General features: G+C 50.9%; 1 protein-coding gene across 1 annotated transcript; it reads left to right on the forward strand.

Annotated features, from left to right (window-relative positions):
- The first annotated feature begins 11,430 nt into the window (after positions 1-11,430).
- Positions 11,431-55,975, forward strand: LOC122368055 (insulin gene enhancer protein isl-1-like). The gene is made up of 6 exons (XM_043341670.1): positions 11,431-11,537; positions 22,636-22,825; positions 26,821-27,065; positions 41,039-41,313; positions 43,689-43,904; positions 53,659-55,975. The coding sequence occupies exons 1-6, from the start codon at positions 11,516-11,518 to the stop codon at positions 53,848-53,850; spliced, it is 1,140 nt and encodes a 379-aa protein (XP_043197605.1). The 5' UTR covers positions 11,431-11,515; the 3' UTR covers positions 53,851-55,975.
- Positions 55,976-60,272: the final 4,297 nt, after the last annotated feature.

Consider the following 60,272-nt stretch of genomic DNA (forward strand, 5'->3'; position numbering starts at 1 on the left):
CAACTGCCTTATTTCAAAGATGTCTACCTAGACCCGGCTTAGGTATGACGTAGACATTTAGGGAAGTCAGATAAGCAACACTTTTTTCATACAGTTTTATGAACACAATCTATATTATGATTTATTCACATAAAATACAAACAAAAATAAGCATAAAACATTTTTGTGCACCCATCGGCGACCCGCCTGGCCAGGCCGGGACGGTGTCAATCCGTGACATATGCCGTCCCGGCCCCGGGGAGAGCTGTGGGATACCTCCCCTCCCCGGCTCTCCAGGCGGGCCGCAGATAGGCAACACTTGTTCAGTGCGTGTGTCGCTCAGAAAGGCCTTAGCCCATCCGCTTCTCGTATAAACTGGATTGTGACTTGAAACAACAACATTATGTAGGCTTTCAGGGATGCTGAGTTGAATTGCAGTCAGTAGTGGCACACAGGCAAGGTCGGTAACGTGCCCTTCACATGCCGTAAGACGATATGAGAACTTGTGCAGACTGGCATTTTTGGTTGGCTGGAAAGGCTGGGAGTTGGGACGGTTGATGATTCTCTGTCGACAGGTTGAATGAGCAGTTACTTCATTCTTTCATCGTTTTTGGAGTGTTGCATTTTGAGGAACCACCGAACCCACGTCATATAACTATAGGTACCGACGATCAGTTGGAACAATACATTTAGTTTATTCATTGCAGCATTCAACTCTTTATGTTGGTTCATATGAACAGCGCTGACTTTATAGCTAGAGCAGCATTGTGAATGATCTGCCGACGAGAACAGGCCAAATCCCCGATCAGAGCGGCCGACACCATATGTGCAGTGTTCGGTCCAACTCTGCCACAATAAGCCAGATGGGGGCTGGGCGCGGCCCCAACAATAATACCTCGCTCAGCTATGAATATTGATTGGAGGGACAGCGTGGCTGCGGCGTCGTAATGACTGTGAGAACGGAGCGGTGCGTGCTGCTCGCGCACGTGCGGCCCACACCCCTCCGCGCCGAGCCGCTCGTCAAATCACGGCGCCGTTTTGTCACGGATACACACGGTCATAGATAGCCGAGGTAGTAACCGGGGCGGTCAGCCACTCGGCAATTTGCAGATGGAAGGCTTAGTAACTTTGCTGTATTTTTCCCATGGAAGGACAGCACACTGCCATTTTAACAAATATATTCAGAAAACAATCAAAGCCTGTACACAATTATTCGGTATTCCTTAGTTTTTATAAATTTATCAGGAGCTCTCCCATGGATGTCCAGTTCTCCGTCGAAATTCAGCCAGTTGCAGTGGCTTGAGTGTGATAAATATCCGTCGTCAATGCATCACTCCGGATATAAAAGATAGACAGATCGCATCCCCCGTCACACGGCCCGTGGTGTCGTTGTCCCGGATAGATCCCAGCCCACTGACACAGCCCATGCCCTCCCTCCCCCGCCCCTCCCCCCGCCACCCACCATATCCCACAGACACAGCCCATGGAACCCTGTCTCCCCCTCCCCTCCCCCCGGATAGATCACAGCCCACTGACGCGACCCAGTATGTCCTACCCCCGTCCCCTCCCCCCGGATAGATCACAGCCCCCTGACGCGACCCGCGGTGCGCCGTCACACCTGTCAGTCTGCTCAGCGCCGACCCGTCGGTACCGACGCGCCGAGCCGTCGGTGCCGACGGTCGGCTCGGTCGGAGACTGGGAACCGTCAGCTGAGCGGGCGGCCGGCGGCGGGGAGCGCCCTCTCACTCACAGAGCTGTGATTCAGCGGCGGTGTCCTGAACAAACAGCTCGCCGAGTGGCCGCCGGCCTGAATCGGAGCCGTCCCCGGCTCAATGTGCCCGCGCCGTGATAATGGCTGCCAGGAGCCCCGCGGCGCACCCGGGGGTGACGCCAGAGGTGTCCGAGTGCGCTGGAGTGGAGTGGAGTGGAGTGGAGAGTGGAGTGTAGTGGAGTGGAGTGGGGTGGGGTGGTGTGGAAGGGCCGGCCGGGCGGCGTCCACGCCGATCATGAATACACCTGACGGTTGAGGGAACATGAACTTGAACATTGACCATGCATAGGACGGGCCTTTGCCGTTGAACTGAAAAGGACTGCTCTTATATTGCTGTGATTAGGATGCGAGATGATTAAATTTACTGGCGACGTTAACCCTCGCACGACCAGGCCATTTCTCATAACACGAACGACCAGGGGGGGGGGGGGGTTGTTACGACCCCCCCTGGCGTTTCGAAACGGAAGGTCGTAGAGCTTAGCGGAAAAACCAACGGATTGCTCTCAACGAGATCTCGCGATTGGTGGTATATTTTTTGGTCCTAGGTCAACATTTGACCTACTTATGACCGGTCAAAGGTCAAATTTTCCGAAAAAATCAAACTTTTTCAACTTTCCGCGGCGATTGCGGCAAAACGGTAAGAGATATCGACTTGAAACCTTCACTATCGTGTTCCTTGATCAATTCTCTATCGTTTGGTATGTATTTCGTTTCCCTAGCTCTAAAAATGGCGCGTTGGGAGCGCCGGAAGTCGGCAAGGTCACAGTCGGCGGCAGAAATTCGAAAAATCAAAATTTAAATTTTTGAAATCTGATTGTATTTTTGGATTTGGGAGGTCCATTTGCTCCCTATAGAAGCTAATATTGCTGCATATTCCCATTGAGGTGACAAGAATTAGCAAAATAGTGGTTCGGGCGCTTTTCAAAAATAGTACCGGACGCTGTTCCTCTTGTGACGTCATAGCTCCGTGACCTGACCTGACCCGGTCAATTTTCTTGCACCACACGATAGCCAATGCTTGTCCCAACATGCATGGGAAGTTTCATCATGATCCATCAAACAATGTGGGTATCACCGGCAGAAAACCTAGGGATTCGGCGCACACGTTTGGTAACTGTCGGCCGGAGGCTGTACCTCTTATGACGTCATAACTCCGTGACCTGACATGACCCGATCAATTTTTTTCGGCAAAAGATGCGCAAAGGTTGCCCCAGAGGATATTGAAAATTTCAGCCCGCTACGACAAGCCGTTTAGCGTGCACTTCGAAAAAACCTCAGGGGGGGGGGGGTTGATACAACCCCCCCCCCCCTAGGCGTTCTAGGGTTAAGACTGGAGCATTGAAGCATCGCTCATAAAACACTCCACAAGGGTTTGCCGTAATTGGATGACGGAATGGCTGAAATAAAGTGAGCCCGGACGATTTCTCGCGCTCATTTAGTTGCCCTAACATCATTACCCATTTTATGACACTAAGCTTATACTTAGGCGAGTGTTAATTGATTATCAGTGTCATTTTTAGAGTCTCGTGTGACCTCAACTGCACAGTGTCACACTCTTTTGGTGCGTCGCATTGTATACCTTCTAAAACTGAAGCTGAATAAAACGGAGCGCGCCTTACCACCTGTGCGTTTTTTTTTTTGCGTTTGTGTGCAGGTGCACAAACAACTTGTCTCCTCGTGTGTCACCTTCTTCGGTACCCTGGGGTTGTCAATTAGCATCCTGCTGGGACAGCTCAGTGTTCGGTGGGGACAGAGAGGCGCCGCAGGCAGGGTCGCGGAGGTGAGGGTGCACCTGGGGTGGGGGCACGAAGGTGGGGGCACGGAGGTGGGGGCACGGAGGTGGGCTCCATCCCGTGGGTATGGGAGGGCGGGCTGAGGTAAGGACGGCAAGCATGCTTCTGTCGCTCTGCCTGAGTGCCGTTACTCGTATGCTGAGCCAGACTGGGTGCGCGCATGGAGGCTACATTTGCACGTGCGAGCAAACGTAATTTCAGGACCTTCAACTCCAGGTCGCATCTGTTGGGTTGTTTTGGCTAACTTAATCCCTACAAATCGTAAAATCACAGGCTGCAGTTGTAGGCTTGTTATACTTACCCTCGAAAGAAGGTGAAAATAATGGCCACAGCTTTAAATCTTGAAAATGATTTAATCATTTTTTAGAGTAGGTATATGCCTGATACCAGGGGCGTCGCCGACGGGGGGCTCGCGGGGGTCGCGACCCCCCACTCATGAGAACCGGGGGGTCGACCCCCCACTTTTGGCGATGCTGAGTATGCCTTTTTGAGCTATCTTGTCAGTGAAGTTGGCGTCAGCAACATCACTAAATACAACGTCAGATACAGAATCGCTTCAAGAGCTCCCTAGTCCCTAATTCTTATAGTTCAATAAGTTATGGGGGTGGAACATCAGCATGACAATATTTTAAAGTAGCCACTATTCTAGCCCTCGCCCGCACATGCCATTTTCTCATCCTAGAACGCACACGGGGGGGGGGGGGTTGCCAACCCCCCCCCCGCGCCATTTCGTTCCTGTTGGAGATAGAGCTTAGCGGTAAAGACCAAAAAGATTCTTTGGGATGAGACGAATCCAATGATACCCAGTTTTACCTTCTCCGGTCAATCATTGACCTTCCAGGTCAGGTCAAACAAAAAAATGTTGCTGTTTTGGGTCACCGTTGGATATCAAGTGCGCTGCTTATCCTATACCGATGACGATGCTGTTTTCTGGTGCCAAGCCAGCTAGAACCTCTTTGTCACACTACCCGACCAGATTTTTGCTGCTGAGGTCATTTCAAGTCAAGTTAGGTCAAGGTCAATTATATGTGTTTGTATGTTTGTGTGTGTCTGTGTGTATACTGATGTGTGCACCGATTGTTTTTGTGTCCATATTACATGAAATCATGATCTGAGAAGCTTTTACCAAAAATGCAGTCAAAAAACTTAACAAAAAGTAAATTCAGCTTGCCTAAAACGCAATTGTTTTAGATGACCTAGGTTGACCTTGACCTTGACGTTGACACCTGTACATCGTCGAACATGTTCCATGATAGGTGGGAGGTAAGACTGGCAAAAGAGGCCGAAATCAAGGTGTCAAAAGCTCACAAGGCCCATGGCAAACGCAAGATGTTGAGAATTGGCCATTTGGGTCATGACATGACCTGAAAAACAAGGTCATATCTCCGAAACCAAAAATCACAGAAACTTGAAATTTACAGTGGACATCAAGAAAGGATAGAGGAGCAGTTATACGAAAAATCAGCCTTCTAGCTCAAAAAATGTTGAGTGCAGAGCAGAAAGACTACCTGGGGAGGGGGGCGGGGTGGCAACTGGCAACCCCCCGCCCCCCATGTGCGGGCGAGGGCTAGTTAGTCCCTTTTTATCCCTCAAAGGAGTGGGCGCGCCAAAACTGACCCAATCGTTTGTCTGAACTCTGATTGTCAAAATAATGGTTGCAGTCGATTCGTCGGATGACGTATCAGCAACTACGAGGTACCTACCTAGCCTCAGCCCTGGCTACCCTCCGACCTGCCTGCATAGGGGGAAGGGGTTCAGATGGTGGACCCCTCTCGAGCTTTCCCAATAAGACGCGCAAAAGGAGCCTATTGCAACAAAACTTCCGCTGACCTCGAGTTAATCAATTTTACACCTACTCTAAAATCTATTGGTCCTGACTCGAATATAGATAACCTTGGTTCACTTTTTCGAGTTTTATTTGCTTCCACTTACAAGTGAAGTTTTTGGAGCTGATTTCGAGTTTAGCGCCCGTTTGAACATAAGAAGTAGGTTTGATAAATGGCGGTTATGTAACATGTTACGAAGCTATCGGTGGTGGTTGTCGCCCACTCTAGATGGCCGGCAGCAAGCCTATTGGTCGACCTGACCTGACCCGACCCGATCTACCCCAAATGCATGGAGTCATCATCTTTGTTCAAAACTAACATCGAAATCGTACTCGGGACCCCGATATCAGATACGGCTCACAAAGTTCTAGCAGGTCCCGATTTTCCCTACTTTTGGGCGTTGACGAAAGATGAACTAGCCAAGACCTTGAAATTGGGCATCATTGGCGGCTTTCTCTCATCACGGGCAGCATTCTCGCTTTTCGGCGAAGCTCTACCTCGATCAGGGGCCGAAAGCATACCTTAGCGTTACGTTGGTAAACGTTTTACCTTAGCAACCCGTAGAACACGAATAAGAGCTACAGCGACACAGAAAGCGTATTCGATAGTTTTTTTAAGCTCTTTCGCCAACTTCGCCTCAGATTTGACTTCGGGTCTATGGCTTGTGTACCACAGAGGCCAAACAGATAAGCGGACGGATTTTGCCGAAACATTTGTTCTGTGACAACCTATGATTCAAAGAATGTGTATGATATTCATGTTATCACCATTCACTATCGTGTTTGTTTCGTCGAAACGCGTCGCATGGCTTACAATTTGAACTTAAAAACTTAACTATAAAATTTGACATCAGGTAAAGGTCATGTCAACCTGACCGGAAAAGAACCTGCTGCATATAGATCGATCTGTGTTGCTGAGCTGAACACACTCCAGGCATGCTGTCATCGATCTTATACAGCGTCTCCTGCATCAAAAGTTGTCGTCGAAAATGTGTTAGATGACCAAATGACTGACCATTCGAGTCATCATTGGTCATTAGCTGCACCTTGTCCCTAAAATGAGCAGAGGTGCCATGGCTACAAAAGTATCTAGCTTTTTTAGCATATTCGTTCAAAACAGAGGGCATTCGTGCTTCATCCCATATCTTATCATGATGATTGGTGAGGTCACATATTTGACCTGACTTCACTTCTCAGATGTAAAATCCTAGAGTCATGAACTGTTGGCACTTATAATCCCATTCATTAATCATTACACCCAATTCAGACTTATAGGAGATAATCTATAGGAATGACAAGATTGCAGTTTTTAGAGGCATTAAAACTGAACTTGACTGACATGACATTGTGACCTGACAAGGTGACCTGTGCTTGATTTTTATGCCCGATGCAAAATTGATATACCTACAATAAGATATACCGCTGTTTTCGTGGCGCTGCGCGCCGAGGTTTTTCTCAACACACACATGCAAAGAAACGGGAGTGTGGCTAAAAACACCCCTACCCATCAAGACGAAGACCGGCAACCCGACCCCCCCCCCCCCCCCCCCACTTATAAATCCGTGGCAACGTCCCTGCCTGATACATAATGTTAAAGTTTATCAATTTTTTTGTCTGTAGTTATTCAATAGTGCATTGATTCGGACGTAATTTCGAAAATTTTGAAATGTTCGATAATTTTTTCTTCAACGAAAATTGCTTTGAAAAAAGGCATTTCAAAGTGAATACAAATATTGTAGTTAAACAAATGGTAGCTATAACATGATAGCTTAGGATGTAAACAACAGCATGCAATTTAATTATACGAGTATGTATAGGTCTATGTGCTTTCTGCTTTCACTGATCAGTCTAGTCTAGAAGCGCTTACAGATCCAGTCAACCCTTTTCCGAATATTCAACCCTTACAGATAGCCGAGTCATGCGTCGCCTCATTTTCTGAACGCCGATCGACCGTCAACATTCACAGATCCACCTGGTCCTTTATCGCATGGTCCAGTTGCTCTCGACCCGAGTGCCGTGCTGACTGACACGTGTCACAGTGTCCCCCGTCCACCCCCGCTGGGCGCCGGCCGTCCGGCCGCGGCCGCCGCACAATGGGCCTGGGACGCCCCTGTCGACCGCGCCACTCCTATTGTCCGACAGGGCGGCGTCTGCCGGCCGTCCAGCCGTCCGTCATCCTTCCCTTTGCGGAACGGTAGGCGGGACGCGCGGCCGGTCGCCGCCGGACGCCCCCGCCAGGACAGGAAGGGACCGTGCCGACCGACACGCCAACAGGGCCACCGATAGAAACATAATCGCTGTTTGGCATCTCTATAAATACCTGACGTTCTTGGATTGACTGCGCCACAATGCGCTGTTGGTCGACTGGCCGGGCAGTGGGGGCCGGGGAGGGGGCACAGGAAGGGTATTATCTGCCGATGCGGTCGGACGGCAGTGCGGAGGGCAGAGTTAATCTGGGTCTGACCTGGCAGCCCGTCAGTGCTGTGTGTGTGCCGAGTGACAGCTGCCGCGAATAACATGACTCGGGGAGACGTGTTCGTCCCTGGCCTCCCACGCACTGTGGCCTGCTGACGCAGGCGGAGGGGTCGGCTGATCTGCCGTCGGTCGTCCGTGGTCGTCCGTCTTCTGTTTACCGTACCGTACAGAGATGAACGACGCGACGGTCTGACCTGTTCAGCCGAGCATAGCTAGTGCGCTGCTATCACACAGCGTCGACTGCTGGTCTGCCACCTGTTTGACCTAACCAGTGATCAGCTCCTTAATCCGGATGTGTACTTACAAAACAATATTGCATCTGTGAAAAAAAAACACCCTGCAGATCATCCTAACTGTTAGCAGATTATTTCTTGGTCAATAGACTTGCTTTCTTCCAATTTGAACACTCGCAGTGCCTGGCGACTAATTGCAGTATAGCGGCGGAAGACCTTCAATTAAGGGGGCACTGACAACTTTGGTCCCATTCTTTCCATGCAACACCCATAGGGCTAATGTTAAAATGGCAAAACTAAGGAGGGGGGGGGGGCACGGTGCTCAGGTGCCCCCCCCCCCGATCCACCGCCTATGCATAAGTGGCTAAACTGGTGGGATGGGTAGCCTTACGAGTATTTAAGCCACATGGGTCGAGGGGGAGCCGATTTCCTCAGACAAACAGAGCTCATCAGTTAGAGATCCTGTGGTTTGCTGGCACAATCAGACGCCTCCGTGCCTCTGATGCCTCTGAGGAAACGTCCGATTGCAGCTGTTTCAGCAGCACAGTCAAACAAAATTTGGATAAACATAGTTAGCATGAGCACAGTCAGCTGTCAGACGTCACCATGGCTACCATAGCGTACATACACAGCACAGACGTCAGTGCGGTTAAAATAGCACATGCAAGACGTCACCACTACTACCATAGCGCAGGGAGACGTCATTACGGTTAATATAGCGCCATCACCACGGCTACCACAGAGCGCACTTCGACGTCATTGCGTCTACCATAGCGCACCCAGACGTCACCGTGACCAGCCTGGCGCATTCAGACGTCATGCCAAGCGGTAATCCTGCGTACAGACCTAACACAGGTGCGGACTCGGGCGGATTCCCGCCGTCTCTCGTCTGTCGGGGGCTAATCCGCGCCCGCTGGGCAGGCGGAACCGCTCCTGATGGCCCCCGCAACCGGCGAGCAACTCGGGTAAAGGCGACCCAGCCGGCGCGGCGGGCGAGGGGGCTGCTTCTGGGTGCCTGCCGTTTCGGTGGGCTAGACTTTCGCTGCTGGGGGTGATGGTCTTGGACGAAATGCTAACAAGTATGTTCATTATATTACAGGGCTAGTCTGACGGGCGTCACAATGTACAAAAATGCCCGTTTTTATGGATCTTTTAGATGGAAGAAACTTGGTACCTAAGCGATGTTGGTATTCTTATTGGCACTTCTTCTTGCCTCCAGAGCTCACATTATTTTGGGAAGAATGTGAGTTGTGTATATTTATCAATCACTTCTTTCTTTTTTACTTGACATCTTCTGCCAGGTGTCAATATTTTTAGGTAGGTATTTACGGTAACGGATGCATTAATGTGTTCATTTCACATTGTTTCCTGTTCAATTTCAAGCAGGTATGGCATTTCCAATTGTGGCTAGCGATAAAAACGGTAACCACAATTACCATTTATCACGCAGATAAAAAACGACATGATCATTCTGTTTCATATGAATTGATGGCACTAATTCACATTCCATGTGTAACAAACTCCATGCGTAAGGAGCTTACACAATATTTTTACGAGACATTGTGCGAGTATCAGCCATCAAGTACGGCCTGCCTCACTGGCATGACGTTATCATTCCACCGGATTTTTAACCGAAATCCACTTCTTTTACGTGATACGTCAAAGTGAGTAATGATTATTTGATTTTCCGGGATGACTAAGAATGTGTTAAAATCTCGAAGCTACACATTTGCGGTAATGAATTGTCACAACTCGCCAACCAATGACCAATGAGCATTGATAACATTTCATGCAGCGGCCAGCCATTTCCTCTAATAAGACACCTTACATGTCGCTATCTCTGCCATCCATTTTGCACCTTTATCGATTACCTGTGACTGCGCACCTGACACTTCGTGTCCTGACTCGTGACATTCCTGCCTGCTGGTGGTGGCGGTGGTGGTAAGCTACGTGGTAGGATTACGTGGCGTTTTACCCAAAGCCGATAACCAGGTTGATGTGGTGATCGCTGGGACCGCGGTCGCGTCGTGGGTTCGTGGTGAGCGCTCGTGAACCATCCCACGCCTCCCTGGCACTGTGGGGCCGAACTGGCTGGCTTCTGATTGGGAGGCGTGCATACCGGCCCAGTGTGGGTAAGGTCATCACTACCTGCAAACACACGGCACCAGTCCGGTTGTAGGCTGTAGCCATGGCCGTCATTACGCCGCCCCCCCCCCCTCCACCACCTTACGTCGTCGCTTTCAGCTCTCACATTCGGTCTATCCATCCGCCCCCAGCATCCGATCTCGCTCCATCATCGCTTCCACCACTGACTTCCTGTCACCGTCTCCACCAGCACCAGGCTTATTTTACCATCACTTTTTCCACCGTCTACCTCAATAATCAGCATCCCTGGGTCAACTCAGCTCCCGTATACCTACCCCATCAGCCTAACCGCTAAAGCACACCCACGAGAACCGACATGGTCGCCTGCAACTTCCCTCAGCTTATTCCAATATCCGTGTTCGATTCACAGCATCAATAGTACTTGTTTGTTACCCTTCTCGAGATCCCAAGTGCATGGCCGGCATCGCGCTCACCATTCATAGATATGTTTTCATGCCCTATAATTAGGATATGGGTGAGATATAAAAGGAGAGTTTATTAGGAGAGCCATGGATGTTTGTAGTTCTCGTCACAGACTCCCTTTAGGCTTCTGAATTGCTTACGATTAAATATTACAATTTTAGACGGCCAGACGATTCGGAATAAGCCACACCTCCGCTTCATGTGAATATGCATTTCCGAAAGCAGCTTTTAAAATGTGTTGCTGATTTATTTAGTAGTTATGTAGAATTGTTTGGAGCAATCGTTCCGCAAACACATAATCGTAAATCTGAAAACACATGCCGCCAAGCTCTGCTACCCAACTATAATCACAGTGGCATTGTCCCATTTACTTCACATCCATTGTGCCTCCTGTCACATAACTCACTCAATAAGTATGTTTCTTACTTGGATCCCGGCAACCTTCCTTCTCCTACACCGAAAAATAAAATATCCGCCGCGACAAAATAGCGCCTTTGCTGTGAACTGCGGCGCCCCGCCCGGAATTCCAGCGATGTCCTGGGTCAGTGCCGCGGTCGCCGCCGCCGCCGCCGTCGTTTCACGGCTGCCGGTCGGCGCGCGGCGGCGGCCCCCAGTTGCGCAACATACATAGGCCCGCGGCGCTGGGCCGGCGCCCGTCTGGGCCGGCAATCAATCGTGGGGGCGGAGTAGGGGGCGGTCCGACAGGTCACGTGACCTCCGCTGGAGGCGGGGCGACGCGGCACCCTACTGCGCATGAGCGGGCGCCGGGGCCGGTGAGAGGCGGGCTCAGTTGCGCGCGAGCTGCGGCGCGAGGGTGGTCTGTGCGGCGTGTGATTTCGGTCCGGTATTAGCGCCTCGTAGTGGGTCTGAAATGGTGATGGAACAGCCTCCCGGTAAGTACTGGCGAGGTGTAACGCCATCAGCCTTGTGGAACCAGGTCCGACCGGGAATTCTCACGCCTGCGTGCCTTCCGCCTTCGCCGCGCAGAGAATGGAGGACCCGTGGGAATGGGAACACGACCATTACGTCCACAGTGCTCCTTAGTGTGGCCGGTCCAACTAAGCCACTCACTCCAAATCTAGCGAATTGGATGCGTTTAGTAAACCGATAGTGCCGAGTGCGGTTTGTTCACCTGTAGCGTCATTGTTGCAATTGCAGCCGGCCGGCGGCGGCGGCGGGTCGGGGATTACGCGCTCCTCCCGACCGCCACGCCGCGCCGGGCCGACGAGTGGCCGCTGCGGTCGGGGCTAGGAACTGTGGGAGCATCGATGTGTTCGGGTTGTGAGCGTTCTTTGCTGCAATTTTGTGCACGTTGTGCACTTGATTGATTTGTCGAAACGATGCGTAGATGATGTTTGGGCTAATGAAATACGTAAATAAGTACATAATAGCTGGCATCGTCTAAAAGCTTATTAGACAATAGCAAATATGGCGAGTATGATATCGTTGGGGCATGTCAGAATCGCTGAGCACGTATAATTAAATAGCGATGCTTTAATTAACTAACGCCTAACGCTGATCTCATAAAGAACTTTGAGGACATTTTTAAGCCTGTAGGATCCATTTCATGACAGAATAACACAACAGCTCCGCACCCACGTAATTGTTTTTACAATAAGGTCAGGCTATCGCACCTTCTTCGCACCATTTCGACGGTGTGGCTTATATCAGGTACCGATTTCTGTCATGCTCGATTCCCATGCAATCAACGTTTCAATATAAAGCTAGGGCGACTTCCCTCAGACATGTGTTGCTAACAGCGAAACAATCTGAGATCTAAGTAACATTTTATTCCACAGTACGAAATTCAATGCAATGTCAGCAATGCTGCTAACTAAATTACCTATGACTAATTTAACTGAGGTGCCGTGGATGTTATGAATCTGAGAGAAGCCACCTTGAGCTCCAAAAAATCAAGGCATTGAACAGCTGCATGTGAACATCATAATTAGTATTATATCGTTTTGTTCTGTGGACATTGTTCTACGGCTCTCCATTTTTTAATGATAAGCCGAAATGTTCCTAATATTTGTTTATATGTAATTTATGTAATTTTGGTGAGACACAACGTGCAACATATTTTACTTTCGTGCAGCGGATTTACAGCGAAGATAGGAAGCACGACACCGGAAGGGTAAACAGCATTCAGAGCTAATGATCCGGCTCTCAGCCTCTCCTAGGATTCCGGGAGCATACATTACCAAGCTGTGCAAATAGTTCCCTTACTCCCAAGCACGAAATCCGCATCATGCGCTGCTTGCAGATATACCAAAATCACGTACCTATGTTCCAACTCCCAGCTTCCGCGGCAAAGCTTTGTTTCTAATTATCCGCTACCACGGAACAGTCCTTACATCTTTGCTACCGTCATGTCTGCTGACGTGTCACTCTAATTAGTTTGTTATGGAGCAGCGATATTCCGCATCCCCACAATCCATGTAAACGATGCTGCTCTTTCCAGTGTCCCAAAATTTGTAGATGTAGGTGGGAAACGACATCCAAATGAAAATCATTTTCCACTCTCACCTCCAGTTTTCAAGCCCAATTTTCCACTCCCAATTCCACCGAGAAGGAGCAATTGCGGGAATGGTTGTTTTGCATCTGTCACAATTGTAGATAGATTAATGTTTTTGATCATTTTCCCACTCTTTTTGGGTCTTACCTGACCGACAATTTTTCACTCTCATCCTTTTTTGGTCAGCTATTTTCCCCTCTGACACCCAAGCAAAAATATGATTTTGGTACACTGGCTCTTTCGAACTAACGACAGTCGCGTATTTAATCTTTCGCGCGGTTCACGCTCCTCAGTATTAACCTCTCCTGACGAAATGCCGCCGCATTGTCCGCATTCACGAATTCTTGTTACTGTTTCTATCTTTCATACGGCTATGATGTAGACCTGCATGCGCTTCACGTGCCCCTGTTGTCACTTAGCCGGCCACATTTGCTTTCTTATTCCTCCCATGACTCCTTGTCGTATCTCTGTTGTTGTTTAGTGTTTGTACCAGGTACCCTCATATATTTCGTGTATCTTTGGCATCTATCCCATGTTCCCCGGCTATCTCGGATGTTTTACCTCTACTTAGGCCATCGACGTTTCCTCTTTTCGGCCTCATATTTATGAGAAACATGTATTAGTATAACACCTGTATTTCGAGGAGCCAGAGGCAGTGATGTGTTTACGTTTTGACATCTGAGCCTCCAGTGCTCTAGCGTTTCGCAGTTCGCTTGTTTCGTGATTCAAATGATAAATTCCATCTTGCACCAGCGTATCTTAATTCATAATATTTGTTCTGTTTTCGACAGTCTTCAAAGCTAACTGTAAAACACAACTGGAACACAACTGGAAAACTATTTAACTATTTTAGTTTCAGGCTTTTTCTTAAGAATTTCCGTCCCGGTATAAATGTTCAGTTGATAGAGTGTGTAATGAATTTGATTGAGTTTTGAATAAAGCATACTCATTCCTTTGGGCAATTCGTCATTGCTATATGATTAGATCTATAAGAACATAGTCGCTTCAGTTCTATCGATTATTTGGTCCTTTCTGGAGACCGAAGTCCCGTTCCAATCTGTGAACAATCGCACTTAATTCGGTCATCTCAGCATGGCGTCAGGTGCTGGAAAGTGTGTGTATTTATAGAAACTACCCGATGTGGGCGACGATAGGTGCTTAGTTTTTAGACTGGACGGCTGCAGTGACAACGGCACCCAGATAGAGCGATTATTGCCGTGCAGAAGGGACGGAGTTATACTGTTCCCTGGATGTTTCACTTTCTCTTTGAAATAGCTATATGTTTTAGCGTTTTTAGCATTAATTCTTATTTTGATTTATGTCTAAAATATTTATGTCGATGGAAACAAACCTTAGTCTTGTTCGAAGACAGCATGATATGATGTGTAATTACTAATTCTGGAATCTGCATTTTATGCTACATATATAAACTTGAGTAGCAAATTATCACAATGGTCATAATATTCCACTTACTGGTATTCATGTGATGGTGATGTCGTTTCTATGCGGTGTCCATTCGGTATCCATTCAGTTCCCCGTTCATTTTTGTCTTTTTTTTTAATTTTTTCACCTTCCCATCTTTATTCCTTTTCCTCACGTTTAAATCGATATTGTGGTGACTTTCAAACGTAATTTGTTGAATTGCTTTTCTGCGATTCGTAGACGGGCTGGACATCTTTCTCAAAGTCTATACGTCCGCCTTGTCGGGGTCACACAATAGGTGCATTTCTGCGGCCTCACAGGCTCACCGTACTCCGAAAGGATCACGTGGTAGACACCCGCCACTCGCCAATTTCAGAGGCCCAATTCTAGCCTGAGATTTGAGATGACTAGCTGCACAGTGTACACCGCTCTGTGTGGTTTCAAGAGGGTGCAAGAGGGTCCAAGAGATTTACACAACCCGAGCATAATATTCAGCCACGTGTAGACAAAAAAGACCATTTTCATTTTCCCCCGTTTCTTTTTATCCATAGGCTACTTACGAGGATATCAGGGACCAGTAGGTAAAGCAGTAGTTAGTCAATGATCTATCTTATCAGTTGATTTTGTTTGGTAACGACCAGTGTATTCCATATGCTTTATTCTGACCAGGAATGAACAGAGTTTTCTGAATGAATTAGACTTTTCACCAATGAAAATTCCAGACTTGGCATTGTCTCATGAAATGCGGTAGTTATTTGGTTCTATGAAGCTTACAAAGGTCCTCAGTTTACACCAACTGCTCTTCCTACTGACTGCCGGGCCACAGGTAGTCAGATGTAGGCTCTTTTTCACCTTGGGAGGGTCTGTAGCTACAGCTGGCGCCTAGCTGGGTCAGTTGTAGAGCCTTTGCCAGCCTGGCAAATGCCAACCTTGCGAAGTCCGTCCAAACAGTCCGAAGCTTGCCATTGTGAAAGCGAACGGGTACTCTGAAACAGAGTTGAAATACATAAGTGGAAAAGTGCTTGCTATATTGATTCTGATGTTTTGGAAAGAACATCACATAGTCGGTTGATAACAAAGAACCACCCACGACTCATGGTAGGCTAGCGTTATGACTTATATGATGTTTATTGTTTCAGTCAATTCCCTGCCTTTTTATGAAAAAGCATGCATGAAAATCAGCATGCCGTTTCGAGAGGTGTGGGTCAACTAGCATCAGAAACATGATCAGTGAGAATCACAAGGACGGCAGCTAAGAACACGGCCACTGTCCACGAGACCGGACACAGCAGTTGCGGCGGAACACCTTCAGTTAAGGGGGGGGGGGGCACTGGCGACTTTTGGACCCATTCTTTCCATGCAACGCCCATAGGGCTAATGTTAAAAGGCCAAAGTCAAAGGGGGGCACGGTGCCCCGGTGCCCCCCCCCCCCGTTCCGCCGCCTATGGGACACAGAGAAAGGCCTGTTCCCGTACACCATTACTTATCTTGACTTTGTTAATTCAATTGCTAATTCTATTCATTTATCCCCTGTTCGATTGCCAGGTGGTTGAGATACTGCTTAGTGTTACCACAGAAGAATGAACATGAATCAAGTGCATTTCATGCATTAAATTCTGTTCAATCTTAGACGGCATCTTGTTACGTCTCACCATCTCCGTTGATCATGGCGGAGTTCCGTCTCTTGCCGAATTCCGATGATCTATATCTCACATGATCACGATCAAGTCCTCTCCCGACTGTCCCGGCAATCATGCCTGAGTCTGTCTTGTGACTCTCCCACATACGAGTACATGGCCAATTTCCACCAACCCCCGATTTCTCGACTTAGTTCGGTCTTCCCGTGCAGGATTGCCGCGCCACAACTCCGTCTTCCATATTAAAGTCATCTCTAACTCTCCCAAGTCTCCCACCGTCCTCCTACCGGCCGCACCGCGATATAAGCCAATAACTAACCAGCATTGGTGTCACATCCACTCGGTGACAGGGTGGCGCGCGACTGAAAAACCCCCATCGGAGGGCCATCTCTGGATGAGCACGGCGGGGTGGCTGGTGGCGGCGCCGCCGTGGCGGGCTGCCGTGTTCGCCAGCCTAATTGGTGGTGATTCCGTCTGATGCCGAGGTGATAGCCAACCGCCGCACCGGCGGCGACCGAAGCTGGTCACAGGTTGTCATAACTGGTGATGGGGGACGGTGAAGGGGTACAGTCTGTCATAACTGGGGACGGGGTACGGTAAAGGGGCGTAGTCTGTCACAACTGGGAAGGGGTATACGGTAAAGGGGCACAGTCTGTCACAACTGGGGATGGGGTAGGTCACACACTGTCATATCTGGGCAGGGTAAAAAGGCACATAGAGACAATACCGAACACAGAGACACAGCCGTTCTTACTGGAAACTGGTAAGGCGAGACGGAAGACTTTGAACGGCATCTCAGATTTGAAGACAAGAGACGAAAAATGGACACAGTGACAACGCTGGATGTAGTTGAAGGCGGGTGGGGCAGCATGGACTGCAAAATGTAAATGCTGGAGACAGGCACAACGACGGCACGGACTGTGTGTGATGGCTGCCGATCTCAGCCTCACTGCCAGCCTAGCACTGCCGTCTTGCGGTCTACTGATGGCCGAAAGGCACCTTCAGGTCTTATTGGCACTGATGTTTGTTATGATATTCCGAAAGCTTTGAACATGTGCAGTGTGCATCTTTGCCCCACGCAACATTGCCTTTTTTGTCTCATCTGACCGCTCTCGGCTGTTGATTTCACATCACTTCATCGTCGCGGAGTGTATGCACCAGCATGATGACTTGTGGAGATTCCAAAACTTGGAGACAGCGCGGCCGGCCTTTGACAGTTTGTGCAGAAACTTTACATGGCCCTAGGTCAACATGCTCTGTGTAAACATGTTCCGCCCAGCCAACTGGACGGAACTACCGCTGGCCGTCAGCTGCGACCGCCTCGCTAGTACTCGCGAGCACACCGAGGCCGTCTTGAGATGAGAGTGGAGGCAGAAGCTGAGTGTTGTGAACATTACGAGGCGTGTTGGTGCTGTTCAAGGTGTGCTATATGTGAGAAAATAGTAAATGGTCAACAAATTTATTGGTCATTTGGCTGATGCAGTTTTTGTTTTTAGGTTTTAACCGAATGGAAAAGAAATGTGTGCTATTATAGTTAGCATTGTAGCTACCGAATCCGCTAGAAAGTAAAGCAATATAAAGTTGTTGATGGCCTTGATTCAGACGTCCTCTTGTTGTTTGGGCTCAATGTTGACTGCCAAATGTGCGTGGGGATTTGATATGGAGCTTGCGCGATGACGATTCCCCGGAATGCAAGTCTTCACAATTTCCAGTCCAACATCCATATGAATCCTCCCGAAACCGGGTGCTCGAGAGCGTTGCACTCAGCGATAGATGGCACGTGTTGCTCTGCAGTTGAAGTACACTCCAGTTCCGGTGACCTGTCGGACTGTGCAGGACGGATTACGGCAGACATGTGCTTGGATCCGGAAAAATGGATCTGAGATCCGATCCCATGGATCCCGATCCGAGATCCATTCAGATCATAGATCCAACCCCTCAATTTTGTCGAGAGATCTACTGGGATCATAGATCTGACCCTTCAATTTTGTCGCTAGATCCACTCGGATCATAGATCTGGCTCCCCAATTTTGTCGTGAGATCCGTTGGGATCATAGCTGATACGTAGGTGCTCAAAATGTTAACAACTTTCTTTCATAAGAAGTTATGAATACCAAAGTATGGTTAGAAACAAACAATCTTATACAAAGACCATATTAGTAAGGGCATCCAGTTACATTATACAGAATACAAAATAAAGGAGGCTCATGACGGTCACAACTTGAGAGAATTGAGTGACATGAAGATTGTTCACAGTTCACATACCAACAGAAAAGTTTGCATTAACAATTAACATAGAGGTAAGTCAAAGTAATGACTAATGAACAATACATAACTAGGTACCTACCACATCACAATTCATGTTAGAATCTACATAATGATATTGATAAGACAATCTCATTGATCTTGCATTAGACAACCATGATGATGAGGCTTTCCAGTTTCCAGCTACCACAATTGATTGATAAACAATAAAAGATGATACTGACACATGTGGCTTGGTTAGGTAAAGGTATTTCAATCTATTGAAAGAAATATTTGATAAAATAAACTGAGATATAAACAAAAGTATAAAAATATTCAACAGCCTGCGGAAGCGATGGGAAGCGAAATATCAATTGGGATATTTACCGTAAAATGATTATTCAGTATCTAAATTGAACTCGTGACGTCATTTCAAATAACAAATGAGCTAGGCGTTCTACCTTCGAGTATAATGAAAATAAATAAAAAATCAAACTGGAAATTCAAAAGTCCGGAGCTTTTTTTAAAGATTGTTCATTTTTTCTGCCTCACATGATTTTACGATACGATTGTTTGTGAATATCATCTTTGTAGCGTTGAATTTAATGACGTAAACGTAAGCTGAAACGGTATTATATGGCCCTGAGCGGTGTGCGCCTTGCATCTTAATTTTATTCACTTTTCAAAAGAATAACAATATCTTACGTCATTAGTTTAGAGGGCCTATTACGGGGAATCTTTTGGAATCATTACGGTTTTGGTCAAATTAAGATTTTTCATTGGTCAAACGATAATGACGTAATAAAACCATATTACCAAAACGTGACCTGTGAATTTCGTTTGTCTTTTTTTGGGAGGCTCTCTCATAACAAAAGCACAGCATGGCACCATACGTGGCAGCTGGCAGGATGCCAAAAGTGGCCAAAAGTAGGTGATCTGGAGAAGTTGATGCCATTTTTGAACTTGTAATTTTATTAGGAAAGTATTAGAGGTTGGTTGCTATTCTTACTAAATCGAAATTGTGTTGCACATACATAATAGCTCATATGAACATTCTGGATTGGGATTTCATACCTGGCAGAAGTGGATTGCTGGATTATTTTTAACAAAACTGACCTATTTGGCTTCCAGGTTTGATTTCCTAACATCTGTCCATAGGCGGCAGAACAGGGGGGGGGGGGGTGTGTGGCACCAGGGTACAGTGCCCCCCATAGAGTTTGGCATTTTAGCATTAGCCCTACTGGCGTTGCAGAAAGAATGGGACCAAAATGAAAATCTGCAGTGCACTGCTGCCACTGCATCTGTCTGTACTGTTTGTTCTTTGAATTAAAGTGGCTGTAGCTTGTTGATAAGATTGTCATCAGTGCTGTCATGAAAAAGTTACAATTGGTCACAAAAAGTAGCAATATGCATGTTCTTGGTTTATTTTAAATGTAGTACAAATGTTGTTTATTTAAATTCAAATTTAATGATGATACCTAATGATCACAAGTGGTCTTAACCAATAACCATGTCCACAAGTGATAATTCTCAATTGTATTGCACTGTAAGGTGTACAATTATGTAGGATAAGGGTTTCATTGGCTACATGTTGTCGTGAGATCCATACAGATCATAGGTCCTCCACAAATTTTAGCCCGCTGGATCCACAGAGATCATAGATCCGACCCCTAAATTGTGTCGAGAGATCCATTCAGATCATAGATCCAACCCCTGAATTTTGTCGAGAGATCCACTCGGATCATAGATCCAACCCCTCTATTTTGTCGAGAGATCCACTGAGATCATAGATCCAGCTCTCGGATCCAAGCACATGTCTGGATTACGGCAAACGGTGTGTACTGAACAGGGTGCGTCTGACAGCTCAACGGCTGTTGGGGCAGGCATTCAACCGGCTAACCTACCGGCCGACCAGACGACGGACCGGCCGGCGAGGCCACATTGCAGGATGCCGACTGCGGTTTTTCTGCAACGGATTGTAAATCTCTCACCGTTGTGGATAGATGGATTGCTCACTGTTAGCCTGCGGCTTACCAGCTTTCGGTAGCGAATTACTATCTGTGATTGCCTTGTTGCTTGTATTGCATGGCGTGCGGCGGACTGTTATAAATGGCATCTATGAACCGTTTCCAAGAAGCGGCGCCTCAGGACCCGTTTGGGCCCCAAATTATACACCAGCTCCGCTCCGCAAACAATAGCCGCGTGAGGGTCTGGCAGGCCGGTTGGCCAGCTGGGCCGATGGCTGTCGCACGCCGCCGCCATGACCGGCTCACAGGAGGAAAAGGTAGCACCGTGCGCCGCTCACTGACAGCCAATGATACGCATCGGGGCCGCGCGGCGCACGGTTCTCATACCGGTTTGGCCACGGCCGACCGGACACTGCAGACGCCGCTGAAAAGATGGCCTCCCAGGAGCGTCCTGTACCGATCGGCCGGCGACGATGGCTCCGAAGATCAGCGGCTTACTGCACGGATTATTGCCGTTAGTTTTATTATTGTCCAGCCAAAACATGGATTGTAGCGTTCCTGGATGTTCGGAAAATGCTGTCACGACCATGTCGTGGGCTTTGCTCTTGTTAGCGACCGGGTCGGACATCGGAAAAGTGCCGGACTTGGTCGCGGCACCAGCATGGCTGCGTCAGTGGCCATGGCTGCGCCGCTGCACTGGAAAATACTACTGCAGTGTGCGAGCGAAGGGACAGTGGTGCTCACGGAACGGTCACAGGTCGCTTATCATCACGATCCGAACTCTCTTTGGTTTCTGCGCAGTGTGTCCCCGAACACGGTGAGGGTCGGTGAGGTCTGTTGTTTTCAGAGTAAGCATAAACATGTGCGTATGCCCTGTGTACTATCGCACATTGGAGGCGAGAACCAAATGTTGCATGGACATGCCTCAGTCAAGTTCTTTTGTACGTACGTTTAGAAAATTAGGGTCAATAGTTTGATAAAGCCTTTTGTCATATTTTGCCTTGGAGTGACACTAATCAAGCTTTTTCCTAATAGGTACTCATGGCATTTTTTATTCCCGCATTACTTTTATAGCAATCCGTTAATTTGAATGCTCGTTATCATGTCCGTTTCGTCGTCGCTTCGTTTTCAACTATCAGAAAGCCAGCGCCGCCCTTGAAGTGGCTGCGATATCTCATGTTATAAGCAATCGCCAATCTCACGAGACACGGCTCGCCGGACTGCCTGTAAATATTTGTCGCCCAGACGTGCTACCAAGTTACTAGAATGGTGCATCCACGGGCCACAGAGACCGAGCGGGCGGTGGGTGCCATTTTACGAAATGTTTCCTTCCCCACGCAACGGACGGAAGGCCAATGATACGATTAAAACTGTGCCCGTGTGACGCTAATATCTACGAATCGCAGCGAATGATGAGTGTTGTTTGAATACGAAAATCTGTTTAACGTCTATTTTAGAAACTCTGCGTTTAAACGTTCGAGTCTATGCCGTCTGAGGTCAAAGACGTAGATAGCGGAAAGATACAAAACAGCAATGATTATAACCCTGAAACGTCTACCCATTCAAATAAGGAAAGGAAGTGCCATGTTTACATATATTTTGAGGATTTTTGCTGTTTTTTATTTGTTCAACTTAATCGGACGCCGAGCGCCTAGAAAGCCAAGAAAGCCAAGACCCATTTCTGGAACCGCTTTGTTATTGAAAACGCATTTTAACGCCGGTATTATGTTACGGGCCTTACAATGCAGCATCTTGTCACACCACTTACAAAGCGCAGTTGTGAATGTCTTATCAGTAGAACTCATCACAAATTCCTCCACCATGCCTACCTAATCCAGTTTTACGTTGTGAATAACTAATTAGAATATTTTAAAGTTGCTTAGATTGCTGACTGTGATTACCTTCCGCCGGGACATGCAATGTAATGCGAGCTAATTAAATAAAAATAGGGTAGTACACTATGTGCACACCTCCTCCGAATCGTAGCATGTACGTGCATGTGAGTGTTAGGGTGTCTGATGTGTCAGTGTCGTGTGTGCGTGTTTTTATAATTCTTATGTTCGACTTCACCTGCCATTGAGTGCAAGCCCATTGGTGATTATTCAATGAACAAAACAAACAAAACACACCAAATTAGGTATGAACCACGGCATCGTCAGCCACCTCGAGCCAGCACCCGCCTTAACCATTTGTTTCCCCTTTACAGGCCGCCGGAGGGCGTCCACGTGTATCGGTTGCGGCGGTGCCATCCACGATCAGTACATCCTGCGGGTCTCGCCGGACCTCGAGTGGCACGCCGCCTGCCTCCGCTGCGCCGAGTGCAACCAGTTCCTCGACGACAACTGCACCTGCTTCGTCCGCGACGGCAAGACCTACTGCAAGCGGGACTATGTCAGGTGGGTCACTGTCGCGGCTCCATGGGGCTCGCAGACGTCAGCTACACCTTTAGCGGGACTATGCCGGGTGGGTCACTCTCGCGGTCATGGGACAGCTCTGAGGCTCGAAGACGTCAGTTACACATTTAGGTAGGACGGCTCTTGGATTTGGTGCGGCACTGTCCTGTGTCCATAGAGGATGGGCTATGTGAGATGTGGTGGATGCTGGATAATCAGGATGTGCCTGAGGTAGAGCTTGGAATCACTGTTAGAGAGCTAAAGCTATTGTGTTTGCTGGTCCAGTGCGCCGACGATATTTCCATGGAAATATCCATTTCCATTGGTCTGACCGTTTGATAAAGCAGCTGCAGCTGCTTTATCAAACGGTCAGACCAATGGCGAATGGTAAAAGTCTTGTAGAAATATGATAGTTCTATTAAAAACAAAAAAACGATCAGTAGCGTTTCCAAAGAGCTGTTGCTGTTAAACTTCGCACCTCAGTATCAGATAGGTAGCGGCGCCGGTAGGCCAGAGATAAAGACCGTTTTCGCAAAGTGCCGTATTGATGCGGACTTCCTCATAATTCCTCGCCTCTCTGGTTGTTGAAATCAACAGAACTGCTGAGGTCGAGGGGTTCTTGTAAATATTTCTCTATTTCACCTTCCCGATTTCAATTCACACAGTTCGCATCATGTCGGAAATCCTCTTAGGCCCGACATCGGTATCGTTAACCCGCCCAAACATTGACCCGTCTTGGGAGTCTCACTTCCCACAGATTGACCCTTGACATCTGGCCAGTTGCAGCAGGCTCTCCCTCCAGAGCCCTGTGTACCTGCCACACTCGGCACCTAAACGTGTCGCTCCTTCCACTTGACAGCAGCTATTGTGGTTGGCAGAGGCGTTCGCGGGCCTCACATTTCTACATGGGTGGCTGCGGTGAAAGACAGGTGTGCTCCAGACAGGGATTGCTGTAGGGATGTTGGACACATTCCTGGATGATAGGTAGCGAGTGGGGTCTATGAGGCTAAGCTGGGAGCCACTTGGTCTTTCGGACGTGGAAGCCACTTGATGTTTGGGACGGCGCTTGAAGCTAGTGCAGTGCCCGCTGGGGTCATATGACGGAACTAAGAGACACGGGGCTTGTGTATGGCGGAGCTGCGAGCCACGAGGTTCATATATGGTGGAGCTGGGAGCCACGAGGTTTATATATACCTATCTACATATATTGGAGCTTGGAGGCTGGAGCCAAGAGGTTAGTATATACGGTGGAGCTGGGAGCCAAGAGGTCAAGACGGTAGAACTGGAAGCGACTGGGTTTATTTGGCGGAACTGTATGCTTATTACTATTTCCTCACAATGAAACTACAGATTTGTGGAGCCTTACTGACAATGACAGGATATTGTCTGAGCCTTGCTCTGATTCATCGGCTTTCGGCATCTTTTTTGCATGGCTTATAACAACATCCGCTGTAGAAACTCGCACTGGCTCCCGGTCGCAGTGTGATCCATACCGTTGCACGATCGATGTGGCCACAATCAGGGCCGCTCCTCTATTGACAGAGGGCCGTAATGCCCGGGGCAGCGTGCCCTGTGACACAGCAGCACCGTCATTACGTCCGGCCACACTCGGCCGGCGCGTTCCGCTTCATTCTATGGCCATCCGTAGGCCGTCATTACGCGACAAAAGAAGCTTTTACCCGAGCCATTACCCTTGTGACGACGCTGATCATAATTCAACATCGGCATGGAAAATGGCCCGCGGCCCTGACGGCGACGACGGACTGCACACTTTCAGAGAGTCATTGAAGCAGGCTGCTCAACAGGGGTCACGGCTTGGACCAGGGGGTTATTGATATTGGCTATAGTGGCTCATATGCTGGTCTTTCCAAGTGATGAGAAATAGTGAATGCACATTGCACAGACATTGCAGAAATAGTCATTTGAGGAGATTGACATTACTATGTGTTCATTGTTATTTCATGTAGGTCACCCATAGGCATGTAGCACAATTTATTTTCATTATATATCTTTAAATACCTAATCATTGTCAGTTATGCAACACCATTACAGCTCGTGAGGAATGGCATACACACTTAAGTTATGGTCATTCTTATTGTTGGCCAGATTCATTTATGTCTGTATTTATTGTCAAAGGGTGTCGCGGTCCAAACAGGGCGTTATAGATGCGCCTACGCCTATAGCACGGACGTGGAGGTGAGGTGGAAATGATGTGAAGTTACCGTGAAACCCCTAGGTCTAAAACGTGAGCGAGACACGACTCCTTTCTGTTTTATGCCTTCATACCCATCTTTTCAGTGTTATAAATGTCATCGTCTTCGTCGTCATTGATCGTTACCATAGAAAGTGTGATAATGTCACGCCGAAATCACGCTCACGTAATTTCAGTTCCCCTTTACTTGTATTTGAATTGAAAAACGGAAATGTTCTGGCGTTTACAGGTTCTTATATATTGCCCTATGTCATATGTGCCCTCGAATCATGCACGGTCGATGAAGTTGAAAGAAAAGAAAGAATATAGCTCTTTTGGGTTTTGAGAATGTATATGGCCCCTCGAGAGTCGACAGTGAGCCTGAGTTAAAGTATAATTGTTTCCAGAAGTCTGCTTGCGTGTCCTTCATGGCTAATCTGATTCCACAGACCACTGCCTAATTTCTTTCGTGAGCTGGCACCCGCCTAATTTCTTTCGTGAGTCGGCGCAACCACGGGACGGAAACTGACTCCGCGGGGCGACGGTCGGCCGGCAGACAGACTCACCCCAAATGAAAGAGTTTGGCACGATTCGTGGATTATTGCCAATATTAGTCCCCGATCGTCGATTGGTGTGTGTGGGGGGGACGGATGGCGATTAGAGGCGGCACGCGATGCGCCGGCCGGCGCGGGCAGAACGCCCCGTGTCTTCAGACGAAAAACAGCCCATCGCGTATCGATGTGAGCTGATAGGTGGGCGGCGTGGCGCCACCCGCCCGATCGCCGCCGCCGCCTCCTGCCATCGCGGTCATCTGGGGGAGGCGGGACAGGCCGGCAGTGGGGCCGTGTCAGATGGGTAGAGATGTGTTCCACGCTCACCTGATTTGCGTCTGATGAGTAGGTTCAGTGACGGGTGAACGGTTGACCGACTGTCCAAGTATGTTTTCAGTTATATCCTTACCCGGATATAGTTACACGTAGATATGCGGACTATTGGAGAGTACTCACTACTCATGACCCAACTCACGGAAAGTATACACTGACTGAATTGTGAAAATCCAGCCTAACCATCGTCAACCGTAGCTTGACGGTGGTTGACTGTAATTTGACGGTTTGGGTTGACCGTAGCTGCCGTTCAGCCCATGCTTTCCTCCCAGCGCGCTGACCTACCATAGCTGACCGCAGTGGCGCGGGAACCGGGGGGGGGGGGGGCTAGCGGGGGCTGAGCCCCCCAGCTTTTCGGCTGGGGGGGGGGCTCGTAATGTATTTGAGCCCCCCCCCCCCCCCCAGCTGGAGGAATCGAAATCGGAAATCTACCAACATAATTTCATAGATTCATACATAGGCGCGGGAACCGGGGGAGGGGGCAGTGGGGGAAGCTTGCCCCCACGACTCTGCGGCCGTGGGGGCGGTGCCCCACAACTTTTCATGAGGTCAGGAACCGTTGGGCAGCTTGTCCTCCCCAAATTAGGGGTTGTGGGTCACAAAGGAAGAAAGCATGTAAGTGAAAAAATCCGCCTCTTTCACTGGCTCGGCAACTCATTTGGCAGATTAAAATCTTTACTCCAGGTTGCCAAAACGGTAGTTTCTTCACTCAGCTGAGACGGAATGCCTCAATTTTTTTTGCATTTTTTCGTTTTTTTTTGTTGAAAAGGCCAAAATCTGAAAAATAAGTGGCCTAAAACCGGTGAGAAAACTAGATTTGGGGGTACCCTAGGTTGATCTCTATATGGTTCAGCCGGCAGCCCCCCAGTCTGGAAGAAGTTCCCGCGCCACTGCCTGACCGCCTTGTACTCCCTCTTCGGCAGGTTATTCGGCGCCAAGTGCAGCAAGTGCAACAAGCTGTTCAGCAGCACCGACATGGTGATGCGGGCACGCGACAAGATCTTCCACATCGACTGCTTCCGGTGCTGCGTGTGCGCCAAGCACCTAGTGCCTGGCGACGAGTTCGCGCTGCGCAGCGAGGCGCTGTACTGCAAGGACGACTACGACTGCAAGGAGCAGCTGGACGCCGGCGGCGGAGTGACCAAACTGGGCGCCAAGAGTCCCGCCGGTGAGTACCGAGTTCCGAGTACAGAGTACCGAGTTCCGAGCACAGAGTACCGAGTGCCACGAGTAGAGAGTACAACGTATTTGGAACTTTTGTGAGTGCGAGTGCCAAACGCTGAACGCTTGAACCGGGATAAAGGTACCGCTCGCCTATCGATTGTGCGTTATCATGAGTCGCCTAATTAGGGCCCACCGCCAGGACTATTACTTACATTATCTCTCTGATGCGCCAGGATAGGATAAAACCAATATATAATAACTATTTGGCGTGCCATAGGAAAGGATCGTTTAAGAACCATATCATAGGATACTTCCTGGTCCGCGCAACTCACAGTGCACACTACATACACGCGGCAGGTTACACACACTGCACCGGCCTGCATCTGTGCACGGCTGTGCAGTGAGTTGAGCGCCGTGCACAACCGGTGGTACTGTGCACCGCGTGACACGAACGGACTGTCATTGCATGTCGTGACGAGGCCGGACTGCAGGCTTCAATGTTGTGGGCAGCATAATTGGGAGGAGAGTGACGCGAGCTTTCCGCGCTGGCAACTGCCTTGCAGTGGCCAACGGCAGAGGCTGATGGATTGAAGTCAGTGCGGGCCGCGGCTGATGGACAGTGGTTAGTGGCCAGCGGCAGAGGCTGATGAACAGAGGTCAGTGGCAGATGAAGTGTGTGAAGCGGATGGTGAACAGAGGTCCGTTGATGATGAACTGTGAGGAGCGGCTGATGGACCTTGGTCATCAGTTGATGGTTGTGCTAAGATTTCAGAGGATGATGGGCAGAGGTCAGCAGCTGATGGCCAGCGGCGAGGCTGATGGCAGAGGTCACCGGCTGATGGGCAGTGGGCAGAGGCTGATGGTGAGTGGGAAAGACTGACCGATGTTTGTTGGGTAGAGGTTGATAGCTAGTGCCCCATGTGACGAGGAGCTGTGGTGACGACTGCTGGACCTTGGTCAGCAGTTAGGGGCCAGTGGCAGAGGCTGATGAACAGTGGGAGGCATCCGATGGGCAGTGCCAGTGGGCATTGGCCAATGGACAGTGGCTCATGGTCAAAAGTCGGTGCTAGGAGGCGTTCGGCTGATGGTGGCCAGTTGCCAGCATCTGATAGACATGGTGATCAGCGCGCTGATGGCTGGCGGTTAGTGGCTGATGCACAGTGGGGAACGGCTGATGGTCAGTGGTCGAGGGCTGATGGGCAGTTGGATGCAGCTGATGGACAGATGCCAATGACTGACACAGGAAGGTCAACAGCAAACGTGCTCGGGCTATTCGCAAGTTCAGTCGGTTGGTGTCTGGTCTGTGGTACGCGCAGACCGAACATCATGGAACTTCCTGTGCGGTACCGGCGATCGAATGTTCCGATTTAACTCGTCATGATGGCTGGCTTCCTGTCACAGTTTGCTCATTACTGCCTTGAGCAGTTTGGGTCATTCTCACAGAGATGAATAAGCCGCCTGAAGTCGCCTCGGCTCGGCTCTCAGCCGGGTTTCCGCCGCGGCTGGCGTGTGTCCGATGGTGTCCCATCCCACCCCACCCCAGCTCCATGGTCCGGTGTGTGTCATATGGCCGCGGGCCGTTCGGACCCGTTCGGACCGGCCGGGCCGGCCGCTCTGGCGGCGTCTGTGAGGAGCCGCGCCGCCGCCGCCGGCCGGGTATATCTGTCAATGCGGCCGTCGGTCGGCATCCATCTTGACGGGGCGTCTGGCGCCGGTCGAGCGACCGCCGGCCCGCTCCGCACCGTATCGACGCCACCATCTCCCTTGGGCGCAAAAACGAGCCGCCCTACCACACTCGGGGCGCCGCGGCCGGAACCGAACGGCACTCACAGAGAGGTTCACACTCACTGGGAGCGATTGAAACTCACCAGAGGGGTTCACACTCACTAGAACCGGACGGCAATCGCCAGGGAGGTTCACACTCAGTGGAACTGAACGACACTTCACGGAGAGATTCGCACTTTGTGGAACCGACTGGCATTCACCATAGAGGTTCGACTGGCATTCACCATAAAGGTTCGACTGGCATTCACCATAGAGGTTCACATACGATGGAAATGAACGGCACTCCTCGCCAGAGTGGCTCACACTCTTTGGGACCAACCACCATGGTCTCCAGGATAGCTCACACTGACGGGATCAGGAAGGCAAGACATGGAACCGATGGAGTGCCTCGCAATTTATGATTCGAGACCGACTCTCGACGAGGCCGAGAGTGACTGAAACTGGTCGGAGCCGACCCACAGTGCTGTGATTGACAATACTCCGCCTCCAGGACGGTCGTCGTTTTCCTGTATCATTATTATTTTAGCAGTGTGATATTCTCACGTAAATTTGTCTTTTACTTCTCATTATTCTGCTCTAATTCAACATTTTGCTTTGATTTTTTATTTGCGTGATAAAATCAAGAAACATAGTGACGTTTGTGAGAGCTTTCATTCTCTTGCTACTTCGTCTGACTATTTTGTGATAATCATTTGATAAATAGTTTCTTTTTTTGTCCGTTCCTCTACACAAAACTCAACATCGGCTGAAAAATTAAGACGTCATCGCCATCGTTGTTATTGTCGGCCATTTTTTTCACGATGTGTCTGTCCGAACAGCTATAACTCAGCTGTCTGAGCCTTCCCCCCCCCCCCCTCCTCCTCTCAGCTCAGCCAGCCGAGGTATATCAATGTATGTACGGGCAGCCGGCAGCACCTCGTCGTGCTCGGCGGACAGACAGTTGACACGACAGGCGACCGGGAGGCAGTTTATAACGGCCACACTGAATCGCTAGTTCACACGGCCTCTGGACTATAGGGGCTACGTCACTGGTTACTGGCTGTGCTTGGGATCAATGTGGAATGGTGGTGGATGCTGGATATATGATTCGATAGCTATACGAAATAAGAGATACAGCCGTATATCCAAGATATGCCAGTTGGATAGCTATATTGGTGGAGATATAGCCACACTTCCTTTTTGTAGGGGCTTGTTTAGAGCTATACCATTTGCAGCCATGAATTTAAAGAGTATGTGTAAACCAAACACTAAAGTTTTTTTTAGATATATATTTTCACAAATATATCAGCACACAGTAATCACGTAGCCTCAAAATATTATCGGCAAGGCTGAATACATTTCCTTGTGGTGGTAGATTATGGCATAGGTACATGTTTTAGAGCACTCCGTGCCGACTGTGCCGTACTGCTGGTCTCTGCGCAGGTAGTGCTGTGCTGCTTGGCTGGACTGTGCTCTTGGGACTTAGTTCCGTCCCAAAATCTGGCGAGCTCCCACCGTCCACCGTCCCCCGTCTGCCCCCGTCGGATCCCGCTTCTGCCGCCCCAGACGATCGCCGATACCCTGATGAGTGTTTGGGTCACTGTTTGGCCAGGCAGCTGAGCATATATAGACACAGGCGGCATGTTCAAAGCGACCCAACAGTTTGCGCTGATTACATAGTGATGACCGTTTTTGCAAGGTCGCGCAGTAGACGTCTTGCCTAATCAGACCCTCAAAGTCCGATCTGAACACGCTCACTGTGCACCCGCTTCATTAATCTCTAACGTCAAAGTTTCCACGAAATCCTGCAGAATTTGATAAAAAGAAGTGGCACCTGGTTGTCACGCACAGTGACAAGATGTCCCGGGCGGGCGGGCCCTGGGCTGAGTGTGGCGATTGCCTGCACTTTGGCGGCCGTATGTGAACTCTGCGGTGCGCTCAGCGCCTAAACTGACGTATCCAGCGGCCATGTGGTTAAAAATGGCTGCGCCTTTCGTGACAAGGCAGTGGTCTTGAATGAGCTGGGCGCTCATTGACGTGATGTCATTGTAGGCGGCGCCGCTGCGGCGCGCGGTGGAACGGGGGTGCGGGCTCCCAGTCGTGCGCCGCTCCGCTCGAGCCGGCTCGCTCTTCTCTCTGCCCCGGTTGCCTCCCCGCTCTGCCTGCCTGGAGAGCCGGGACTACCTCCCCTCGGTTTGCGAGTAGCATCGCCCATGGTCCTAGAGGTGGACATTTTCGTATGGCTTTTACTCTGTTTGTACTTGATTTTGCTGTACTTTGTGTTTTTCCGTTGTATCATTTGTACTATGTTGATTGTCGTAAACGACCAATTTGAAATGTATCGCGTGATTATTTGATAGTTTGAATATTCGATGGCTCATTGTTCGTTGGCGTATTGTTAGAAGGCAATTTCTGCAATACTTCTCAGTACTCGTTTGTTGTGTGACGTGCCACCCGGCTCTATTCCCGGCCATAATTCTGGATCATTCGCGCTGATGGCGGCAGAGGCGGTCGTGTCGTGTCTGTGTTTGCGCGAGCGATGATATGGCGTCGGAGATGTGAGGCTGGCTTGGAAGGATGCCTCTGGATGTATGGACGTTAGCCGCGAAGCGACCCAGAAGGCACATTTGTCGCAACGACTGTTACTCTCGAGATCGTGTGGGCTATCCACTCAGCTCACTCGGTCCAATAAACGGTCCGTTAAGACATACTGGATTTCGACACGCTGGGTCTGGAGATGCGGCTACAGTTGCGACAAGTGTCGACAATGGCGACGAGCTGCACACGGCAGAGTAGCGACTTCTGCAGCTACGCGTGAGGGCAGCTCGACCACCCACCGGGAGGACCTCGCAGCACGCTCACACCGGCTGGTGGCTCTGCTGGCCTCGTGAGGCAGCTGGTTTGCTGCTGCTGGCTGGTGCTGGTGAGGACTGAGTCGCCCCTGCTCATCAGTGAGTGCTCTACTTCTGCTGATATTTGGGGTAAGCGGGCTGTATGGTACTTGCAGTGGCGCAGTGACATTCTGATAAACGGTTCACAAAACAGTGACTCTGGAGGCAAACTGGTGATCAAATGTGAACTATCTTGCAAAGTGTGTGCCTTCATGGTAAATGAGTCAAAGAGAACAGTATCTGAGAAGTGACAGACACTTAGTGCATCAGTGTGTGATCATTTATTGTGCTGTGAGTTATGCTGAGTATGGTTTCCATTGTGTTTGCGTTCGCTGATCTACTAAGGGGTTAAGGACAACCTGTTGATTGATAGAGATTCCAGGATAGCATTGTTGCTGGTTAGTTCCAGTTTCCAGAAGAGCTTTCTAATTTGATTTGTGGTAGTTGGTTGTGCCCAGGCTCAGTCACGAGATGGATACGCTCGGCAAACTAAGGGTTCATCAGCTGAAGGCTGAGCTGTCGAGAAGAGGTGAAGATAGTAGAGGACCTAAGGCGGTGCTGGTGAATCGTCTGGAGGACATCCTGAAAGGGGAAGGCGTTGATTTGGCAACATTTGTCACAGAGTTTGGTAGATCCGAACACACTGATCGTGTAGGCGGTGTAGGATTTGATGGTCAGACTGGTGAAGGAGCTCCGCCGCTAGATGTTCCGGAAGAGCTAGACAGAGCGGGTGTCCGTAGTCGGGAAGTCGCTCCAGGCCAGGAGGCTGGTGGGTCGCTCTCTGTTGACCACTTCGATGCGTCTGGTACCGGGCCTGGCATTGGAAGCCCTGCTGAATCGGTGAAGTCATCCCGTTCTTCGTCAACAAGGGCATCAAGCAAGGCCACAGTTGCTTCAGAACGGGCCTTCGAGGCAGCAAGAAGAGCGGGACTGCATGCTAAGGCAGCAGCGTTGAGGAAAAAGCATGAGCTCGAAGACATGCAAGAGCAGTTGAGAAGAAGGAAAGAGGAACTGGAAATTCAAGCTGAACTGGATGAAAGCCTGGCAAGGGAAGGTGTATTGGCTCAGTTTGATAAGGAAGAAACCTTCAAGAGAATTGAGACATTAACGCCACAAGAACAAGAAAACAGAACACAAAAACAAGAAGAAAGAAGAACACAAGAACAAGAAGAAAGAAGAACACAAGAACAAAGAGAAAGAAGAACACAAGAACAAGAAGAAAGAAGAACACAAGAACAAAGAGAAAGAAGAACACAAGAACAAGAAGGAAAAAGGACACAAGAAGAAGAAGAAGAAAGAGCACATGATCAAAGAAGAACGCGTGTTCAAGAAAGAGCACAAGAACCAAGAAGAACACGTGTACAAGAAGAAAGAGCACAAGATCCAAGAACACGTGTACAAGAAGAAAGAGCACAAGATCCAAGAACACGTGTACAAGAAGAAAGAGCATACGAACAAGGAAGAAAAGCACAAAATCAAGAAAGTGAACGAAGGAGAGCAAGCAGGGATGAGCCTGGAGCTCAGCAGCACGGAGACTCCACACAGGCTCTCCTAGCCCATCTGGAAAGAAGTCAGCTGCCCAAGGCTGAGATACCGATATTCACTGGAGACGTTACGAAGTACAGATCTTTTATACGTGCATTCGACAGTCGGATCTCCTCCAAAACTGATGACGACGAAGAAAAGCTGTACTTTCTCGAGCAATATACAAGTGGTAAGCCACAGGACATAATCAGGGGCTGCCTGCACATGACGACTGGATCGGGCTACCTGGAAGCCAGGAGACTCCTTGATCGGAGGTACGGAGACGAGGACTCAATCACGAGTGCGTTTGTGGATATGCTTGTGGAGTGGCCACAAGTAAAACCAGGAGATCTGGAAGGAATGGATCGTTTGTCACTGACGCTGAGGTCTTGCAACAACGTAATGAGTGGAATATCACCCGGAGCAAGGGAGACAGACCACCCAAAGACCATGCGGAAAATCATCGAGAAGCTGCCCTACAACCTGCAGGACCAGTGGCGCCGCCTAGCGGACCGTATCCATGAACAGGAGCACAGACGAGCGCGCTTTGAGGATATCGTCGACTTTGTCGAGAGAGAAGTAAGGATCCAGACGAACCCGATGTTTGGTCGTCAGCACAATGTCAGCAGGACAAGAGAGCAGGAAGGTCAGCGGAGAAAGGTTCAAACTGTATCGGCAACAGTCATCGAGCCAGGAGCTCAGCAGCGGCGGGGATCGCTCAAGTGTTTGTTCTGTTCAAAGGCACATTACCTCGACCAATGTGAAGAGTTCAGAGGAAGGGCACCTCATGAGAAGAGTGCCTTCATCAGAGAGCAGGGACTTTGCTTTGGATGCCTCTGCAAGGGTCACCTGGTGAGGGAATGTGCGAAAAGGAGAACCTGCTCAATCTGCAGACTCCGTCATCCAACAGCACTGCACAACGACAGACCACCGCCAGAGCACAATGTTCGAATCGTCTCTGACGGCCATGCAGGTAGTGAAGTGCCGCAGAACCCGAGTCAAGTCGTAACAAATGGCAGAGTGAAGCTGAGGAGCTCTTCCAAGACGTGTGCTGACTCGTCATCTACTATGATGTCTATCGTACCCGTGAAGATGTGGACTGATGGTGGCCAGAAAGTAGAGACGTACGCGTTTCTTGACGGAGGCAGTTCAGCGACGTTCTGCTCGGAGTCTTTGCTGAAGCAGATCGGAGCTGTTGGCGAAAACGTTAAGCTCTCAATGACTACCGCGTCAGTTGACAATCAGCAAGTGGACAGTCGTGTGATAAAGGGAGTCAAGATATCGGATCTGGGTGGAAGTACGTGCATTGCGATGCCTCCGATGTACACTCTCAGCACAATTCCAGTGAAACTAGAAGACATGGCGTCAAGCGAGGATCTAAACCAGTGGGTTCACTTGCAGGGCATTGATTTGGCGCGGATCGATGCTGAAATTGGTCTGCTGATAGGCAGCAACTGTCCTCAGGCGCTCCAGCCGCTAGAGGTAAGACGAAGTGAAGATGGTGGGCCGTTCGCGCTTCGGACTGAGTTAGGATGGGTGGTGCAGGGCCCAAGACGCGTTTGTCAGAACGAGAACGACAGAGTAAGAGTGAATCGTATCAGGGTTGTCAATGAGAGCTCCGATCTCCATCGCAGTTTCATGGCTTTGTACAACCAGGATTTCGAAGACCATGGTAGTGCTGTGGACGTCGGTCTGTCTAGAGAAGACCAGCTGTGGCTCAAGAAGGTGGAGACTGGAGTGCGCTTCATCAACGGGCACTACGAGTTACCAGTCCCCCTCAGAGACGAGGAGGTGTTTCCTAACAACAGACAGCAAGCAGAGCAGCGCGCCCAAGGTCTAAAGAAGCGGATGCTGCGTGATGAGAAGTATCTGAGGGACTACAGCAGGTTCGTCAGTGAGCTGATTGAGAAGGACTACGCGGAAAAGGTGTCCAGAGAGAGTTTGGACGCCTGCTGGGGTAGAACGTGGTATATTCCACACCACGGTGTCTACCACCCAGCGAAACCGGACAAAATCAGAGTAGTTTATGACTGCTCAGCGAGCTACCGAGGTGTGTCTCTCAACGATCGACTGCTTCAGGGGCCCAACTTGACCAGCTCACTTATCGGAGTGCTGCTGCGGTTCCGTCAGGAACCCTTCGCCATCATGGGAGATGTTGAAAAGATGTTCTACCAAGTTCGAGTTGCTGACAGAGACAGAAGTCTGTTACGATTCCTCTGGTGGCCCGACGGAGACTTATCTCGACAGTTGGAAGACTACCAAATGAACGTTCACCTGTTCGGTGCGACGTCGTCGCCGTCCTGCGCGAACTTCGCGCTGCGAAGGACGGCTCAGGACTACGGAGGGCTGCATCGACCGGAGGTAGCAAGGTGTATACAGAGGAACTTCTACGTTGACGACTTTCTCAAGTCTGCGTCAACTGAGGACGAAGCAGCAGGGCTCGCGCTGGAAGTTCGTGAGTGCTGTGCCAGAGGAGGTTTCAGGTTAACGGGTTTTGTCAGCAACAGCTCAAGGGTGATGTCATGTCTCCCTGAAACAGATCGTGCTCCGAGTCACAAAATGGACCTCACTAAAGGTGTGCTGTCTCCGCAGAGAGCTCTAGGAGTACAGTGGGATGTCGATCGTGACACACTCAGCTTCAGAGTGGAGGTACAGCGTGGTCCAGCCTCAAGGAGAGGAATCTTGTCTACTGTGAGTGCCATGTATGACCCCTTGGGATTTGGAGCTCCATTTTTGTTGCCAGCAAAGGTGTTGCTTCAGGACCTGTGCAGATTACAGCTGGGTTGGGATGATCCAATTCCCTACTCTCATCTCCAGCGGTGGAATCAGTGGTGTGAAGAGCTTGCAGACCTCCGAGATTTTTCCGTTCCGAGAAGCGTCGCCCCACTGCATGGTGAGGCTCGGAGTCGACAGCTGCACATGTTCGCAGATGCGAGTGAAGTCGGGTATGGAGCGGTTGGGTACGTTCGAGTAGAGGACGCTGCGGGAAGGATTACGACATCCCTACTGATGAGCAAGTGCCGTGTAGCCCCATTGAAGACCTGCTCCATCCCTCGCCTGGAGTTGACGGCTGCCGCTCTGGCAGTACAATTGAGCACTCAAATACTCTCCGAGACAGATCTGCATTTCGATGAGGTGTGTTTTTGGACCGATAGCGTCTCAACGCTCCGCTACATACAGAACGTCACATCTCGCTTCCAGACGTTCGTGGCCAACAAGTTAGCCGTCATACATGATGGCTCAAGTCCTAACCAGTGGCGATACGTCCCTTCAGAGCTGAATCCGGCAGACAGCTTATCCCGTGGTCAGTCAGGACCAGCGTTTCTTGCATCTCGCTGGGTTCTTGGCCCAGCGTTCCTCGAGAGCGCCGCCTGTGAATGGCCGGATCAGGCACAAGTCCAACAGCTTCAGGGCAGTACAGAGGAGCTTGAGATCAAGAAAAGCGTAGTCAGCGCCACCACAGCTACAGAAGGTAATGACTACACTGCACAGCTGCTGAACAGCACAAGTGACTGGTTCAAGCTGAAGAAACGTGTCGCATGGGTGCTTCGGTGGAGGCAGCTGCTGCAGAAGAGAGTAGCCGGCAGGAAGGAGTCCGGTACACGTGATGAAGATCTTCTTTCACCCAGGCTGTCCGTACAAGAACTTGAGATGGCAGAAGCTGCGATTCTGAGACATGTTCAAGAACAGGCGTTTCCTGAAGAAATGTCCGGTTCAGTGAGGAAGTCGAGCCGTTTGTTCCGTCTGAATCCTTGTGTGGTTGACGGAACTCTACGAGTCGGAGGACGGCTCGTAAACGCTCAGATTCCAGACGCTGCAAAACATCAGCTGATTCTTCCCAAGAATGGTCACGTCACTGACCTCATTATACGGGACATGCACGAGAGAAAGGGACATTCTGGAAGGGAACATGTCTTGGCTGAGTTGCGCCGAAGGTTCTGGATTGTGTCTGGAAGCTCTGCAGTACGCAGAGTTCTGTCAAGATGCGTTAGATGTCGAAAGATTCAGGGTTCGGTGGTGACACAGCAGATGTCGAACCTACCGCAAGACAGAACGGCGCCAGATAGTGGAGTTTTCAGTCGAGTTGGGACCGATTATTTTGGTCCGTTCTATGTCAAGGTGGGACGAAAGCAGATGAAGAGATATTGTGTGCTTTTCACGTGTCTCGCAACTCGGGCTATTCACATCGAGGTGTGCGAAACCCTAGATACAAGCTCTTTCATTAATGCTCTTCGCAGATTCCAGGCTCGGAGGGGTCAAGTGAAGTTTATCAGGTCTGACAATGGGACGAATTTCACAGGCGCTGAGAGAGAGCTGAGAGAAGAAGTCCGTAAGCTGCGAGAGAAAAGCGTTCATGACTGCTTACTGAAAGAGGGGATCACGTGGAAGTTCACCCCTCCAGGTGCCTCATCGCAAGGAGGTATATGGGAGCGACAAGTTCGGAGCATCAGGAAAGTCCTGAATGCGCTCCTCAGGGAGCAGACGATGACTGACGAGTCGCTCCGCACGCTTCTATGCGAAGTGGAGGCTGTGCTCAACAGTAGACCTCTAACGACGGTATCAAGTGACCCAGCTGATCTGCAGCCTCTCACCCCCAACGACCTGCTACTACTGCGTGGTGGTCCGGTGCCAGACGGCATCTTCAGCGAGGGGGACAGCTGCTTTGGTCGAAGGTGGAAGCAGGTGCAATATCTCGCCGACCTGTTTTGGAAGCGTTGGGTAAAGGAATACCTGCCACTTCTTCAGCAGCGCCAGAAGTGGGTCAGAACACGGAAGAACCTCTCTGTTGGTGACGTTGTTTTGGTCGTTGACGTTAACAGCCCGCGATGTCGATGGCCTCTCGGACGCGTATTGGAGGTGTTTCCGGACAGCGAGGGTCTTGTGCGTTCCGCTATGGTGAAAACGGCAAGCAGCGTCTTGAAGAGGCCGATCTCGAAGTTAGTGTTTCTCATGTAGAATAAGTAATGTGACGCACATGGTGCGCACATGGGGGCGGGTGTAGGCGGCGCCGCTGCGGCGCGCGGTGGAACGGGGGTGCGGGCTCCCAGTCGTGCGCCGCTCCGCTCGAGCCGGCTCGCTCTTCTCTCTGCCCCGGTTGCCTCCCCGCTCTGCCTGCCTGGAGAGCCGGGACTACCTCCCCTCGGTTTGCGAGTAGCATCGCCCATGGTCCTAGAGGTGGACATTTTCGTATGGCTTTTACTCTGTTTGTACTTGATTTTGCTGTACTTTGTGTTTTTCCGTTGTATCATTTGTACTATGTTGATTGTCGTAAACGACCAATTTGAAATGTATCGCGTGATTATTTGATAGTTTGAATATTCGATGGCTCATTGTTCGTTGGCGTATTGTTAGAAGGCAATTTCTGCAATACTTCTCAGTACTCGTTTGTTGTGTGACGTGCCACCCGGCTCTATTCCCGGCCATAATTCTGGATCATTCGCGCTGATGGCGGCAGAGGCGGTCGTGTCGTGTCTGTGTTTGCGCGAGCGATGATATGGCGTCGGAGATGTGAGGCTGGCTTGGAAGGATGCCTCTGGATGTATGGACGTTAGCCGCGAAGCGACCCAGAAGGCACATTTGTCGCAACGACTGTTACTCTCGAGATCGTGTGGGCTATCCACTCAGCTCACTCGGTCCAATAAACGGTCCGTTAACCCTCGCCCGTAAACGGCGATCTGCCACCTTCGCCCATGCAGGGGGGGGGTTGGTGCGACCCCCCCCTTGGCGTTTGAAAACGGAGCGTCGTAGAGCTTAGCGGAAAAGACCAACGGATTGCTCTCGCCGAGATCTCGCGATTGGTGGTATATTTTTTGGTCCTAGGTCAACATTTGACCTACTTTTGACCGGTCAAAGGTCAAATTTTCGGAAAAATAGACTTTTTTCAACTTTCGGCGGCGATTGCGGCAAAACGGTGGGAGATATCGACTTGAAACCTTCACTATCGTGTTCCTTGATCAATTCTCTATCGTTTGGTATGTATTTCGTTTCCCTAGCTCTAAAAATGGCGCGTTGGGAGCGCCGGAAGTCGGCAAGGTCACAGTCGGCGGCAGAAATTTGAAAAATCAAAATTTAAATTTTTGAAATCTGATTGTATTTTTGGATTTGGGAGGTCCACTTGCTCCCTATAGAAGCTAATATTGTTGCATATTCCCATTGAGGTGACAAGAATTAGCAAAATAGTGGTTCGGGCGCTTTTCAAAAATAGTACTGGACGCTGTTCCTCTTGTGACGTCATAGCTCCGTGACCTGACCTGACCCGGTCAAGTTTCTTATACCATATGATAGCCAATACTTGCCCCAACATGCATGGGAAGTTTCATCACGATCCATCAACCGATCTCCGTACCACCGGCAGGAAACCTCGGGCGTTGGCACTCAGTTTGTGAAAATCCGGCCGGAGGCTGTTCCCTTTGTGACGTCATAACTCCGTGACCTGACATGACCCGGTCAAATTTTTTTTATCAAAAGATGCGCAAGGGTTGCCCCATAAGGTACCCAAAATTTGGCGGCGCTGCGCGCCGCCGTTTTTGCACTATTTCCGAAAAACCTCAGGGGGGGGGGTTGCACCAACCCCCCCCTACATGGGCGAGGGTTAAGACATACTGGATTTCGACACGCTGGGTCTGGAGATGCGGCTACAGTCATCAAACGTGTGGTTGAAAATGATTGATGGATCATGTATGTTGAACTGCAGGTGGCGTATAATTAAAGGGAATGGGATGTTTTGTTTGAGGAGAACAGTTGGATTAAAATTTTATTGTGGAGATATTCGGCACAAATAGGTTAAGTTCTTGCGATAACCATATATAATTAAAGATGCAATATTAAATTATAAACGTTAAATAATGATAAAAAGATTGAGCCAAAGCACCTAAGAGTTATACCTATTCATGGGCCTCTGTTAGTCACCTATTGATTGCATTTCCAGTAAACAATACATATCTTTTCCAAGCGGGTTACTGAAAAACCGAGCGACGAAGGAGCGAGGTTTTTCTGTAACACGCGAGGAAAAGATATCCGATCTTCCACGAGTGAGCCATGAGGAATCCTATATCTTTCTATGTTGAGGTTTATTCTTAATTAATAAGATATTATATTTAAATGCATTCATCTATGTAAAAATAGATTCAGAGTAGTTTGTTCTTATTTCATGAGTTTCATCCATAAACAACCATTAAAAATGTCGTTTGGTTATTGACCCATCATCACTTGAACTCTTGATTTTTCGCTATGAACCCTCGAGACCTTATCTTTGCATCTCAGAGGGATGCAGGTATAACAAATTCTTATCTTTGCATCTCAGAGGAGTGCGAGATAGAAATATCCCTGCACTGTGGACCCAATGGCAAATAAACCTCAACTAGAAAGATATCCTTATCTTCCACTCGGAGCCATGAAGAATCCTCTATGTCCGGCATCGATCAAGGCCATGAAAAGGAGCCATTATCCTAAAAAACACGTTTCGAGAAATGCCGAACTCACGAGCTAAATGGGATCAATATGCAGTTCTCATAGACCCCACGTGCCTGACAGAGCCAACGAGTTGTTTGTCCTACATGCCATCTTCTGCAATCTACATTCATCCATTCAACATATTTTGCTCTATATCCCGTTAATGCCGACAAATGCCCGCAAAGCATAGGTGCAAAGTGCAGATCATATATTCGCAGTGCCACAGACCTGGACCCGTGCCCGACCCCTTCTCTTTTAATCAAAACTTGGGTGCCTTATTCTAAGTTTCAGTAGGGATATATCACGAAATAGCATGTTACATGCCATGTTTCCTTTTCCTTCGCAGACTCTGGTGAAGAGAACGTCCAACCAAAGGCCGACAAGGAGCAGAAGAAGCGGGACGGCAAGACGACCCGCGTGCGGACTGTGCTCAACGAGAAGCAGCTGCACACGCTGCGCACCTGCTACAACGCCAACCCGCGGCCGGACGCGCTTATGAAGGAACAAATGGTCGAAATGACCGGACTCAGCCCTCGGGTCATCCGGGTCTGGTTCCAGAACAAGCGCTGCAAAGACAAGAAGCGGCAGATCTACCTTCGTCAGATGCAGGAAGCTAACAAGGTGGGTGGACGGGATAATCGGCAGGAAACAGGCGTTTCCGCGTTCTGTCTGTGAGGAGGGGCTTTCTTGGGGGTCACGGGGTAGAAAGCAACCGGTGGCCAGGCAGGTGGTCCACCTACCACAGGTACCCAATTCAGAATTCAGTATTTGTGTCTTCGGTAGGTGACGACTGACGAGTCAAGTCCGCCAGCTCCAAAAATGACCGGTCCTGTGGATCGAACGGTGGGAGACGGTCGGTGACGGAACGGAAACGGGACGGGACGGAGACAAAGAGGGTACGGAGACAGAGACAGAGAGGGGCATAGGAGCAGTTCGACAGTGACGATGGACGTAGACCAGATCCCGACGACTGCGTCAATGGCGGCGTCTTTGTTTCGCCATTGACGGATTTTCCTCGTGCCCTCCGTAGAAGGGGGATACCCAGGCTGACCAGTCTGGGTGAGGTCATGGGTGACCAGAAAAAAAGACAGCTCGATTAAAAATAACCACTTTGTTTGCTGGAACTTCTAACTACTTTATACGATCATGGAAAAATTAAAATTATTATTTATGCCAATGATGCTTGACATAATATGCAGAATCAATAGCCTATTGGGGCAGAACAAAGCAATTTTCATTCCTTGGATTGAGTTCCTTCCGCCTGCGCCGTCTAAAACGCTCCCGGTCCCAGTATATCCGGTGACAGCTCCTCCCGACACACTCAAACACGCACAGTCACACACGGACCACTCACGGGGAGACAAACACAGAGAGACGAGACGCCGCGGGATTCCACACTCTATCGACCCAGTGTCAATGGTACACGACTAATCTGCGACGGCGGTGCGCTGACACGTCATGGAGCCTACTCTGGGCCGCTGAGAGGACGGACGGAGCGTTGTCGGGCCGCGACTGCGAGACACGGGCGGAGGGCAGGTGGCGGCCGTTGCCGCCGCCGCCCGTCGCCGCCCGCCGCTGGCCGTGTTTTGCGAGCCCGCTCCCTCGCAGCCCCTCGAGACAGACGCGCCGGAAAAAGAGCACCACCAGCGAGCCAGGAGCGTGAAATGTGACAGCGAGCCGGTGGCCTGTCACAACTGCCGCCGCCGCGCCGTGGATGCCGCCGCCCAGCTGCAGCGCCACTTCTCAGGCCGCACGCGCCACGTCGGCGGCCGTCGGCAAAAACGGCGCATCGGCGGCCACCGGCGGCGCTTTTGCCGGCGGGTGCTAATCTTATCGGCGCCATGGCGACCTATCGCCGACTAATGTTAGTGTATGAAGTGGCGGCGGCGGCCTACCAAAGGCTCGTGCTCGGTGCCGGAGCGGTGCTATCGCGCGGCACGCTCGGAGCGGTGCAGTGACCGAGCGATGGTCAATATGGTCAGTATGGCCGACCAGGCGCCGCCGCTGATACCGGCCCGGCACTGCAGCGCTGCCGTCGGCCGCGGAGACTGAGCTCCACAGCCCACACATCGCAACATAATGATCCGTCACCACAGGCACAAAGTCACAGTCGCCACAGTCACCACAGTCGCTTGCTTCAGTTACCAAATTGTCTCCCCCACAACCATTGTGAATTTCAAATCACAACACCCGCGTGACAACACGGCATCCTCAGAGCGTCCAGCGCGGCCCACGAATCACGAGTAACGATCCACGCCCGGCTGGGCGCGGCCCACCGGCCGCCACCTGAGCCACATCAAAGGACCGCGCGGCGGCGCGCGGCGCCCTTTGGCCCGCGGCGGCGGTCGGGCGCCGCGGCTCCGTCCAGTGTCGCCGGCCGCTTCGGCGGGCTGGCGCCACCCGGCCCGCCGCTGATTGATTGATTTGACTGGCGGCATCGGAGGCCGCTGAGGGACGCCGCCGACCGGCACGGCACACCGCGGCCCGGGCATAATTAAGATGGTTGCATTCGGGTGGGTTTCTCCATGCGGTGCGACTGCAGTGGTGTGTGGTCCGCGTGGGACGACAAGAGGTCAGGGATTGTCCGGCTGGGTCGCCCGGACGGGTGACTGGGATTGCCAGTCGCCTGACCGATAGTTCGGTCGGTCTTGAAATTTGATTGGCCATTACGTAATTGCTTCTACGGCGCGATTGCACTGAGCGCGTTGAAATTTGAACATTGTATTTGAAAACATTTGGTAGATTCGTCAACCTTTTTAAGCTTTTTATAATTTTGCCACTTTTATTTTATTTGTTTCGCCTATTTATCGTTTTTTTATAATACATACTAATAAAATTTGGTGCCTTTTTATACTTTTCTTTGTAACCTGAACTGTAGCATCAAGGACTTAGATTAGGTACGTATGCCCTTGTCTAGTGTCTAACCCAGATGTCTGGGCGCGTTCTGACAAAGTCTCACATAGCGTTCTGACGAAGTGTCCCCGTCCCTCCCTTAGGACGGTCGCCGTCTGAGCAGCATGCTGCCCATCCAGGGGATCCACATGGTGGCCAGCTCGCCGGTCCGACACGACTCGGCCGCGCCTCTGGACCCGGCCGGCCTGGGCGGTGTGGACATCACCAGCTACCAGCCGCCCTGGAAGGCGCTGCACGAGTACGCCCTGCAGGGTGACATCGACCCGGGCACGCCGCAGTACCAGGCCCTCCTTAGTCAGGTGAGTACCAGTACCAGGCGCACCGCAGTGCGCGCTCCTCAGCCAGGTACTTATTCCAGTACTAATACCAGTACCAGTTCCAGTACCAGGCCCTACTCAGTCAGGTGAGTACCAGTACTATGTAGTACCAGTATCAGGCGCTCCTCAGCGTTTATTGTTGCCTTCACTGAGGTCTTCATCCTTCAATTCATCAACTAGCCTCATTAGGCCACGCAGCGCCGGGACTACCGAGCCGCTAGATGCTAGGTGATGACCAGGATGACGCGTCCGTCCACCTCTCGGTACGCTGCGTAGGCCGGGATGACGTGACCGGCGGCGGTGTCGCGGTGATGTCGAGACAGGTCCGGTGTCTGTCGTCCGACCGCCACCGCTGGTGGTCCGACCGGACGGGGGGAGGGGGAGGGGGGAGGGCAGTGGTCAGCGGCGGTGGGTGGCTGACACAGCGTTTGGGGATGTAGGGATCTATGACTAAGACGACTCAAATGACCCACGGCGAGGGATGAAAAGTATGCTGCGGTCTTTTCAGAGAGGGGCGAGAGAAAGCTTCACTTTCCAAATCGTAATTTCTGTTGAGTGTATTATACGAAACAATATGAGGAAAGCGATGTCTAAATAAGCCATGAAATTTAATTCCGTTTTTCCCACGACCATCAAAGATCCGCTCTTGCATTTTCTAGCGCTCTGTAGTGCGTTTTACACTTTCAAGGCATGGCCATCCGCTTCGTCGAAGCCGGACGTGAGTACTGAGACCACAGGACAGCCGCGGTAACTCGACCTCTCCCCGTCATCATCTTACTGCACCATGGCCGAAGTTCTCGGATGAAAGCGTGTGTCATATGACGGCTCCACTTCCAGCGTGCTTGCAGCCAGGTTTTAGTTCCTAACTTAGGTACTTGGTGACTCTTCCTGAATCCACGGGAATCCCTCGATCACGGAGGAACATGTCTGTCGCGCAGGTGCGACCGACTGGTCCGGTGATTAAAGTTCATTGCCGTGCGTCATTAGGAAATGGTGATAATTTTAGCACGGCCTCCCTGACGTGATGGCCGCGCTAAGCTCAAGAAGGACGCTCCGAGTGACGTCATCTGAAGGTGTTTTTGAAATAATTACGACCCGAAAGAATGAGCCTTGCGACATTGCCGATCTTGCTTTTATTTGGCAATCGAATAATTTTGAGTTGACATAAAAGTTACTCAAAATCTGTTTACCATTGTTTACCATCTGTTTACCATTGATGTTGCTGCGGTGCAGATACATTTTAATGCTCAACAAAACACAAAATTAGCTAAGTGCATCCGATTGCATATTTCTGCAACTCGATATTGGCATTTAGCTACCGCAGCTCATCTATCACTTCATGATATCGCCAGGATTCATCATGAATGACGGCGCCGCCACTATATGCGTCCTATTATGGTCATCTCTGTGGTGTCAGATGTATTCATGAGCAGGTTGCTGTCATATAACCGGTGTAGCGGCCGTCACGATCCGTACATGACCTCAGATCAATGGGCCGAGACCGCGCGCGCACCCGCCCGCCGGCTCATGTTCTACGTCTATATCCGTAAGGTCAAATCCACAATGGCGTTTAATCATGCGGACGCCCTACCGGTCGGCGAGCGGCGATAAGCTCTCATTATGTCCGGCTAGTATCTGGGGTCATTTGTCAAGTGGTGCTGTGCTTTGACAGCTGCCGGGCCCGCAACGACGGCTCACGGCGCGCAGCCAGAAAAACGCGCCGCAATTTGTCGACCGCGCCGCGTTCGGCGACGGCTGCGATGATGGCGGCGATACGGTCACCGGCGGCCTCCCCCCCGTCCTCTCTGCCCCCCCCCCCCCGCCGGCGGTGGCGGCTGCAGGTAGGACCGCCGCCGCCGCCGCCGCCGCCGCTGCCGCCGCCGCCTCCTCCTCGCCGGAATGATTGATGTTGAGACGCGCCATTGCTATGCTCGGCGCGCGCGCGCCGCGCTTCGATCGGGCTCGTTTTTTTGCAATGGACACCGGAGCCGACCGGCCTCTTCCTGGCGACCCGGGGCGGTCGCGTTTGTTTGCGAGGGGGCGTAGGTGGGCGGCAGGCAGGGCGACGCCCGGTGTCGGCCCGATGATCGGCTCGGCTCTGCCCCGTATCGGACCCGATCGCGTCCCGACTGCCGCCCGGCCGGCGCCGCTCGGCCGACCGGCCGGCCCACCGGCCAATATCACCTAATGACTTCTTTACGCGGCCGGTACCACTCACAAACAGCGTCTATCGGCCGCTCTGATCAGATCGAGGCATCGGCCGGCCGGCGACCGGGTCCGCCGCCGCCGCCGCCTGTCCTTCACAACTGTGAGGAGAGGATGCCCTGTCCTTCAGATTGGCCTGCTCTGTCCTAACAGGCCGCGATGTTAGGTAATTCCTTTTTATTGCCTGGGAAGAAGAGCTATTGAGAAGTTTGACTGATCGGAAGTTATGGTATGAGAAGTTATGGTATTGAGTGATACCATAACTTCTATCTCCCTTCAATGACTGTCCAACTACCCGGCCTATAATCCCGTCCCAATCCAAGAATTTTGCGTCGCTCGTCTGAACTGTGTTTGGTCTCCTCTCCCCCTTTCTGTCTTCCTTCCCCTCCCCCTACCTGTCCTCCCTGTTCCTCGCCGCGATGGGTGCTCTATTTGCCTCCTCTCCGCTGTCTGTCCTCCCTCCCCTCCCCCCGCCTCCCGTGGCCCCCGCCCAGGCAGTCGCCGGGTGCGCTGTTTGTGGAACAGGCTGCTCAGTCGAGTTAAAAGCCACTTTGTGGTGTTTATTGACTCGGGGTGGCCGGTCACACCTGCCAGGAGGCTGAGGCGCGCTGACAGCGTGACGTCAGAGACCCGTGCCGCGGGTGGCACGGCCCGTGCCCCGGCCCGTGTTCCGTGCCGAGGCCTGGGAACGGAGCAGGGCGCCTGGCGACCGGACAGGTCTATTGGCAGCGACACGCGCCGTTGGACGGGATTACAGCGACAAAACATCCGGCACTGCCGCCAAATACCGGCCGGGCCAGGCGAGACTGCAGCGCCGAGCAGACAATGGGACAGACCTCGACGCATTCAAAACTAGACTGCAGCTTTATATCGGCACCGTCCTGACGGCTGACGGTGAGCTCGGCCGGCGTTTAGCTGACCGGATCTGACTATTATCGCTAACCAAATCGCGACCGGTGACGCGGAATAAAAAATATGTGCGGTTCGTCGCGAACACATGCAGGAGCGCTGAATATTCTCTCATGCCTTATTGATTGAGGTCGGGCATGCGTCGTTTTGTTTGGGAAGACCTCATCCTCGGGGTGGTCAGCCCAAGTCATGCCTGGAGACGGACACCTAACATAGGCTGGACAGAGGCCAGAACAAGCTCAGTACATGCTTAAGGAGGTTCGGTACACGTTCTCACAGCGCTTATCCAGTCCTTATACGGGGCAGTCGGGATTCCGTGTGGGCTGAATGCTATCCAAACACACTGTCAGTGCAGGGTCAGGGTGGACAAATACCAACTCTGTCGCCCGCGCGGCCACTGGCGACTTCCAATGCATCCCACCGCCGAGATACGCCCACATCGTATTTCATTAAACAAATCACTGCGGCCAATCTGATGAACCGTGCCCGTGCTTGCAGACCATGCCTGGTGGCTGGGGCACAGTGCAGTGCGCATTTTCAACTGCAGCTGTGACAGTGAACCCCGCAGGTCACCAATCATTTCCAGTCACAAGTCCAAAAGTACCCAGTCCTCACAGTCCGCAGTCCCAGTCACCTGTCCTCACAATTTATTTACCGTGCCTTTCGAGTCCCATGGCTGGAATCGGCTCTGCCCAGTTTCTAAGCGGCGAGCCCTCCCTCGCTCTGGGACCGGGTCGGCACCGAACACCCCCGGCCTCCCCAGCGCGTCCTTGCCATGTCTGTGTGCTGTGACAGACTGACGGACGGCAGAACAGGCGGCTTTGGCGGCCGGGCCGGCGCGGCGGCGGAGCTGGCGGCGGCGGCGGCGGCGGTGGTGGCGGCGGCGGCGGCGGCGGTGGCGGTGGTGGGGATAGGTTCGGTGTACAGAGAGGGACTGGCGGCGGCTCCGGTGACAGTGAGAAAAAAAAAGAAAAGGGACAGGACAGCGTAGATGGCCCAGATCAGTTTAAAGGCCACAAGGAAGTCGGGTTATTGAAGCGCTGGAGGGAATAGTCAAGTCAGCTCGAGAGGTGGCAGAGGCCAGGAGGATCAGGTCAGAAGTAAGAGACAGGGTAGGTGGGACAATGGTGGAGGCAGTAAGGGGTCCAGGTTAGTTGCGGAGGCGGAGGCGCGCCTGAGTCGCTGTCGGCCGTTCAGCGTGACAGTCCGTCGAGGCGGCGCTCCCCGGACCAAGCCGCGCTGCCTGTCACATAAATATTAATGTGGACCGGCGCGGCGGCCGCGGAGCGCCGCCACGGTTTACGGGGCCCAGCCGAGCGGGCCGGCCGCGCCCTGGCTGCCCACCGACCGTGACACACGACCGACACCCCGTCTGACACTGGCGACACCGCCGTGACAGCGCGGCGCCGCCGGCGACGGTCCGCAGCGGCGCCGCGCCGCGCCACACGCGGAGGCGGCCGGCAAGGGCCCGGCCCCGGCGCTCTCCGGCGCGGCGGCTTCCCCAGCACAGCCGGGGGCGGCGCACGACCTGGCCTTCCCGGCACGGCCCGGCGGCCTTCCTGACGTGTCCTGCCGTCTTGGTGAGCCAGTGTGACGTCTCCCGAGTTGAAAGCTCAGCCGACGTCCCTGCTTACACGCTACTGACCAGCCCGACACTCCATGTGGGAGGGAAGAACACATGTCGACGTGAGCCGACCACAGCCATGAACAGAGATGTTGATAAGGCTGACTTCGTCTTGCATGACCGCTTCTTGCACGTTCATGTGACGGAACCCCAGATCAAAGCCCGCTTTCAGTCAGGGTTTCAGCCACGAGTGGCTCTGGCATTGAGACTTGACCTTGGCCCTGACAACTAGCCTTGACTGTGATAATGACAATGCCTCCAGTGTACGAAATCAGCTTCGAGTTTCGACTTTGGTCAGCATTTCTTAGGGCCATCGCGGTCATGAAGCGCACATAAAACAGCAAAGCCTTTGCGACTTGCGCCTATCACTCAGTCCAGTTTCATCCAATCCTGTTCGTTTTTCCTTCGTGTGTATATCTATGTTGAAACTTCTAGATAGTCTCTTCACCTGTTTGTGCAAAGCAAAGTTCCTTGCCTGTCTGACTTCCGTATGACTTCCCTTGGCAACAGTTTGTGAGAACCTCAGTGTCCTTTAATTCGTGCCCCGTCCTGCAATTCTTTTAGTAAGGTCAGTAGTATTCAAAGCGTAACTATATTTTGCGCCATTTATATTCGTTTATCCCTCTTTTCCGATTTCACTTAACCCGCCTATAATGGTCTGTATGCTGGTGGTGATGACCTCACATAGTGCAATAGTGACCCTAGTAGTGACCCTTGTTGTAACCCAAGTTGCGACCCCGGATGACCTCTTATGTCAGCCTCGCTGACCTATGTAGCAATGACCCCGACCAACCAGCCTACTGTGACCTGGTGGACCCAGTGGCCAGCAGTATAGCTCCCGATGACCCATTAGTGACCTCGACTGACCCCGACTGACCCCGGCTCTGACCGGACGGTGACGTCAGCCGGCGGACGGCGTCATCCGAGGCGGCTGCAGTGGCGCGCCGTCCGGCGGCGGGCCGCCTTTGATGCGGCCGTGGCGGCGCCGGCCGGCCCGATCTGACGGCCCGATAGCGGCCTCGTGGCGGCCGGCTGCACCCTGGCCTGCATAGGAGCCGCCGCCGCGCGCAGAGCGCCCCGGCCGCCATGTTTTGTGGGGCGGGGGGCACGAGGGTGACCTGGGGATAGGAAGAGGGAGGGGAGAGAGGGGATGGTGGAAGAGGGGAGGGTGCCATTTACCAAAGCAGGGCTAAAGGCCACCTGGATGCTACATCACATGCCACATAATAATGACCCCGGTTCACCATTGCACCCCATGCTGCACACTGCACAGTGCACTTATCTCGACATCAGTGTCAAATATAATTCAGCTCATGTAACTCCTGGTCCTGAGTCCCGACAATCGCGGTGGTCCGAGCACTGTGCTGCCGCGAATGGGTCAGCCGACGGACAGGTCAGGGCGGCTGGCGGCGTCCTTTGGTTCGCGCTGCAAGCCGACTGGTGTCGTGTGAGCTGCTGGTCGTGCACTTCTGGTCCGTTCCGACCACCCCCGCTGGCCGCCCCCGCCGGCCGCCCCCGCCCTCACCCGGAGCCGCTCGTCGCGCCCGCCCTGTCCACGGTCACCCGACCCATTGGCTTTCTCGGGGCGCACCGCCGGCGCCGGCGCCGCATTAGACCGGCCCACAAAAAGTCGATGGCCTGGACAAAAACGTCGCCGCCCGGTCGCCGCCGTCTTCGACAGCCTGCACGCGCCGAGCTCTTTCCCACGTGAAGTGGAGCTGGCCGGCGCCGTCGGCGGCGGCAGCGACGGCGCGTGTCTGGCATTCTTCACTGTCGCGTCGGCGCCGGCCGGACCGCCGTGCATCAGCTGCGGCCGCTCGGCTGGCCAGTGTTTGTGTTGCCGATAGGTGCCATCCATCGCGGCGTGCCATTCTCTCCTGGCACGCCATCGGCGCCGCTCGCAAACCATCTAAATCACACGGCTTCTTTCAGAGCCGCCTCGGCCGCGGCGCGAAAAACAGCCACAAAACCACTCATTTGCGAACATCAGTCATACATTGCTACAGATTGCTGTATACGGTGGCTAAGTGGCTAATTTATCTGTGGTGACGGCCGACCGGCTCGCCCGGCCCGTGTACGTAAACACAAACAGTGCCGTACGCCGGCGGGCTTTTAGCTCGTGTAAGCAGACAGGCGGCGGCTGAGTGACGGCAATAACTCAGCAGAAAACAGACCGAGCGCGGGCAGCGGCCGGCCTGGATGGGCGCGCCGCCGCCCGCATACCGCCCCGCCAACGCGCCCGGCCCGTGCAGTTGCTGGCTGGCCAGCCGCCCAGGCCCCAGCTGCCCAGCTGGTCAGTAGACCAGCAGCGCGTGCGGGTCAGTTGCTGAGCTGGTCACTGGCCAGTGGTCACCTGCTGACTGCTGTGATGGTCAGCTGACCAGCCGCTGATGTTATTCATGGGCCTGCTAGTAAAATGGTATTCAGCCGAGCTGCTGAGCTGGCCATTCATTCAGTTACTGAGCCGATCAGCCACCCAAAAAGGTGACAGACATCCTTTCCTGGGCCGCTCCAAACCTAAAAGTGTTTGCTTCTTAGCATGCGATTAAATGCATTTTGTTTTTAGTGGTGTTCGCATACGTCTTCAGAAAATTTAATTTCAAGCAATGATACATACCGGCGCCCTGATGGGGGCGGTGTTTGAACACCCCCCCCCCCCTTGTGGTTTTTCGCGAATATCTCAAAAACGGCGGCGCGGAGCGCCGCCGTTTTTGGTACACCTTATCATACATCAATTCTACACATGTTGTGAAAATTTCAGACCAAGGTCATTCAAGGTCAGGTCACCAGTTCACTTGAAGTGACCTCACCTCATAAAAAGTTTCAATGTCTGTCATAGCTACACCGAGGGACCGATCGCTTTGAAACTTTCAGCGATTGCTAAGAGCAATAGCATGTACAAAATGTATATCTCAGAATTTTGATATCGATGACCTAAGGTCAGGTCAATTTTGCGACCTCCCCATTATAAGTCAATGGGAGAAAATTGAAATGCGCCTCTTTTGGACAAAAGACATTATAAACACTCCCAAACACCGAATTACAAGTGGTTTAGACACACTGAACATGAAAATGGTGTCCGTGACCCTTGTTTATGCCCTGAGGTCATCTTAGGTCAGGAATGGTATCTAACAGTTTTTCGCAAATAACTTTTGATAGAGGCATGCTAGAGCGATGAAAACGCCTTAGATGTGTTCAGCTCGACGATACGGATCGACTGATATGCAACATGACCCTTTCCGGTCAGGTCATGACCTTGACCTGAGGTCATGACCTTGACCTGAGGTCAAATTTTCAAGTTGACCTTTCAAGGTCAACTTATAGTTCATTCGATGCGTCTTGACGAGAGGAACACAATGCCGGTAAAAGTAAGCTCGTACAAGGCTTGGGTCAAAAGTTATTGCAGAAAAACTGTTCCCGAAAAAATCAGCTATTTTTGCAGTTTTTGCCCCCTGCAGGCAAAACCGTTGACGTTAGGTCAAATCTGAGAGAATTACTCAGAAAGGGCTTTAATAGGGCTATCGAATGCGCTTTTCCGCGGCGCTGTAGCTCTATTGGTTCTCGAGTTATGCGTTGGCTTCTTGGAAATTTTCGACATTCGACCTGGAAATCGGCGAAATTTTGCCTTCAATGACCTCTGGTGACCTGACCTTTGACCTGACCAAAAAATTGACCGAAGTGATTTCGTCATTATTTTTGACGCTCTTTCGAACGCCGCCTTCCGCGTATCGCTACGTGGCCCAGGAGCCGAGTTACAAGGGGGGGGGGTGTTCAAACACCCCCCCCCCCAGCAGGGCGTGGAAATCCAGGACCCCCAGCCGGGCGCGGGTTAAAATGAATGAATGGTTCATCTTCTAAAACACAAAAATAGTCTACCCTCGCCGATCAAACGGTTATTGCCCCAACAGGGACATATAGGTGCGTGTGAGGCTGCGTTTTGGGCCGCCACCCCTCTGTCGCCCAGGAAGTTTGGTGGTCGGAGGTAATCCCTGGTCCGGATACACTACCTGTTGACGTCGACCCACAGCCGGCGGCGAGGACTGCGTCCTGACCGAGGCGGGGGCGGGGGCGGCGCTCTATTGATTTTAACACCTGTAATTAGTGCGGGGTCCGGCGCGGCGACAGCGGCCGCCCGTCGCCGCCCTGAGCTATTACCGCTATTAGTTGGGCCGTTAGCGCCCGTATCGGTCCCCGGGAGGCGGCCCGCGCCCCGAGGCACACTCCGCCGTCCCTTCAAATAGCCCCGGCCGTGCGGATGAGTGACGACAGTCCGGTCAACATGAGCCATTTTAATTCTACCCGTAATGAAGGCGTCAGAAAGCTGTCCGACACGGGCTAGACGGCGAATTATTGATGACGGTAGCCACTTGTGGAATAAGGAGGCGTTAATAATAAAGCTAGGTGGTGACGGATGGGCGGCGTCGCTCAGCTAATTGCGAGTGCTGCTGATTAAAGCGGAATCGGTATTGTACGTGACGGTAATCCAGCGGCTGGCGTGAAAATGACGCCGTCATTCTATCATGGATGACCGGCCACTGGCACGTGCGGCCTCAACGCAATGGGAGCGTTGCATGACCCCCAGAAGATAGGTACGCGACAGCGAGGAAGGTGAATGACCGCGTAACAAAGTCGATAAGGTGTCATACCCAATAATGGGATGCGGTATCCATGATTGTTGGGAGGTTGTGTGTTATAAATACTGCATAAATTTATACGTCGTTGCCTGATGCAATATGGCATGATGGGCTTCCTTCACCTAATTTCTGACGATAGCTAATGAACTAGTGAAATCGACATTGTTCGTGAAGGTATTCAAGAGACCAGACACGCTGCCTGTTACATCGTTGTAATTGGCTGTTTATTTGTTTACTTTTTGCGTTGCCATGCAGATATTCTGCCTTGTTGATCCACTTTAGATCCGTAATGACCACGCTATTGACATGCATATTATCTCTAATTGTCCTTCATACTGTAACGTTTTGTCCCTTCCGTTCTCAGATGCACGGTTTCGGCGCCGAGCCGCTGCCGCTGGCGCCCCCGGGCGGTGACCCCGGCTGCCTGAGCCGGAGCGACGCGCAGCTCCACCCGCCGCCGCCGGCGCCGCCCGTCAAGTACGAGGCTGACGTCGGCTCCGACTCGTACGTCTCCTACCTGGAGAGCGACGACAGCCTGCACACGTCCAGCCCATGAGGGCGGCTCGGCGCCCGCCCCCGCCCCCGCCCCCGGTCGGCGGCCGGCGCCGGGCCCAGCCGCCAGTGAGGTGGGCCGCCCGCGCCGGGCTCAGTAGAACGGACAAGGTGCGGCGGTCCGCCACCCACTCGACTGGGCAGTACCGCGGTCGGCGCGACCACTCTCGCTGTGATTTGACGCCCATACACCGGAGCGCGTTCAGACTAGCTTCTCGATGCTCGCGGCCTTTACACACCAATGTCCGTCTTTTTCGCATTATTGCGGTTTAGGGGACCAAACAAACGGAGCCAGCCTGCAGGACGGTGCCACCACAGCTGGCCCAGATGACGATTGACGAGCCTCATGTCCAACCACTCAGTGTTTGTCTATTTCGTCATGGCTGATTCAAGAACCTCTGAAACTGATCTGGCTAGGGCGTGTGGCCTCTGGCCAGTTCGGGGTGGGGCAGTAGTGTTTAACTGGCCGCGTGGTGCCGCTGAGTGATGGCCAGCTGATGTCACTGATGTGAGCCGCCGACAGTGTCAGGCTGATGTGACCCAGAAACAGGCTAGGTTGGTCTCTGGTCAGAGCTACAACGGTTGAACTGGTCAGAAAATAATCAAATTAAACTGTTACAATTTGAGAATTTTGTAACACCATTTCAATTATTGCGTGGTCATTCAATACGGTATTTGTTAACTTCAAAATTTATCCTCTTGGTCGGGCTGCAATCTCATATCAAAGGTCACAAAACACCAAACTTCGTTCCATTAAAAAATATGGTTTTCGAAAGGCATCGAAAGACAAACAATACCACTAGTTAAATACATCATAATATACACATTTAGTATGATTCACAGACGGAATTCTTTAAGCGTTTTAAAAAGTGACGAACTTAAATTACATTTTCTCTGTCGGTATTACACTGATGCTCTGACCTGGCGATATGAGTTAGCTGACCTGGGCTCATCAGTAGGTCACAATGTGCAGTGAAAACTAAACATTGCACTTACCCACAGAGGTGCGCTCGCGGCACCCCAGAGTGGCTCCTTTCACATGACACAGGCTTCTGGAGTCTGTATCTAAGGCCGTCCCTGGTTCTCTGGCTCTGTAACCGAGGGGTAACCATAGCAGTAACCAAACTGTAACCGAGCGGCAGGTGAACCACCGGCCTACTCTGAGGTTCGTTCTGTTGTGACTGGTTCCGTAACTGAGCGGTAAGCCGTGTCATTATAACTAGCCGGTAACCAGCTGGATACTCTATAACCGTCCGGTAACCCTGAACACCCTCTAACCAGCCTGTAAGTCGGGACAGGCGAACCACTAAGCTACTGACTTCTACTGATGACCGGTTTCGTATCGTCCAAAATAACTATGGGTGCATTGGGCTGAGTTGAACTTGCTTGTTGACCTCGACTTGTCTTTCGTTTCACCAGTTCGTCTGCTTTACTGTTTATGAAGTGAGTGTTTTCTTTGTGTATCGTTAGTTGTTCTTGTGTCATTATTTTTCAGTGATGAAAAATGATTTATTTCTGTAGTTTTTATGTGTGTGATGCCAGTTTCATTTTTGTTGAAAGCGTTGCCACTGTATGGTGACTTACTTGGCCTCACACACTTGGAATATTTCAACACAAAGTATTTCATAAGTATATGGCAGGCATGGGCCTACCAATGGTCAACGCTTTACAGTTGACAGTGCAATCATCGGATGGCGCCAGGAGACGTCGGTACCTCCATCTCGTGTTGGGTCAACTGTGTACAGGGATGCTAACGTATAATGTGCTTGTGCGCGTGTGCTCTTGTACTCGTTTGAGTGTCGTCGTCTCAATTCGCGCTCGATGTGTCCGTTTGTGTGCGTTCTCTGCGTGTGCGCGCGCCTGGTTTCTGGTGGTGACCGGCCGTGGTGCAGCCGGGCTCTGCCGCGGTGGTACGGCCGGGCATTGCGCCCGGGGCGGGCTGACCGGTCACCGCACAGCGGACACGTGCCATGACACGGGCGGTGTTTTTGCCATGTGATTGTTTTTGCAGCGGTTGTATGTAGATATGATGTTGGTGGGCGGTGCCGTCGACCGCGGTAGTGTCGCCCCACAATGCGTCGTTCCTCACGTGTATAGCCCCTGTAGCCGTCATACAAGTCAATACTGAGTACCGAGTTGTTTACTGGGGATGCCACGGACCTGTGGCTGAGGGACGACAGACGGGGAGGCGGGGGTGGCCGGTCACTGCACTCGTCAGCCGCGCTCCGCCAATGCCAGCAGTCATAACTGACAGTGCTAGGAACCAGCGGCGCTTCCGCCTCGCCGGCAGCAGGCCCTTTTATGGACACAGACCAGTGACTCAGCACTCCCCCGCTCGCCCACAGAGAGTTTGCTTTATCGTACGCGGCTCCAGGCGGAGCAGATGTTTATTCGCGGGGTTTGGTGGAAGCACTGAAAGTTGAAACAGTCATGAATGTCATGCGATCTATTCACCAACACCTATATCGATATGCAACACGCAACCGATTTATTTTATCACAAATCCAGTGAGATTATATAAAATAATTAAATACTGATTGTGCCAAAATTTAGTAAATATCTGATGTGCCTCGACTGAAATGCCATCATTTGAGTGGATGTTGTTGCATGTTTAAATAATTAGGAATAAACTGTATTCAATGCATCGTTTACCAAAAACGAAAAATTGACTGAAAGGAATTCAATGGTGTTCATTTCAAGCTCTAGAGACAAGCGAGTCGACATATAAAAGCCCCGGTGCCTTTCGGTATAGGACGAGGGACTGGCTAGGACGAGTGACCGAAGGGCTGGGACGGTGACCCTAGACCCGAGGGCTGGGAAAAGAGACCGGCGGCCTGGGACGAGGGACCGACATGTTGGGACGCAGTACCGATAAGCTAGAACGAGAGATCCGAGGACTGGGACGAGAGGCTTGGACTGGGACGAGGAATCATTGAGCTGGGACGAGGGACCGGCGAGCTGGACGAGGAACTGTGCTATAACGAGGAACTCGCGGCATGGGACGAAGGACGGGCCGTTGAGACGAGAAGAAAACATCAGCACTGGCTGCATCAACCCACGTCCCTGGCCAGGCGAAGGTAAATTCGGGACCGCCTGGCCTATTTCCGTACCCAAGATCGCCTGTGGGGTTGGATCCGACTTCCTGTTATCTCCAGAACCTATGGTCTTATCGAGCCGTGAGAGGCGGCTTTTGCAAGTTTTCCACGAGACCTCCTTAGGACATTCTTAACCATCTGTGCAAATTTGGTGACTCTAGGTGAATATTAAGGGAGATTGGGTGGCATAAATGTAAAATTTCGCCGGGCCCGGGGGTAACTCCAACCACCGCGGAGCACGGGGGTGACAATATTTACCCCCCCCCCCCCCGTCTAACTCCGTAAATATAGGAGCTATGGAAACAAAAAATGGTACCTACTAAGCGAAAGGCCTCTAGTTCTACAATTCTTAAGCACCTAAAAGAAATTGACGTCAGGATATCAATTTCATGGTCAGAGGTCAAGGTCAAAGGCAAAAACCCGTCACATGTGTAGTGATCTCAAACTAAGTGTTCCAGAGGACGGTAGGATGCATACCTACAGCAGAAAAAAAACGGATGGAAAACGAAAGAAGAGAATCTGAAAAATCCGTTAATGTGCTTAAACCTTTAGGTCAAGGTCAAGGTCATGCCTAAAATTTACCTCAAACTTCGTACTTTTTCGTACACCTTGTACAGTTATTTTGCAAAAAGATTAAAAATATTTTGAAGGCTATCAGGCGCCTATTTGTGGTTTATGTTACGAAACAAGGCTGCCCCAAGGTCAAGGTTGGGCAAGAGTATCCTTGCTAGAGGCTTATCACTTATTCAAGTCAGTCATAATAATTCAGACCTTTTTGCTATCCTGACGCTCTAAATGGCTCCTTGAGCAAAATAGATGCCATATTCGTGATCAGCGGCTACCAATTCATCATGTATGATTCCTTTTATGTGTCAGGATCAGCCAAAGGCCATTCAAGGTCGCATTTATGTGTCGCATGAACCTACCTCAGGTTTTTCACAAATATCTCCACCGGTTTGGTACAACTGTTCATACATCTTTTACGAACATGTGAAAAATTCAGACCCAATAGTTCAAGGTCAGGTCATCAGGTCACGTCAAGTGACCTCACCGAAGAAAAAGTTCAAAGGCTCGTTGAAGCTACAACGACTGAACGATCACTTTGAAACTTTCAGCGATTGGTAAGAGTAACAGTATGTATAAGATGTGTATCTCGGAATTTTGATATTTGTGACCTCAGGTCAGGTAAATTTTGCGACATCTCCCTTATCCCGCGACCCGTTGGGGGAGAGGGGCAAAGGGCTCCCCTCTGTGTTTTTTTTCGCAGATAACTCAAAAACGGCTGCGAATTTCGACTTTAAACTTTCAGTACCTCTTTGGACATCAATTTTACACAACGCCTTAAAAAATTATGCCCCAGGTCATATCAGGTCACGAGCTATAGAGGCCAAACTGAGGTCATGTTCGGCGATTTTTCGTCAAAAAGTTGTTCACGGAGAAAATCGCAGAAAATAAGAGTTTCAAGCTACAGACGAAAAAATTCGACCATATGTATAGAAAAGCATGGCAAACAAAATGGCTATCTCGAAATTTCAAAAATAGAAAATCTCTAGATCTAGGGATTTTCTAAAATTTAGATTCCTTGCGTTATTTTTTGAAATTTGGGGAAATTTTAAAAAACGGAATATATGTCAGAGAACCCCTTACGGGTCTTACACATGCTAAAAATTAACTTAATATCTCTAAAGTTGCCAGAGATATAGCCATTTGCTGACTGAAAAAGTAGCTACTGTTCTTATGACGTTACAATATTTTCGGTATTTGTGATTGAAATCAGTCATGAGTGTAATATTTATGATACTTATCATTGTTATCATCCTCTTCCTGACTGAATATGATCTTTTATGTGAATAAAGTCACTTTTACGTAAAAAAGTGTTTTTCGTTGTAAACCGGTACAAGTTGACCGGTTTAAGTTATTTGACCTTCTTGTGACGTCATAGGTTTAAGAAAATGGTCAAAGAGGTTTCTGTGGCTGCGTATATATGACATGTCTTCATAAATACTCGAATATTCACAAGTTAACATGCCTTTCCTTACGATTCACGAAAGTGTTTTCTGATTGCACGAGGCTGATTTCCGTTGTGACGTCACAGGTCATCATCCATTCAGGTGACTATCCGCATGCCAGAGCTGTAATATACATCATATTCAGACTCATTTCGGAAACCTATATTTCATTTTTATGACCGACTTCTCGTCATTGTAAATTAGACTAATTTGACCTTGTTTGAGCTCCCTGGGACGTCACAGGTCAAATATCAAGGCCATCGATCTCCTATCTTGTGCATCTCGATGAGCTCTTTCGAATGCCGTTTGAATTTTCCCATCCGGTAATTGGTTCCGGAGATACGATGGGGGCCCTTTGCCCCCCCCCCCCCCCCCCCAACAAGACGTGGAACCTGACAGACCTCAACGGCGCGCGGGCTTTAAGTCAACGGGCTTTTAAGTTAGACCTTAAAAGCGCGGACTTTTAAGTCAGACCTCAACGGCGCGCGCCTTTCGGAACCCGACCTGAACTGGCATGACATTGACCTAAAATTAAAGTTTCTACAACTAGGACCAGGATGCAGAATGACCACTACCATCAAAATAAACATAAAAGTTCATCCCTAAAGAGGTATCACTACCCTGGTCGATTGTTGTCTCAAAGTGACCTTTTGTGGCCAGACCTTCACCTTGACCTGTACTAAATATGACACTTATGCTCACAGAGTATTTTCAAAAAGCCTTTTGAGGTGACTTTGACCGAGTTCATTGGGCAGAAATAACAAATTCCGCTGTCCATAAGCCTCGTTGTGCAGCCCATACCCTAAAATTTCACCTTTGACCCGAAGGCTGACCTCAATTTTAAAATCTTGAGAGTGCTTTGGAAAAAAGACTCGTAAAGAGCTTTCAAATGCCGCATCGCGAGGCTGGATACGACCAACGCTTCTCGAGAAAACAGGTGGAGTTAGGACCCACTTGGGGTGTCGTGGGTATGGAAATAGCCCAGGCGGTGTTGGGTTAAAAGTTCGTAAGTTCATGCGCTCACCTGAATACACATTACACAACATCGCATATCATTCGATTCGGCTGATATCCCGCGACCGCCTGAGCGGTCGGATCCGATCCCTCCTCCGTTTTTCTTGAATAACTCATGAACCGCTTACGCTATCAACTTGAAACTTAACCCTCGCACGACCAGGCCATTTCTCATAACACGAACGACCAGGGGGGGGGGGGTTGTTACGACCCCCCCCTGGCGTTTCGAAACGGAAGGTCGTAGAGCTTAGCGGAAAAAACCAACGGATTGCTCTCAACGAGAACTCGCGATTGGTGGTATATTTTTT

This window comes from Amphibalanus amphitrite, unplaced genomic scaffold, assembly GCF_019059575.1.
Source record: "Amphibalanus amphitrite isolate SeventyFive unplaced genomic scaffold, NRLGWU_Aamphi_draft 000919F_arrow, whole genome shotgun sequence".
Taxonomy (NCBI): domain Eukaryota; kingdom Metazoa; phylum Arthropoda; class Thecostraca; order Balanomorpha; family Balanidae; genus Amphibalanus; species Amphibalanus amphitrite.

Excerpts from the sequence above, each read along its gene's own strand:
- LOC122368055 (XM_043341670.1), top strand. The coding sequence starts at position 11,516 with ATGGTGATGGAACAGCCTCCCG. Across the intron at positions 41,314-43,688 it reads AGATGCAGGAAGCTAACAAG|GACGGTCGCCGTCTGAGCAG; the intron begins GTGGGTGGACGG and ends TCCCTCCCTTAG. Across the intron at positions 43,905-53,658 it reads ACCAGGCCCTCCTTAGTCAG|ATGCACGGTTTCGGCGCCGA; the intron begins GTGAGTACCAGT and ends TTCCGTTCTCAG.